This window comes from Benincasa hispida, chromosome 12 (genome assembly GCF_009727055.1).
Source record: "Benincasa hispida cultivar B227 chromosome 12, ASM972705v1, whole genome shotgun sequence".
NCBI lineage: Eukaryota > Viridiplantae > Streptophyta > Magnoliopsida > Cucurbitales > Cucurbitaceae > Benincasa > Benincasa hispida.
In genome coordinates this window covers 74,303,309-74,375,397 of record NC_052360.1, presented here as the reverse complement: position 1 = coordinate 74,375,397, position 72,089 = coordinate 74,303,309, and the positions used below count along the sequence as shown (strand labels likewise).

The window sequence follows — 72,089 nt, the reverse complement described above, 5'->3', positions numbered from 1 at the left end:
CAAGGATTGGAAGGTCTGTAGCTCATTGAGCAGAGTGGTCAGGTTGTAATCAATCCTGTTCAAAACAGTATTGCTACGGAAATGTAGGAAACTTTCATGTAAAGATTCCAAAATGAAGCTAACCTGACTGGCTTCATCGATGCTAGACTCATTCATCTCTGCCATGTTGAAGTAGATCATCATGTTGAGAACATGTTCTCGAACAAATGCCCCTTCTTGCATATGGGCATTGAAGATGTGTTTAAGAGCATCATGATTGAGTTGTGTAGACGACTGTCCGAACATTCCCCTCAAGAACTCCATGATCTCACGAGCTGTGAGCATGGGCTCATGCTTCTTAGCCAAGACTTCATTAAGACTAGCCAAGATATATGCTCGGGCCTTTTTGTTTGCCTGTGTCCAATGCTCGTATACTTCCCAAATGCTTTGAGGAGCATTGTGAGCTGGAATTGGAGGATGATTCTCTATTAGGACAAAACGAAGATCATCGATAATCAGTATTGTGTTGATTGTATTTTTCCAACTAGCGTAATTTTCACCCTTAATTTCCGTGGCGAGTAAATTTAAAGTAGTGGTAGCCATGTTAAAGAATTTACTGAAAAAGAACAAACTATTTACATTTAGTCTACTTGCATTAAACCACTTATGATAGCCAATCAGATTTTTAGCAAAATAGTCTAATATACCCTAAGTTATATCTATTTTGCAATGATGTTTCATTGAGGTAGGACAAAAGTTATCGTAGGGTGATCAAGTACTCCTTCACTGAACCGAGACATTCTCAACCATTAGACAGAAACAACATCTTGTCACTGTAACTAACAGTCACCATTGTTCGGTCCATAATTTGTTAAATCCTTAACAATTCTGTGTAAATGTAACCCCTCATTTTAAGTTCTAGAGTTCCGCCCCAATAAGGTAACCGTAGGGAAAAACTGATTGGGACATGAAACTAAAGCAACCCTATCCACTTTTGGAGATTGAATAAAGTGTCATGCAATATTGTCATCCTTTAGGGGACATCCACGATGCTATGAGGCGATGCATGAAATTTTATTTAACCTAATTAGAGAGACCGAGGGATGTGCTGTCACACGTCCTGGTCCCATTTTCTCCATTCACCTTGTTATTGACCTACCCAAATTTCATTCATAGAGGGACACCCATGGTACCTCGAGGCAGAGAGTAGATCTCACAATGTGAATTTACAAGGAGAAATGTGTAGAGGATAAAATAAAGTATCATATATCTCATTTTCCTCCCATTGAGTGTTTTATCTAGGATTAATTAACTTAGGAAAAATCTAGCTACTGATTTTTATCCAAGTGTTTGTTTAATTAGCTAAAAAAACAACGCTTTTCTTTAATGATTAAACAATTTTGATTGAAGTCTCATTAAACTCTTTTATAGACTTTGATCAAACTTGCATGCATGTAACAAATCTATCTAATTCACCTTTCCAGGTAGGTTCCCAAGTAGGGGTGTAATGTTTCCATCAACTTAAGTACCCCAGCCTAGCCAGAACCCGCCTTAGACAAAAGGTCGATTATAGGTACATTTGTTACATATTTAATCTTTTATTAAGAATCAATTTAATCCTATTAAATCGATTAAATCGATTAAATGATTAAACTAAGATTTCTAATCTCATCAGACATGTGAAGGTCTATATCAATCATATTTTAAAACAATTTTTAAAATGAGTATAGCCTAAGGTTTGCATGCAACTCTTAATTATTGGTTTTAATTCTAATTTCATTTAGTTATAACGATTATAAATAAATGAAATAATTAAAACATCCATTGCATGCTTGGCATACTTTAGTTAATCATAACATTATAAATTAACCTAAGGTAATATCATGCTTCATGCAATCTCCATTCATTACTAACATATATAGCTATTATATAACTAGGTAATGAATAATACTATAGCATATTTTCCATACATACATTCAACTATATATTATAACAATTATAATATAAATGATGCATGGATATGCTAGAGTACATGCATACATATACTATATGATGCATGAGCATGCTAAATAATTTAAATCATGCATATTAATATATATTATAACACTTATAATATAAAATAATGCATGAATATAAATGCATAACCTATGGTGAGTTTTAAAACTATTTGACATACAATATGACATATAAGATAAAACATACATCACATGTATATTTAATATAAACAGTCGATGGACCGGGATAGAACACCTAAAAGAAAACTTAAAAGGCTAACTATTACATGAGAAAGAGTCATCTGGTTTTAAACAGGTGAACCAGACCTTGAACCGCTTGAACCAAACAGTACTTCAACGAACTCTCTACAGTAATCGTGTAGCAAACTTGTTGTGCAATCTTACAGCAAATGTTACACGATCGTGTAGCAGAATCTACATGATCTTGTAGCATTAGCCACACAATCGTGTAGCTATATCTACACGGTCTTGTAGAACTGCTTTGTCTTCTTCTTTTCTTCTTTGGAGGTCCCCGGGAAAAGCATAAGCGATTCAAAACAATGAATTGCAAACTCTATAGCATAATTATGCCCAAAACAGGGGCATTTACGAACCAAATTTGTAAACGAAATTAAGCCTTAAAACTAAGTACCTATTTCAAAACATCCATCAATAAAACCACATTAAAAAACATTAATCGCATGAACTTTAAACAGAATGTAGAAAGAGTAAAACCCACCATCACTGTAAAATCGATTCAACAAAAAAAAAAATGGAATTTGGGATCAGTAAACCAGAAATCTGGATTTGATACCAATTGAAGGATCCCAAATTGAAGGGAATTGTGAGCGGAAGAAAGATCGTCTCAAATCTCATTTTTCATTGAATGTAAATTTTACAGTAAATCATGAACAAGATATGCATTTACATAAATTACAACATGCTATATAAATAGGTTTTAGAAACCTTACATTTGAAGACTTTTCTTCAAGAAGCCCTTGAACAGTACACAAACACCTTGAAAACTTTCTTCAAGAAAACCTCAATCAAGAGCACGAATGCTACCACAAAGATTTCCTTGGTATTCTCAAGTAGAGAACTCAAGAATGGTAGGCTTTGGCTATTTTGAAACGAGGGAATTTTAGTAGTAAGGAGGAAGGTTTGAAATTGTTCACCAATAACTCAAACTCGCACACAGAACTTTTCTATTTTTCTCTCATTGTCAAAATCGAAGAACAGATTGTAGAAGAATGACTCTCTTCTGTCATTTAAAAAACCAAAATACCACAATCACCAGTTACGTGGGTGGAGAGAAAAGAGGGGGGAGAGAGTCGTAACTCCCTCCTTCATTTTTATTTAAAAATAAAATAAAAATGATATTTAATAAATATAAATATACAATATGATAACTAACTTATCATATTGTATATATATATATATTAAATTATATGTTATATCAAATATAACATATAACCTATAGATTTAATATTATATCACATACAATATAACCTATAATTTCTCCTCTCTCTTATATGGCATTTAGTATAACTCACATTTATATTAAATTTAACAATTATGAATCCAATTCATATTAATAATATTTGAATCTTATTCAAATATTTATTTCTTCTCAATTAAGCTATAACGTATCAAATAGATTATAATAATTATATCACATATGATTAAAATAACTTAATTATATCATATATAATTAAATCCCTCTATTAATTTGAATAATTCAAATTAATCAAAAAATTGATTCTCATTTAATCCTATTGAGCTAAGCTCCAATGGTACATGAATAATTAATCAAACTCTTTAATTAAATTATTCATCTTCTGTTAACTGTCGGGCACTCCACTAAAGACTGACAGCTACACTTTTCGCACTACAGGTATATTTCTATGTCCATTAGATATAACCAATCAGTAGTATGATAATCCTTTACAAATCGTTTGTAAGTACAGCTAGGCCAAAATTACCGTTTTACCCCTATAGTTACATCTAACTCATTAAGTACCACTGATCCCTCTAATGAACAATAGATCATAGTTCAATTATGATTAAACCCCTCTCAGGCAAGAAAAGGGTGTGACGCCACATTGTTCAAGCCCCAGAATCAACCCTTAAGGGAGAAATTTATCTACTTACCCCGACCTCTGGGAAGGAGTTAATTCCTTCTTGGGTAGCTGTGTTCCCAACTCCCACTCCCCAAAATGGTAGGCTTGTTGAGTCGGTAATCTGGCCACTCTCACCCATACAAATCAAAGGACCACTCTCATAGGCAGGAGTTCACAACTCACGTAGGATTTAGGTCATGTTACCTATGGTCATCCTGGTGAAATGTAAGTTTCTATTATGAATAGTGTTATATAATGAGACTGAACATTTCGTGGTCAGGTCTTATACAAACTCTTTTGTATAAAATATCTTCGCTCGCACGTCTAATACATGAATGATCAGGATTAGATCATTTTTAGCACTTTACAACAATTGTAACACCTACAAAGTGAGTCATACTCGTAGTATCACAAGGATAAGGTACCCATATTTATCCATCTACTACAGACCATTTAGGTTATCACTTAAACAAGATTTAGGGCATCAACCCCAATAGATAAAGAAGACGAAAAAGCTGAATGACTTAGAAATTTTCTTGAAGATATTCCATTGTGGCCAAAGCCTATAAGTGCAATATGTGTTTATTGTGACAATTTAGTGGCTTATATGAGAGCCAAGAATAATGTCTATAATGGCAAGTCATGACATATTAGACGCATGCATAATTCGATAAGGCAATTGCTTTTTAATGGACTAATTTCTTTTAATTATGTGAAGTCGAAAGAGAATATTGCAGATCCTTTGACGAAAGGATTTTCAAGAGAGCAAGTCAAATATACATCGAGGAAAATGAGGCTAAAGCCTATGAAATGAGTTATCTGGTGGTAACCTAGTCTAGTTGACTGGAGATCCTTAAGATCGAGGTTTAATAGTCAAACTAGTAGGATAATTCATAATTGACACACTAAGAAACTTATAGTTTATTCCCATTTCTATGATGTTCTTGAGTGTGTGATCTATTGATGTTAAGGTTATATTGATATCTTGTTTTACAAGAGAAGTAGTGACATGATGCTCTTAATCAATATTACCTATATGAGAGTAGAAGTGGGATCGCTTCTATGACAACTTTTCAAACGACTTATGTTCTCTAAAGCTCTCATGAATTTAGGATTTTGTCCATAAACAAAATGGACACAAACGTATAGAACTCAAAGATACAAGACGAGTTGTGTGTGATATGTGTTGTCTCAATTCACTGATGAGAAGGATAGTTTCAGAGCTTAGTCACACTATTTCTTCGGTAAATTCGATGGATATTCACTAAGGAAGGTGGAAGTTTAGAAGAAACTTCTTCTAATGCATAGCTTGTCTTTTTGCTCTCAACGGCTTTGTTAGATTTTTCTCACTTTCTTTCATGTGGGGGATTGTTGAATTTATATAGTGAAAGAAAGTGAAAGTTTGGTGAAGTTTCAAAACATAAAATAAATTTAATTGTGAAAATTAAACTCATTATTTAGAAACTTTCGAATTGAATTGAAATTTCAAATTAAAATGATGTTTCATGTAAAAATTTAATATGTATGAAAGTTAAAATTGTAGTTTTTTTCAATGTGAACGAGTTATGTTTAATTTTAGTCAGGTAACAACTCAACTGAGTTAATTTTAATAAATGTTTCAATTTTTGTATTTATTTGATTTTATTTTTTTAATCTGGAGAGTTACTAAGTTCTTAGCCTATAAATAGCAACTTGGTTCTTCATTTGCAACATCTTATTCCAAATTGAAGAGTTCTCTCATTTCTTTCTTTCTTTCTTTTGTTCTGGAGTTGAGTTGAGAGCAAGTATCCAAGAGTTCTGCCAAATCTGAGTAGTTTGAGGTTGTAGTTCTATCGAAGTTAGTCGTTGTATCCTGTTGAGATGATTGTTGTCGTCTACTTGCGGGCTGTGTAGAGCAAATAATTGTCTTCAGGATAACGCTTACCAGAAGCGTTTCTCGATTACTTTCTAAGTCTCCAAAGGTTTGAAGTTCTTTCAAATCTTTGGTTATTTTCATATCTAAGCCTCGTTACACCATCTGACTTTCGTTTGAGTTTGAATATTATACATTGGGTGTATTATTTCTAGTAATTGAGGTGTAATCAGTTCTATATACCACCATTTCCCCCAACAAAATATTTGTAAAAACTTTAATTTCAATAAAATAAAGTTTGTCCTAATTGTAAGGTAGATACATGCAAGAAGGGAAAAAATGGAAAAAAAAAAAAAAAAAACAAAAACGTCAGAAGATAACTATGGGAAATTGGAATAGATTACTACATCTATAACTAGAAAACAAACCTAAATGGTCATTTGTTTCGTGGGAATCCATGATTTCCATGAAGTTGACATCTTGATTACTTTGTTTTGCGATAATGTAAGATGTCCTGACATCTTGAGATTCCCAGACATTCTAGGATGCACTTACGGAAGACATCTCGAAAGTTTTTGATGCCATCCTAATTAAAATAAATACTATAAACTATGTATTTCACTCTTTTAGTTATAATATAGTTGTTCTTTTTAGAAAGATATTCAAATTCAAGTTCAAATTAATATTTATTTTATAAAAAGATCTTAAACTAATATATATTATTTTGTCGAGAAGAATAACCAATATATAATAAATCTATATTAATTTAAAAAGAAATTCAAATTAATGAAAATAAATATGCTATATAAATTCAAATTATATTATATTAATTATAAATTAATGAATGACTGCAAGGGCATTCTTGGAACATCATGTAAAAATTTAAGACATTTCTTATTAGAAATCATAGAAAACAAACATAGTTATCCAAGTACTCCAAGATATCTTAAAAAATATTCCTATAAAACAAACATGATCATCTAAGGATGTGAAACATCTGTATTTTTGGGCATCTAACGATTCTAGTTATCTATATTTTCATAGAAAATAAAATTAGAGAATGTTTACTTTTTATCATTGGAAAAAAAAAACAATTCTAGAAGATAAAAGCTAACTCAATAGAAAGAAAATATATTTGAGTGAAAAAATGGAGGTTTGATTTAGTAATTTATAGAGAAAATTTTGATTTCACATCCTAATTTGATTGTATTTTGATTCAAATTATATTTTTGATTTAGATAATTTAAATTCTAGGCCAATTTTTATATATAGAATCAAGTTTTTGAAAACTTTTTTTTTTAGTTTTAAAAAACTTGCTTTTATTTTGAAAACACTCCAACATGTAGATAAAATCTAAAAGACGAAAGTAGTATTTATAGATTAATTTTTTTTTTTAAAAAAAATCAAATGATTATTAAATGAAACATTAATCCCAATGCATTTACCAAATCCTAATATTATTTTATTATGATAACTTAATTATGATTAATTTGATTATTATAAGTGAATCATGATCAAATTCTAATATTATTTTGTTATAATGACTGAATTCGGATCAAATCCTAATATATTCTACATGAATTTAGACAACTAAGATCCCATTTCGTAACTATTTTGTTTGTTTTGAAAATTAAACTTATTCTCTCATTTTTTTTTTTACAATGGTTTGTATTTTTCTTAAGTACATGAGTGGAATTAAAACATAGGTAAAAAGTTGTTAACAAAACAAGAAATTTAGAGGAGGAAGGGGTGTTTGGAGGTTTAATTTTAAAAAACTAAATGGTTATCAAACGAGAGATTAATTTGATTATGTTTTAAATCAAATCCTAATATTATTTCATAATTTTATTATTTTATTAATCATAATTCAATTAAAAGATTGAAAATACCTAATATAACTACATAACCATCATATAAAAATGGGCAAAAGAAAAAAAATCAAGAGTTTCTCCACTAAACCCAATAACCTTGTGACACACGTAGTATACCTAAAACATGCATATAAACGTGTCATGATGTGTTAAAGGTAAAGATTACAAATTTTATGTTGAAAGATATTTACAAAAAGTCGTTGCGAGTCTTCCCATGCTTCATTGTTATCGTTGCAGTTGCCATGGGAGTCAATAGTCCCTGCCGTTGGGTAATTGGAGATGGTCGTGGACTTGCAACATCTAAATCGAACATGGGTTGAAAAGCATTTTTGGTTTTTAAATTTTTATGAAATTAACGATTTAGTCCTTGAACTTTGATTTGTAATGATCTAATCACTGTATTTTGTTCTTGTATTTTCAAATTTGTAACAATTTAGTTCGAAAAAATTCATCAAAATTATATGTCAATTTTTATTACTTTATGATGTCGATTTTGTATTGCATACAAATATTGAGTCTTTAGTTAGTTTATTGGTTTATTCATGCAAGAAATCTCATTAAATCTTAACACTTATTTCTACAATATAAATTAAATCGTTACAAATGGTAAAGTATAAGGACTAAATTGTTACATAATAAAATTTAGAGACTAAATTTATACAAAATAAAAAATATAGCCGTTACAAATCATTGTTAGTTTATAGAAATGGAGTAAAAAAATGATTTTTAACCCGTTGAAAATCCATCCCAAATTTGTTGGAAAATTGCTAAAAATGGGACACATTTTAGGGTGTTAAGGATTTTGGGATTACTTTTTTTTTTTTTTTTTTTTAAAAAAAAACTTTTAGGACAATTAAGATGTAAAATGTTCATATTACCCTTAAATGAGAGAACACTTTTTATTCTCTTTTCTCCCAAATTTCTTTAATTCCTCTCCTCCTTTTTCTCATATTTTTCTCCAACTTTTCTCCAACTTCTGTTCCATTAAGCTCTCTTATCATGTCTTAAGATTGTTAGCAACTTCAACATTCTCTCAATTTCATTTTTTTTTTTGGTCAATTTCATGATTACTTTTTATTGTTACAAATCTTTTGGTCCTCTATTTTTATTCTTATGTTGATGTAAGTTGAGTTTGGTTAAATTTTTTCTCTTCTTCGTGCAACTTCCAAACTTGAAATGTACAACTTCAAATCAATTTATACTTATAAATGATTTATGGTAGTTTTACACATATTTTTATCAAGTTTTAAACTTTTTTTTTTTAATCTCGCAAACATCTTGCAGCTTTTAAACTTTAAATGTCCAACTCCAAGTTAATTCTATAATTGCTTTAGGTGGTTTAGGATGGTTTTACACTTGTTTTATGGAGTTTTTAACTATTGTTTTTTTTTTTTTTTTATCTCACAAACATCTCTCACCTAGCTCGCAACTTCAAAAGTTGAAATGTCCAACTCAAAATCAATTTCATGCTTGTTTTAGGTATTCTAGAGGTAATTTAGGGTGGTTTTACATATAATTTAGCTTTTTTTTTTTTTTTAATCTCACAGTCATCTCACAACTTCACAAATTAAAATGCCTCAATTTTATACTTGTTTTAAGTAGGGGTGTTCATGGATTGGGTTGGTTAGATTGAAAGACTTTTTAGACCAAACCCAATTGTTTCGGTGGCAAATTTCTTCAACCCAAATAACCCTTATTAAAAAATGAAGCAAACTCAACCTAACCATGAAATATTTGGGTTGGATTGGTTCGGATTAATCGGATCATTTATTTAAAATTTTGTTATAAAAAAAAGCAAAACGTAAATATGTAAAACATTTAGTTTAATTATTTTTATATATTGAATTAAGATTAACAACTCAATTTCAATTCATATATTGAAAATTTTCTTTCTAAAGTGTAAAGAAACTACATTTAAGATTTGTTGATAAATAAATTATTTAAAAAATATTGGAATTAAATGAAATCAAAATCAATATATGTATAAACAATCGTGTTATAAGTAACAAAAAAAATTTCAAAGTTAATAATAAATTCGGGTTAGTTTGGGTCATATTAGATGAATCCATGAACCAACCTAACTTATAAATTTTTTATTTATTTGAACCCAACCCAACACAAATGAGTTGATAACCCAACCCAAACCGCACGAGTTGGGTTGGATTGATCGATTTTTTCGGGTCATCGAGTTTTTTGAACACCCCTAGTTTTGAGTGATTGAGAGGTGATTTAGGGTGATTTTACATATGTTTTAACAAGTTTTTAGTTACTTTAAAAAAAAAAAAAAAAAAATCTCGCAACCATCTCGAAAACATCTCAAAATTTCAAAAATTAAAATGTCTATCCTAAAATCAAATTTATATTTGTTTTAGGTGATTGAGAGGTGATTTAGGGTGGTTTTACGTATATCTTAGCAAGAGTTGTAGTTATTTGTTTTCATCTCACAACCATTTTGCAACATCTGGTAACTTCAAAAATTAAAATGCCTAACTTCAAATCAACTTTGTATTTGTTTTAGGTGATTTATGGTGGTTTTACATATGTTTTAGCAAGTTTTTAGTTATTATTTTTATCTCGCATATATCTTGCAAACATCTTGCAACTGTAAAAACTAAAATTCCTAACCCCAAATCAATTTTATACTTGTTTTAGGTGATTGAGAGGTGACTTAGGGTGGTTTTACATATGTTTTAGCAAGTTCTTAGTTACTGTTTTTTTATCTCGCAACCATCTCACAAATATTTTGCAAACATTTCACAACTTAAAAAACTGAAATCCCTAACTTGAAATCAATTTTATATTCGTTTTAGGTGAATGAGGGTGGTTTTACATATGTTTTAGCAAGTTTTTAACTACTGCCCTTTATCTCGCAACCATCTCACAACTATCTTACAATGCCCAGATCAATTTTCTACTTGTTTTAGGTGATTTAGGGTGGTTTTGCACATGTTTTAATATGTTTTTAGGTATTGTTTTCTTATCTCGCAAACATCTCACAACTTCTAAACTTGAAATTTCTAGCTAATTCAAATAAATTTTACATTAATTGTAGGTGATTTAGATGTAATTTAGGATGATTTTACACATGATTTAGTACGTTCTTAAGTATTTTTTTTTTAATCTCGTTAGTATCCCGCAACCCAAATTAAAATTGTTTTTCTTTTAAATTTTTGCAGGAAATAAGGACTTCTTATAATTTAAGGACAACCCAGGTTATGGTGGAGTATGGGATGAGAGATGGAAAAAAATATAAAGAATACCTCAATGTATTGAGACTTCTAATTTATGTAAATATTATTTGAAGAATTTAATGATAATATATACACTCTCCTAACCACAAATAAATTTTAAACTCGTTATAGGTTATTTATGTATATATGTATTAAAGCTTGTAATTTTGACGATTTGATGCGTCATGTTTTTTTCGTCTCTTTGATTCCTAAAAATATTTAAAAAAAAAAAAAAAAAAACAAACAAACATCTAAAACAACTCTCAGGTAAAGCACGTGTAAAATCTCACCTTAAACGACCTAAAACAAATATAAAAAATATTTTGAATTAGGCATTTCAAATATAGAAGTTGGAAGATAGTTGGAAGATGTTGCGAGATAAAAAGAAAAACTTGTTAAAATAGTTCTTAGCCACCCTAAATGACTTAAAACTAGTATAAAAATGATTTAGAATTAGATCTTTTAAGTTTGGAAGTTCGAAAATAATTACTAGATGGTCGTGATATAAAAAATGGTATCTAAAAACTTGTCAAAATATGCGTAAAATCACCCTAAACCACCTATAAACCACCTAAAACAAATACATAAATCACCTAAAACAAATACAAAATTAATTTGGGGTTTGACATTTCAAGTTTAGAAGTTGATAATTGCAACATAAATAACAGTATCTAAAAACTTGCTAAAACAAATATAAAACAAATGTAGAACCACCCTAAATAACCTCTAAATCACCTAAACAAATAAAAAAATTTGATTTGAAGTTAGACATTTTAAGTTTGGAAGTTACGAGATGTGTGTGAGATGGTTGCATACCTCAAAATATGCTAAAACATATGTTAAACCACTCTAAATCACCTAAAACAAGTGTAAAATTAATTTAGGGTTAGACATTTCAAATTTGAAGTTGTGAGATATTTTCAAAATGTTTGCCAGATAAAAGAACTTCATAAAACAAGTGTAAAACCACCATAAATTGCCTAAAACAAGTATAGAATTGATTGTCGAATAAACTAAATCCAATATCTCAACAACGAATAATCGAAGACAAAAGTCAAGTCATAACATTAAGGCAATAGATTCAGAATATGAAGGGAGAATTTGTATGGATGACCCATCTTTTTGGCCCAAATGTCAAATGACCCATTTTTAAAAAATAATTCAATTGAACCTCTGCTGACATCATCGCCATATAAATTGCCCTCACCTCTTTGTCTTCTTACCCTTTTACTGAAAACCAACCAAAACTAAAAACTCTTCAAATTTTCCAAGCGTAACGGCTTCATATTGCTCATAAGCCCCGAACGTTTTCGCTGCGTTTTAAAATCCATCATTTGGGCTTGCAAACGATTCCATTGCCACCGATAAATCGAATCTGATCGGTAAATTTTTCAATCTGTGCCTGAAAATGTCTTAAACTGATCAGTAATGGGGTTTTGTGGGTCGTTCTAGGTTTAGAAATACTGTGAACCTATGGTTTTTTTTATTAGTTTTTGATGTGTTTTGTGGTTGAAGACGAGTAAAAAGAGAGAATGTGAGCGAGATAAGTGAGAGTAAAATCGGCGAGAACGATACTAGAGAGAACGACACCAAAAAGGGTGGGTTCTTTTGGGGTTTAGAAATATTGTGAACCTATTTTTTTTTTTTTTCGATGTGTTCTAGGATTGAAGACGAGTAAAAAGAGAGAATGTGAGTGAGATAAGTGAGAGTTACTATAGAGAGCGATACCAGCGAGACTTAAACAAAATGTTTTTTACAATTTATTTCTGAAGGAGTTTACTGATTGAATCTTTATTTCATGCATGAGTAATTTAAGATGTCAACACGTTTCAGAATACCTGTAGTCGACCGATTTCCCAGTCAAGTAACGAGCTTGGCCCATATTGCTAATGCGAATAAGACTGTGAAGGAGAAGTTTACCCCAAGGCAGTTAGAGATGTTAAAGAGAACAGTTTTTGGACGATTTGTAGACGTTGACATGGTGTTCAACAACCCAATTATCCATCATATGTTGTTGAAAGAAGTGAAGAGGACGAGATCTGACTCAATCTCATTCTCTGTTGGTGGCAAGGTCGTCACTTTTTCGAAGAATGATTTTTTGTTGATGACTAGTTTGTGGCGATCCCCTATGCGAGTTAATCAGAATGAACAGTCCTCATATGAACTTGCAATCAAGTATTTTGGTAATCGAGTGATGAAGAACACCTTACATGTCCATCTACTAGAAGAAAAATACAAGGAGTTGGAGTTTGAAAATGACGAGGATGCTGTGAAGATCACATTAGTCTACTATATGGAGATTGCAATGAAGGGAAAGAACAAATAGAAAAATGCAGTGGACCTTAAACATTTTAAGGACGTTCAAAACATAGAGTATTACAACAGTCTAGACTAGGGTACCATTATTTGGGAGAGGACATTCGATACCCTAAAGACTGCATTGAATGACAAGAGTAGTCTATACAAGACGAAGGTGAAAGGAAATAAAAATTACGTCGTGAAGTACTCTTTGCGTGGATTTCCACAAGCATTCAAAGTAAATTTGCTTAACATAATAATCGTATTGTTTGATTTAACATTACTATTGTTCTTAATATATGTTAAATTTTATTCAGGTATGGGTGTACGAGATCCTAGTTGCATGGGAACATTACGGAGCAAAGGAGCAAGGTGGCTTTGCCTTGCATATTGCGATGGTCATACTCCCACTCAGTGTCCTTCAAAGTACTCGAGAGAGATATATTCGAGTCTAACAATGTATATTTACTCTATGCATAATATTTTTATTTGGTTGTTAAATTGACACTAATCAGTTTACTGGGTTTTTAATGCAGACAAAGGTTAAAGAGGGTCTTGTCATAACAGACGCTGAGAGGGAGTTTCGGGATACCCCAATGGACAGACGACCTATATTTGATCTAAGTACCAATGACGATAGTGCTGAAAGTAGTAGTAGGTCGAGTAGTGGGGGTAGTTCTGAAAGCGATGGTGATGATCATCATGGAGGTAACAATGATGAATGTGGAAGGGTGGAGGGAGGGGATGAACACGAGCATTCTGAGCACGAGGATGCTGAATGTGGAAGGGTGGAAGGAGGGACATACCTAGTGATGATATGTTTCATGATGTGGTGGGGGACGTACACCATGAGGATGAGTTGAACCGACCTGATGTCCATCTTGTGGACTCCCATAGAGAGCGATCTATGGATGAAGAGTGTCCTGAGTGTACTGCCCGTAGGGAGGGAGTCAATCCCAACGATTCTATTTATTCATACCTACGGACCATTGACAGCTCACTATCGAGGTTGGATGGCCGTATATCGAGTTTAGATAGTCGTGTATCTAATATCGAGGAAAACATGACAGACATGAAAGGATAATTGTCGGTCATCCTGTCAATATTGTAGTCTATGTGCAAGGTTTGCATTTACTATCATTTTATGTCTTTACGTGTTTAGTTTTAACGTATTCGTGAACTCATCATTTTAGTTTACTAATTGAAGGGTTCCACGGTGAATGAGGAAACGACAAGGTCGCCCATCCCACATACAGGTGACAATGCCACAGTGTCGCTCATTCTATCTCGGGATCCTGATACCACTGATGCGTTGCCTCTGATACTCTCATCCCCCATGTAGAGCCTTAAAATACCACTGATGCGACTGCTTCTAATACTTTCATCCCCCTTTAGTGCCTGATACCACAACATTACCCACTGACGTCCAACCTATAGAGGCTGACATGTCTGACTTAATCACCATGCCATATACAGAAGCCAACATGTCTGACATCCCAAAGGCCGACACTTCTGGTATTGTTACGACCACAGAAGAAGTTACATTGATGAGTAATTTATTGATCAGTAATCTTTATTTATAGTTTTATATTTCTTGATGAGTAATTTTTTGTTATCTGTTTATGTAGGAATTTTGAAGAACTACTCGTAAGAGGAAAGGTGTTGATAAATATACACCTCCAACTCAAGTAAAGAAGAAAAGTGTGGTTAAGTATCCTCTCCTGGGTGTGCCTACATCACTATCCAGAGCGATTGTCGAGTATAACATAGCACATGACGTTCCACTTAATATCTTTATAGAAATGATGGGTTGGATCTCAGATGAGAATACCGATAACGAGGTTCAAGAGAATTCCTTTAAACCATTTGCCAAGCAATTTTTCAAGGAATTGATTGAACCGAGTTCGTGTGTCGAGTGTGATGTAAGTTTCCTAGTCTTGACTTCTTTACAGTTGGATATCTTGTACTTTGATTGACATAGTATTTTTTTGTGCAGACCATAAATACTTTATTTCTTTTTATGACAGAAAATTTTTATACCTAATCTGACATGTGCATGCACAATTGCCAATTGGTGTAACGATAAATTTTGATATATTTTATTGTGTAGAGTCATTTTACTATGGTATATTTTGTTACTTAACTTCTCATTTTATTTGGCAGAGTCACCTTAATGCTCGTGGCGGGGTATTTAGATGAATAAAGAATAAGACGAGACTGGAGACTGCTATAGTATGGGAGGATGAAGACACGTACAAGGACTACGTCACCAGTAAATTCGATGTCAAATAGGCAGATATGGATTTCGTGTATACGACAATGAATATTAGTGAGCGCTGGATCCTTGCAATGGACATTAATAGAGGCCATATATTTGTGTTCGATTCACTTCCGGCATACACACCAATGATGAAGTTGGGGACTTGGCTGGAGCCATTGACTGTCATAGTAACATCCCCACTTCACTACTGTGACGTGGATCGTTCAAAGCCGGACCTATCCACATCCCGTTGGAAAATCTCACTACCTACGAACGCCGACATACAACACGGGTCGCTTGATTGTGGCATCTTTGTAATAAAATTACTAGAACATTTGGTGACTGTTGTTGATCCGTTAGTAATCACTCACGAGAAAATGAATGAATATAGGATGCAGTTAGTGTGTCAATTGTGGGCAAACACTCCATACTTTTTATGTGTATAAAACATGTATTTTTTATGTATGTAAAAACATATATTTTTTATGTATGTAAAACATGTATAAAACAATTATATCAAAGTTCAAAGTTCAATATAATACATTTTATCAAAACATGTATAATTGAGCTATTACTCTTTTCATTATATCAATGGTATATAAAACATTATATCAAAGTTTAAGGTTCAAAGTTCAAACACTAAGAGAGCGAGATTTCGATATGATTTGATAACAAGATTGTGTTTTCGTGATTTGGAAAAAGATTCACTTTCTTTTATAGAAAAAATACTCATACTCCAACTTGTTATTGTTTTTTGTTTACAGAAAAATGAAGATTGCTTATAGCTTGTTTTTGTTTATAGAAAAAATAGAAAGTATGAAAAACTCTTCTTTAGGGCTTGATCAATGGTATTTATAACACATACCAACAGATCGTTACAAGATAAAGTTAGTTATAAACTAAACTAGATGAGAGGTATTTGAGTCACGGTTTCTGGCATTTTCAGTACGTCGCATGGTTGTGAGCGGTTCGCTATAATTTTGGTGGTTATACCCATAATTCCCACACCGAACACATTTCATTTGTCTGCGAAATTCTCCTCTGGATGGTATTATTTTCATTCTCCGTTGCCCGACTTGTGCCACAAACTTTGGAGGAAAGATAGTCTTTTCTACATATCTAGGAGCTCTCTTCCATTCAGATATGTGCCCAAGTGGATTTATAGACTCCACATACGCAATCATTAGAGAGTCCACTATATAAAATCGACTACAAAGACTCTGAATGGATATGTTTCGTTCCTTGGGGGCAACAATTGCATGTGAACACGGGATACCAAGTGAATCGAATTCCTTACACGTGCATTCCTTCGTGTGAAGATTCACAAAACCGTCCAATCGATTATCTCCACATGGACTCGATAACAATCAATAGGCTCAACCCGATATCGTCTGCCCTTATTGGCCTCATTTGCCAATTGGGTTTCACGGTAGTAAGAATGCAATGTCATTCGAGATGCCTAGTAATTCCTTCGTTCGTAGAACCACGATTGGAGCATTCCTCTAACATGTTCAATCAAGCATACTATGGGCAATATCCGATACTCTTTAGTTAACGAATTGGAACACTCTGCACTATTGGACATCAAGTTGTCATATTTTCGTTCTATTTGGTAAACTTATGCCTACCTTTAAAGGCCGATGTCTTCCAGATATTTCGTGACAACACCGTCTCGAAAACTACGGAGTTTGTCCCATTTTGTCTGGAACTCTGTCATACGAAATGACCTTGTTGCATCTTTAAATATCCCAACAACCGTACTATCCTTAAAGTTGAAGGAACTCTTATCAAAGATAACCTATAAGTGGAAGCAAGTTCGTTCAAACTTCATTGTGATAGAATTACAAGCATTCACAAACATACAAACTAGTTATGCATTTCAGAACAAATAACGGCATGCATCTATAAATTAAATACAAAGGAACGAGAGACATACCTTTTGAAGAACTCTTCTTCTAATTTTCTCTTGCTCTCGTGGAGTCTTGGACTAGTACCTCTCGCTGTCTCTTAGAACGCCAACCCCAATCGTCTAGTAGATTGTTTGGTCAAACACGTACAACCTTCTCCACGAACAGGCAACCTTTCGAACACTTGCACTCAGTGACCTTGGTATTCTCGGAGTGAGAATCTAGGAGGTGTGAGCTCTGTTAGATTTGGTAGAGGGAAGGAGGAAACTACGATCAAATTCAACGACCAAGCAAGTAAGAAAGTATAGAGTCTATCATATAGACTTTGTGTTTGATCGTTTAGTAAAAGATAGCAGGTACATGATCATTTAGGAAAAAACAGCTTGATTGTTTACACGATCGTTTAGAGAAAATCACTCAGGCACACAATCGTTGAGTAAAAGATTACACGATTATTTAGACAAATGCGCGTGTACACGATCATTTAGACAAACACATGAAGTTGTCGTGTAGTCTTCCGTGAGTTAAACGATAGGCAGTGTACTCAAATGAAGCAATTCTTACAAAAATGAAAACATTTTTCATTTTATCCTTCAATTATGAAAACTGAATAAAACCTCCTACTTTCATGTACGGTTAAGGAGAAACCGCCACCAACTATCTCATAATTGTTTTAATTATAAATTAATATAATAACTAACTTATCATATTATATTTATAACCTATAGTTTTAATATCACATCATATTCAACATTTAAACTATAGTTCTTTTCTCTTCTACTAAATATAAATCATGTTTACATCAAATTCCTCCAATTAATGTATCTCATACATCATGTCAACTATATCATATATAATTGAATAAGTTTAATCATATCATATATAGTCAAACCCCCTTTTGTCAATCTGAACACTTCAAACTGACCCAAATATTGATTCTCAACTTGAATCCATTGAGCTACTAAGGGGACCTTATAGACCTGTAGCTTGAAGCTCCAACGGTACGTGATTAGTTGATTAAAATCTTTAGTCACGAGATCCACCATTCGTTAACTGTCGGGTACTCCATTAAAGACCGACAGTTGAACTCTTCTCACCGCAGATATATTTATGTGTGCATCAAATATAACCAGTCAACAGTATGATAACCCTTCACAGATGCTCGTAAGTACAACTAGGCTAATTCACCGTTTTGCCTTTGTAGTTACGTCTAACTCTTTAAGTACCATTGATCCCTCTAATGAATAATACATCATAGTTCTATTATGAGTGGATACCTCTCGGGTCATGAGAAGGTGTGTGGCGCCACATCGTTCAAGCTCCGGAATCAGCCCTTAAGGGAGCAATCTATCTATTTACCTCTACTTCGGGGAAGGAGTGAATTCCATCTTGTGTAATTGAGTTTCCAACTTCTCATTAAGACGAATCCCAAAAGTGGAAGGTTTGAGTCGGCAATCTGGCCCCTGGCACCCATGCAAATCAAAGAACAGCCCTCAAAGGCAAGGTTCCCAACTCACTCAGGATTAAAGTCATATTACCTATGGTCATCCTAGTGAAGTGAAGTCTTTGTCATGAACAACATTATATAACAAAACTAAATACTTCATGGTCCGGTCTTATACAAACTCCTTTGTATAGGACATGTATAGCACACCCCCGCTTGCATGTCTCTACATGAATGATCAGGATCAGACCATCTGTAGCACGTCACAACACTTGTAACTATCTACAAAGTGGGTCGTATTCGTAGTGTCACCAGGATAAGGTTTCCCTCCGACATCCATATACTACAGACCATTTTGGTTATCACTTAAGGCATGATCCGATTGTATGTCTCTACATACATGTTTAAGTTACAACGACAACCAGGGATTTTAGTTTATTGGTTTGTGGTAAATGCAAATAAAACATCTCATGTTTCATAGACAACAATGAAGAAAATATCTCATATTATTACATCACAAGCGTTTGTTCAATACAGATGTTTACAAACTACAGAACCCTACGGGAGCTTAGGGCATTAGCCCTAACAAAAGTTTGTAATAAGATTCTGTTTTATGTGCCACGTGCACAATCCATGAAATACCGTGAGAAAAAAAATGCACGAATAGCATTACTGATAGATACCATCCGCTCAGACACAAACACCAAATTATCGGGTTATCTGATACTGCATTTCAAGTTCGACATAAACCATTTCCATGATCGATCGGTTTCATTGTCCACTATTGCATATGCTAGTGGGTATAATTGATTATTCCTGTCCATAGAAACCGCTACCAACATGGTCCCTTTGTACTTTCCTTTCAAGTGCGACCCATCAACAATTATCACAGGCTGAAAGCTTGCGAAACCTCTAATACAAGGCCCTAATGCCATAAAATATACTTGAAATGCACCTCATCTTCAAGTTCGATCTCAAACACTGTACCTGGATTCTCTATTTTTAATGCTTCCCCATAAGCATGTAATATGGAGTATGAGTATTCTGGAGTACCTCTAGTGAGATCATATGTGGCTTCCCTTGCAGCCCATGTTTACATAACTTATGTTCACGCCATAATCTCTCCTCATATCCTCAAGATATGACAAGGTTTATAAATACGTCCTATTCCTGTAAAATTATCTTTAATCAACTGACCAACAACCGTAGAAGTTGCTTGTCTATGGTCGTGATTCAGAATTCCGATGGAACATGTGTACAAACTGCAGTACTTTGTGATATTGAATATATCAGACTCTTCCATTTTCATTGCATGAAGGCTCCACTTACAAGTCTCCCCAATATATTTGACAGTGAACAAAGATTTGGTTGACTTCCTGACCCTAAATTCAAAATTTTTGTTGATGGACAAAATAGGTAATCGCATTTTCAAGTCCTTTTTACTCAAAAATAGTTGACCAACTTCAACGTTCTCTGTCCCAGATGAAGAGGTACCAGGCATAATCAACTCTCCCCTATGACTTGAAGACACATATAGTGGAATCATTGCAGTTGTTGTAGAACAACACACATCTCTATGATCACGATCCATTTCATTCAATCCTATTGGTGTTTCATTAACATCCACTGAAGGACCACAACGTTGCTCTGGATGACCACAATCCATATAATCAAGTCTAAATGATCTCTTATTACCAACAACTGAAGTACTGCCCAATTCTAAATTCAATTTTGCTGGATTAGTGTGATTGTCGTCTAGTGATAATGTTGATGGTATAGTGTTGGTAGACAATGGAATATCATCCTTCCGATAAAACTAATATGATTTCTCATATTGTCTGTCCACAGTCGTATCATCATAACTCACATTTTCAAACCCCATTCTAATATTTTCGTCCTAATTCGATTTTAGCATTATAGATAACTGAAGTCTACTAAGCTCTTCTCAGGAAAGAAGGAAGCGAACATCATCATCATCATTCCTTATATATTGTGGAAGGGCTCATATTCAAGCTTATATTTAACTCTCATTATAAGATCAATCTCTGAAGAACTGACATTTGTAACCCCTGTAGATGTGAGATTTAAGTTCTTCATACTTCAATGTAACAGACACAATGATTCATATCAACTCTCTCCCAATATATGAACTTTCATTCTCATCCTAATCACTTCCATATTGAATAAGTAGACACTTTTCTGTCATCCTACAAAGCAAGAGAACATTTGTCATTAAGTTGCACAAGCAATTGAAGTGTACTCTCGCTCTTTCTTACTCTCGCTCTTTCTTAATCTCGCTCTTTCTTAATCTCGCTCTTTCTTAATCTCGCTCTCTCTCTATCTCGCTCTCTCTCTTAATCTCGCTCTCTCCCCCCACCCTATAATGAAACAAACTCAAAATAATGAAACATCGTTATGAAAAACTTGTTCCATTATGAAAAGTCTCGTCTTGGAAATCTCCGTTCAACAAAACCTCGTCGAAAACCAGAGAAGTAATCACCATTGAAATGGAGTTTGAAGTTTAAAGAAATCATCATTGTATTGTGTTTTGGTATTATTGATTTGAGACTTCAGCCGTGAAAATTGTCAAATCAGTGTTCAGACGAGAGCGAGACTTATAGATTGAGACACTTGTGAGGGTAATTTATTGGTATGACGATGATATCAGAGGGTCAATTGACATTATTTTTTAAAAATGGGTCATTTGACATTTTGGACCCAAAAAATGAACTTTCAAATGAAAGACATAAAACATCGAAATATCTCAATATCAAACCCAATGGGTCATCCGTACAAATTTCTCAATATCAAACCCAATCAATCACAAGAATTGAACTTTCAAATGGAAGCAAATTTTCCTAAATCAATTTAAAATCAGCATTAAAATTGCACTTCACCACTCTAAATAACCAATATTTATTTTGCGTTAACTATGTAAATATTTGGCATTCAATGAAGGACATAAAACATCGAAATGAGGCGATGAACTTCAATTCTTGGTAGAACTTCCCTTAACTAATCTGCCCAAATAAAATTTTCTCAGTAACGAAAATTTCTCCGTCGCCACGCCGTCCAAGTCGCCTTGTCGCGCCGCCTCCGTCGGAAGATACAATTTGTTTCACCTGCCGTCCGTCCGAAGATGGAGAGATTGACAATTCGAGAGCAGATGGCGAGAGAGATGGCCAGATGGGACATTTAAAATCACGTTTTAGGGTTTAACGGGGGCAGTTTGGACATTTAAAATCTTTCACCCTTTTAAACGTGACATAGTTTTAGCAGTTCCCCAAATTTGTTTAATACTCCTATTTTTAGGAATTTCCCAATTGGTGGAGAGAATGTATTCGATTCTTTCCTATTTCTCCATTGATGATTTTTGATTGGTGAAGTCCACACAAATCGGACAAACCTAATCTCACATCGATTCTTAGCTTTTTCCCTCCATTTTTTCCTCATTCCCCGAATGATTTGATCTATATGATGCTCGTTCATACCTGAAAATGCCGCCCTTAAGGCTCAATTCCATCTTCAATCGCTCTCCAATGCCACATTCTTCCAGGTGCGGCGTCCTTGTAATTGTTGTTGTTGTTGTTTTTTTATTTATTTATTTATTTTTGTTTATAATCCCATTTCTAGGTTTTATTTACTAACTTCAGTCCAACATTGAATTTAGCTCTTGGTTTCTTTCTTTTTTAATGTTTTGATTGTTTAAGAGGCTTGATTTCAACCTTTTGCTCGTCTAGAAAGCTGACAGTCGTCCGTTTTCTCCACTATCAAACTCGACCTTTTGAAACTCATTGTTGTTAAAATTAATTATCTGGTTTTCCTAAAGGAAGCCGGTGGAATACGATGATCTCTGATCAAGGGGTGCTTGCAGCAGTTACATAAAGCCATTAGAAGAAAGGGTGAAAGAATCCTGCGGCAGTAAAGCACTCTCGTTGTGCATATTATTGGAGAAATTTTTTGAGGATGCCGCCACAATGCGGTTTTGCACTCTTAGATGTACAAGAGAAATACTACAAAATATCTCAAATTTGTATCTAGTAGTTATTAGAGAACATGTATAATTTGGAATCTACACATTCAGTGATTGTTATGGGGCTGAATCCCATTGTACTTTATAAAGATAACCTTAAAAAGTAGGATTCAAATACACTTCGTTGAATTTTGAGGACTGAATTCTTAAAAGGGGGTAATAATTTGTAGGACTAATATCTGGTATTCTAGAATTACGCATATATGACATTTTGGTTTCTTGATTTTGTGAAATTTTGTTGGAGAAGAAGGTTTGGAACTTTGGAATAGAAGGAAAAAAATTGGTTATTGATATTGGTGAAGTAGGTTTTGTTTTTTTTGTTTCTTTTTTTTTTTTAAAAAAAAAAAACGGAAATGGGAGTTTGCTATGTGGGAAAAGAAATACTTTTGGAAAGAAAAGGGAAATGAATTGGTTGTTGACCTCACAATTTATCATAGCTGTAGCAGGCATAGAGTTGTTAGGCTCAGGGCTTTCCAAATTCATGATGAGCAATAAAGTTTAATCAAATGAAAAGTATGAATTTGGCCTGATAAACTGGTGTTCATGGAATTGTTTGTTAAGCATTTGTTTGCTACCATGTTTTTCATATTTGTGCTCCGAACTTCAAGGAAACTCTCCCCATCACCATGCTGTCATCTTCATAATAGCCATTAAACTTAAAATGTCAAGGGCCTATTTAAGTTGAGTCTCGGTAGGTCTTAGCATTAAAAATTGGCCATGGTTTTATATTACTCAGGTCATTGTGTTTTCCGAACCAAGTTTTTCTTCAATTCAGGTGAACTAATCAATTTGATTGGATGATGTCTCTTATAAGTATGGAATGACATTTACATTATTATTACTATAAGAGTTCAATTGTCGATCTTGTCATGATGAGGGTACAAGAGAATGCAAGTTTCTTTTTTTTTTTTTTGGAGGGGGAGGGTATTTTCCTTTTATAACTTTTCCTTGTTCCTCCAGATGGCATCTGGATGCAACTGGTTCCACTGGAGCAATGTCCACTACCTTTTGCCCTCAGATGAGCCTGACTATTTCTCGTTGCCTTCCCCAACTCCTGAATGGCCTCAAGGTATATGATACTCTCAAATAAAAATGAGTGGAAGGCGTTTGTTCATTGTTTGTTTTATTTGTTTCCCTGTTACTTCTCATTGAATTTGAGGCAATTCTTTGTTTGTTCCTGAGTCTCTGACTCAATGTATGGCTTTTGTTGATAAGGAGTATTGGACTAACTACTTATTTCTTGTTTCCCGCACTAAGCTAATTGGGTTTGTCGTAGTCTAAAATTTCTAATGTTGAAGTAGGAGAGAAATATGATGTTGATCTCCTGTTATTGAAAACTATCAGGCAATTATTTTACATTTTCCAAAAATTCCACTTCGAGCTAAAAAGTGATGCATTCACACAATGTAAAAGGATGGTGGTGGAACAGAGCATCCATTAACATTTGAGGTCACTATAGCCTGGGAAGTTTTTGGACAAATTTTCAGTAGAGGAAAATCTTGAAGAAATTGTAAATATGTATTTAATGTTGTAACATTTGTTAATGATTTAATACTTGAGTACTTCTTTAATGTTGTTTTGTGTTGTTCCTACTGATATTATTGTCAGCCAACATTCTCTCGATACTATTAGCCGATTTTGATTTCATTTCAAGAAAAAGTTTAAAATGTCTCTAGTTTCTTTAAATATAGGTGTCGAAACGTGTTGATTTTACCAAGTAATCTAACTTTTGATAAGTAATTAAAAGGTCTAGAGCTTTTAGTTGTGTAGTTGCAGTTATATGCGTAATAAATATCGATCCTCCTTTAGTGAATTTGATGTATGTCATCCTAGGTGGAGGTTTTGCTTCTGGAATAGCAAGTCTTGGGGAGATTGAGGTTCTCAAAATTACCCAATTTGTTTCCATATGGGGTTGCAATCTGACACGCCGAGGAAATAATGGTGTCACATTCTACAGACCATTAAGGATACCTGAAGGATTTCACTGCCTTGGTCACTATTGCCAACCTAATGATCGGCCCCTACACGGTTACCTTCTTGTTGCGAGGGAAGTCGATGGTTATTTTCAAGAAAGTGATTATATTAGCAACATTGTTAAATTGCCAGCCCTTGTGGAACCTCTTGATTATACATTGATATGGAGTCCAGATGATTGGTTTGAGGAGAAGTACAGTGAATGTGCCTACATTTGGCTACCTCAACCACCTGATGGTTATAAATCCATGGGTTATTTTGTCACTAACAAGCTAGAAAAGCCTGAAGTGGGTGAAGTAAGGTGCGTTCGAGCTGATTTAACCGACAAATGCGAAACTTATCGCTTAATGTTTAATATCAGTACTAAATGTAAAAACTTTCTAGTACAGATTTGGAGTACAAGAGCATGTCATCGAGGGATGCTTGGTAGGGGAGTTCCTGTAGGAACATTTCATTGTTGTAGTTACAAAGGCACTGAAAAAGAGCTTCCTATTGCTTGCTTAAAAAACCTGGATTCTACACTACATACAATGCCCAACCTTAATCAGATTCATGCTCTAATCAATCACTATGGACCCACTATCTTCTTCCATCCCAAAGAGATCTACTTTCCATCTTCTGTTTCATGGTTTTTTGAAAATGGGGTGCTATTACACAGAGATGGCATGTCATCTGGGGAGGCCATACATGTTTGTGGCACGAATTTGCCTGGTGGTGGGAGAAATGATAGGGAATGTTGGATGGATTTGCCAACTGATGGCTGTAGAGACAAGATCATATATGGAAATCTGGAAAGCGCCAAGCTTTACGTTCATGTGAAGCCAGCTCTGGGAGGGACATTCACGGATATGGCTATGTGGGTTTTCTGTCCCTTCAATGGACCAGCCACTCTGAAACTTGGAATTATGAATATTAGTCTAGGGAAGATTGGACAACATGTTGGGGATTGGGAGCATATCACTCTCAGGATCTGCAACTTTAGTGGAGAACTTTGTAGCATTTACTTCTCCCAACACAGTGGTGGTGAATGGGTGGATGCTCACAATTTGGAATTCATAGAAGGAAACAAAGCCATAGTTTACTCCTCAAAAAGTGGACATGCTAGTTATCCTCATCCTGGGGTCTACATTCAAGGCTCTGCAAAGCTCGGGATCGGAATAAGGAATGACTGCGCACGTAGTCATTTTTTTGTTGATTCAAGCATCCATTATGAAATAGTTGCAGCAGAGTACTTGAGATGCAATGGCATCATGGAGCCTTGTTGGTTGCAGTTCACGAGAGAATGGGGTCCAACTATTGTCTACAGCTTGAGAACAAAGCTTGACAACATGATCGATCACCTTCCATTGAGAATTCGGCTTTCAGTTGCAAATATATTCAGAAAGTTACCAGGGGAATTGTTTGGAGAGGGTGGGCCAACGGGGCCAAAGGAGAAGAACAATTGGGAAGGAGATGAGAGGGGCTAAAACTTTGTCGTGCAGTTTACATTTATTGCTGCTTCAGCTCACTCTACTGGTTGTTGTTATGGCAGCCTGAGGTATTCATATGACAAAGAGGGATGTGCTTTGTTGTTCGGTGGGATTAATCAAGGTGCGCATAAACTAACTCATACATTTACGGATATTAAAAAGAAAAAAAAACTAGGACAACAGAATTGATTGGAGTTTTGATTCAATATTTAGAATACAACTTAGTTCGAAGACAATTCAATTTCTTATGTATTGATTCTTGGTTGAGACAATAGGTAGTACATAGATGGATATCTCAGCCTATTTCTATTGTAACTTAGCTTGTAATTGACAAAACATTTTATATCAAATAGAGAAAGCAGGGCATACCAAAAATAAGTAGGTAGGGAATATCATTATACTAATTTTGGACTCAGGTTTGATTAATATTTTACTGTCAATATATTTTATTTTGATTAACAATTTTATAGTGAGAGGGTTGAATTAAAAAAGCACTTTTGGTTCATGGATAGTTTGTGCAATTTAAAACATGTAAGAGTATAATTGTAACAATTTTGTAAGTTGAGATTCAATGATCAAATAGAAAATTCGAGGTATGGTTGCGATAATGCTTATAGTTTAGGGGTAGTTTTTGTAATTTTCTCTAAAAATGAATCATATTGGTCCCTGCATTTTGTTTGATCTAGAAAAATTTTAGGTAGGTAGATATTTAATTGTCAATTCAAGCATGGTTTTGTGAATGAAACGCTGATTAAATGTTGATGGTTTGATTCTCACTCATGAAATTATTGAACTCATTTTTTTTTCTTTTTCGTTCAATATTTATAAGGATGGAAATCAAATCATTGGCATTTAGAATGTATGCCAACCATTAATTTTGTTTTCTTGTGTAATTTCTCATTGAACCAAGCTTTAGAATGTTGATCTTAACGGCAATCTTGAGATCTCAATTTTATGAAAATGTCTATGATAATCTATAATATATAAATGGGACAATAGGGGAGAATCTTTCCCTTCCCTTTTTACCTTACGTATGTCACAATAAATTTAGAAGTTTCAACCATGAACACATACAAGTAAATCAAGAATTTAAAAGTCTCCACACTAAATCATGAATAAAACCCAATAAAAATATATTTATAACTAAACCAGTACAATTTAATCCTAGTAGATTCATGAATTGTATCCAACTAAAAAAATTACATTCCAGTAATTAAAAATGAATTTTTGGCAAAATAAAAATTAATATGAATATTATATTAGTTGTTCTTTTCATTATATCTTTAAGACTCTACCCATCTGTTTTACTTTTTTTTTTAAAATTGTTATACTGTTTAAGATGAGATTTAAGATGGAATGAAACAAAAGTAATTGAAATTTCATGCCTGAGTTGGCTTATTATGAATTAGTGGGAAAGAATGGAATTGTCTGGAATTGTTGTTGAAATGAATGAGAGATCAGTGGAGTTGGCCTGAGATTTCAATTTGTGAAGAGCGAGAGCGAGAATACCATACAAATTTTCCTTTTTTTTTCCTTTTTAATTATTACACATTCCACATTCTTCTTTCTAATCCTTTCCTTTTTTTTTTTTTTTTTAATTTTTCATTTTATAAAAAAAGTTCTAAAAATATTTATTATTTTATTATGATTTTTTTATTTAAACTCTAAAAGAATAAATTAAAAAAAAATAATAACTCATAAAAATAAAAAAATTTAAATTAAATATCTCATTTATATAAAAATAATTACAAAAATCAATGTGTCCCACAAGGTGGACGTCGTCGATTTCGAGCTGGTTGTCGTCGTCGCCTTCGAACTTGAGGTTTGCTGGGTTCTTGATGTTGCTCTGGTACTTCTGTAGGCGCTTCATAATATAAATATTCATTATGCTTCTCTACGACCCGACCAATGTCCATGTATGTATGAAGACGAAGGGACCCAGCCTCTGAGTCGTAATTGCAAAAGTATGAGAGACATAGCTATCTCTTGAACCTCAGGTCTTGTTGTTTTGCATAGTTGTCTATACAACCATGCAAAACATGCTCCACCCCACGAATACCGCCCTGCATCATGGAGGTTAGCTAACAGTGGCAAGAACATCAAGTGACAAAATGACTTGATTTATCTGAAAACAGACTTCACTCATCATTTGTAGTATAATATGCTCGCACATATCTTATGACGGTTTTCCTCGTCTGCATCATCTGTGAGATCACGAAATTGTGTTCCTAACCATATTAAACTTAACTCAATCCTTTAATCTGTCGGCAGGTGGGTCGCACCGAGGTACAGTTGAAAACTTTTAACTAGTCATTCGTACATCACTTCTGGTTGACGGGCTTATCGTCAAACAGGTAACCCCAAACAACACTTCTATGTCTTGTGAGTGATAGTGCACTCTCCAATAGACATTATTGGAATGTATGCGTCTCGGCCTCATCTCTCGACCAAGGCTGTGATCGAAATGCATCCAACTGAATAAATCCTGCCTCTCGAGTCTACAAGATATTTCTCCAGTAGTTACGATCTCGCCATACAACACTATGATCGATGATATTGGACTAGGTCAGTACAAAACATCGGGATCAATAGGTCCTGGGTTTATCTTGACGCTTCCAATGCAACCCTTATTTCTGCTCTTCTTTCTCGAAATAGTTCACGCATTTGAAGAATGTTATCTGAGCAAAGAGCATTTTATAGGCAACATTCGAGCTCCTTTGAGGACTCCATTTATGCACTCTGATAGATTTGTCGTCATCACCCCATCTGAATCTCCATCATGTGTAAGTTTATTGCTCTAAACTAATGTTGTCAAAAAACTAGACAGCTTCGATTTATTTCTTTGATATCTTCAATTGCTTTGTTGAACTTTTGAATTTAAAACTGACATCCAACAAAATAAACATAAACTGACACCCGAAAAGTTTCATGTTATCACAACGAGATGGATTGGAAAGAACCAGCTACTCGATAACGGTGTGGATTTTGTAACCAGTTAGATATAATTGAAGGAAGTGTTTCTTCGTTACTAAGACGGGCTCCAGATAGTTAAGGATTGAATAATAAATAATTTTTTTATATATAATTCATTTTATTGTATATTCAATTTTTTTTATATATTTATTATTATATTCATTTTTTTTTTATAATAATCTTATTGTATATTCAATTTTTTTTTTTTTTTTGTAATCAATAAAGTTTTACATTATAATAATCTAATATATTCAATTTATAATATAATAATCTAATTATAATTCATTTATTCAATTTATTGTCTAATGATTATTAAATTATAGTATAATAATCCAATATATTCAATTTATTGTCTAATGATTATTTGATTATAATATAATAATCTAATATATTCAATTATAGTCTAATGATTATTCGATTATAGTATGATTATTAGCTATTTTTTCTCTTTTTTTTTTATATATATTTCTATGGAAAGTTCAAATAAAGTGAAGACTCTCGCTTTTGCGCTCTCGCTCTCGCTCTCTCGCTCTCTCCTAAGATCTCGCTCTCTTTATTAATATTGTTATTTTTCCATTAATGATTACTAGCTTTCATTTCTTCTGGAACAATCACAAACACTTTTTTTTATTATGGATCTACTTTTTTGTTTGTAGACAAAGCTAATTCAGAATTGTCTTTCATTCCAAGGCATAACTTGTATCCATACACTTCATATTTGCCTAGAGTTCGCTCCCAGAAATATAGCCATCCCCACCCCCTCACGTCAATCTCACAAGCCTCCGCCTAATTCAAAATGATAACAAAATGCATAGGTTGTTAGAAGCATCTCGAGTACACAAATACATATAGTATACCATTTCATTACTTTATTTCCTCTATGAGGGAAACCTGCAATCTCGAGGGTGGATGTGTGTCGAAACTTCAACCTTCGACAACCTAAGCGAGATTCGCGAGATTTTCCTTATCGAGGGTTGAAGTTTCGGCTTATGTATTGTTTCCAAGTTTTTCTTTGTTCATCGAGTTCTCAACGTTCGACCTCCACATTAGTCGAGTTCTCAACGTTCGACCTCTAGCCTCAAATTTCCAAAACAACAATATTTCTCTAATAAGTTTTGAAAATAACAATATTAATATTAAAGGTCCTTCTAAAAGTACAATATCCTTTTAATTTTCCCTTTATATTGGATCTTCTGATAATCATAACTAAATCATGTTTTTATGATTATCTTTATTATAATTTTGTTTTAGACGTGAAATATTAGAAAAAAAAATTCATTTTTATTAATTAGTCTTATTTTAAAATTTTGAATCATATTGACTATGTTTGGTAATCATTTTGTTTTGAAAATTAAGCCTATTTTTAGCATGAATCCTCATCTTCTCCTAAATTATCTTCTTACACTTTTTTAATTTTAAAAATTGAATGTAATTTTTTTTTCAAATATCATATTTGATCTTATCTTCAATTTCAAATTTTATTTTACGTATAATTTTTTCAATTTTCATCTCCTTTTAATGATTTTGTTTTTTTGTTCTCAATCGACAAGTCTACTTTGGAGGCTTGACTTAATCGATTAAATCCACGGGTGCATAGATGAAAGGCTCGACTTAGTCGACCATCAACCAAGAGTAAGTTGTAAAGTATGTTTTTCCAAAGTGATTCCTATCGAGTCATTGTGAAAAGATGGGTCAAGTATATAGAAGGTGTTGGTATTAACAAGTTTGCCTTGGGGTCTTAAACTCACCTTGATAGATTCGATCAAGGAAGGAAGTACCTTCACCCAATATTGTTTGTTTCTCTTTTGTTCATAAGATCTCCACAATTTACATTAACACCACAATATAATTCAATTGACGATTTTTAATTGATATTTTCATATCCCAATCTAAATCAGTTTCTTTCTTCATGAATACAATTCATGAATCCTTACCAGTCCAGTCGTCACTTTCTAAATTGATATTTTGGATCTAGAACAAGAAAAAGTAAATTCAATAGTTTGTTAATTGATTTCCAATTGTAGTTTATTTGTTTTTAAGTTTAATGTATTTGTTGGACGTAATTGGAAGATTAATTACACTATATTTGTAAGTCACGTAAATATCTCATCGGAAGTATCACAAAAAACTTTCACAATATCTTTTATGGCTACAAAACCCTCATTCGAATTACAATGTTACTAAACTTTTTTCCTTTGCACGTTTCTTTTATCACAAGTCTTTATTTTCTCAGATAGACCAATCACATTTAAAGTAGTAGAGTGGAGAAAATAATGGTTGCGATGATAGATTCAAAGACAATGATTCTATTCCCGATAGCACTATTGTTTGGGATTAAGGTCAACGACAGAAAACTGAAGTGATCACTGGTGGCTCCGAAAGAGCAATAAATGAAGTTGGTGGAGAAGAAGCCGAAGCCGAAGTTGGTGGTGAAGTTTTGGTGCAAAGAGAGGGATCCACACCCGATGAAGCAAGGTAGAATTGAAATCGAAGATGTCGCCACTATTGGTGGAGAAGCCAATTTTGGAGAGGAAAATGACGACGATTTGGTTGGAGAAGAGGTCGGTGTGGCCAAGAGAGACACCAATAGTCTCTATGTGTAATTACGATATTTCTTAATAAGTCAATTTCATTTTCATTTGTATGGTTGATGGGTGGTTTAGACTTTTATAAATTCGTTTATTTATTTATTTTTTTTGTTTTTAATTCGTTTTTCTATTTCAAATGTTGATTTGCTATTTTTTATTATTTATTTATTTATTATTATTATTTTTTTAGCATAGGTCCAATTTAGTTTATAATTTTTGGCAAATTAAAAACGAATGTAAATGTTATATTATTTGTTCTATTTTAAGACCATAACCATTTGTTATACTAACTTCTCCTTATACTATTTATATTTATTTTAAGACACGTGACTTCAAGGAAACAAAAATTCAAGCGGTTATGTTTAACAAAGTTATTGAAAAATTTGGTCATATTCTTGTGAAAAATAGATCGTATTTCTCGACAATGAAAATGTTAAAAATATTAATTCCAAATTTCCAAATGTGAATGCGGAGATTGAAATAAGTTTTTCTCTGTCTACTATAATCCAAGATATTGAATAACCCTTTCCTCTTTAAATGTTGAAATATGATTTCAGCCAATTTCATGAGATTGATCAATCCTTTATCAAGACAGGAAAAATGATAGGTAACAATTTAAATAATATATATGAGTCAAATGTTTATTTATTTATAAATTTTCGTATTAATTATCTATTTCATTTTGAAGATCTTATTGCAATTGTACTTTCCGTGAGATCAATAGTTGAAAAGAACTCGCCCAACAATACAATTATGAAGATAGATGTTTAATGAATATTAATTGTGTGGTTATAACACACTGTTTTATCTAGTCGAACCCAAGTGCAAGCTCAACTAGAGTCTTGGTGAGTCTAGGGTTGAACTCAGAGATTGCTTTAAAAGTATGTAATGAAGTCTAATGCTTTGATCTTGATACAATTGATTACTAATTAGATTGATTTTGATATTACTCTAACACTAAGTTATGTGCGATGTGGTTTATACTTTAAGTAAAATAGTATATGCGATGGTTGTGAAATGTAGATATGCGGTGATCAGGGTTGAAAAGAATATTCGCTAACAATTCCTAAGTAAATATATAAATCATGCGTTCAAAGCTATGCACTCAATATTAGAACATACACTTCTCAGTGTATATGACCACACTATCCTGTCTCTAGGATGCATGCGATGAGTGTGTAATGCAAAAGATGTTACTCATTTCTAAGGAACCTCTTTTCTTGTTTTATGAGTTCTAAATCTCTAATTCTTTCAAACTGTATTTAATCTACTTAGAGTAAGCTTTCGAGTTATCCAAGTATTTCATCAGGCATACGGAAAACAAGTAAAATGCATGGTTTATTGTTTAGTTCATGTTAACTAGATGCTTCTCAACCCATAAATAATTTTGCTGCTCGTAATAAATAAAGAGAGAACAGATAAAATATGAAATGAGTATGTATTCATATTAAAGAAATGAGTCTTTGCAATGCTTAAACAATAAATACACTTAAGAGAAGGAATAGGGATAGAGAGTCAAGCCGTGGTGTGTAATTTCTTGTTTTCCCGAGCTTCCTCAATGATTGCTTCGTTGCAAGTATTGAAAGATGGAGTTCCTCTTTCATGACTATTTATAGACGTTTGAGGATAGCTTTTCTTCTCTTGCTCATGATTGTGCCGATAAGGTGCATTAAATTTCATACTCTGATGTGTCGTCTGCTACACATCAGAAGTTCATTGGCTTTGCAACAAAGCTTTCTTATCAGCCACCAACTAAATCTTTGATTTGACCTCCATCGTCCATGTGTCGCGTCATGTCTCATCGCCTGGAGTCACTGACTCGGCCAACTATGTGATCATGGGTAAGAGTTGAGAATTCTCATTCGATCGCATCAGCAGACATTCTACACTTAAACAAAGTGATTTCAACTTTAAAATAGACAAATTAGACATTGAGTGTGTACAATCTCGCATGCTGCAATTATTTTTATGGATTTTCTTAGCATGTTGTCGTATTTTCAGAGTTTTTTTCTTAATTGTTTTAGATAAAAGAGGCATAATAACTTGTATTTCTACAAGTTATCAATGTTTTTTTTTATAGATCTTTGGTGAGGAAATAATTCACATGTTATCTTTATAAACTTATGAAATTTTGTAATAATAGTTGTTTTTGTTTTTTTTTTACATGTTATCATTTATTTTGTAGTTCCAAAACAATAAAATTGACATTATGAAATGATTTAGTACTGAACAAGGTATACTTAGAAGACTTGATTCATTCTAAACCAATCATTTTGGCATCAAACATTTATAAAATTGAAACGTATGAAGGTAAGTTTTATACATGAGCATATATTTTAGAGAGGAAGAAAAAAAATAGTTATTTAAATTTGCTTTCTTCTTATTTTAGGAGAATGGAGCATGGGACAACAATGACAAGTATCATCTTCATTGAACTAGATTTTGTAGATTCAACAGAGCTATAAACAAGAGATATATATATAAATTATATTGTTTACTTCAATTTTATTATGACTTTTATATTACTAATAATAATAATTGAAAATTTATATATGTAGGAAGGAAATTCTTTTGAATCACCCAATCATCTCAAATTTTATGCCTCCATCTAAAAATATGCGAGATACAAAATTAGTAAGTATTAGAAATATTATTCATGAGTTAGTTGATGAATTATATGTTATGTAAATTTGTCATCAATGTGTGCACTCCAATAGAAGTGGAGAACACCATTCATAGTGTCAATTCCAATGATGTTCAATTCGTCAGAAAATATATGTTAAAACTTATAATTATAAGTTTTAACATAATTATAAGCTTTAACATATATTTTCTTATGGTCAAATGAATGCACGTGTAATAGCTTTTGAAGTTGCATAAGTTATAGTTGGATGTAGTGTTTTTTTAATATGCACCCAAATTTTACAGATAATCCTAAAAAGTCAATACATGTTTTTTTAGTTAATATTCTCTTATAAATTATTAAAAAAATTTCATATACAATTTCAGACGAGGAAAGAGAACTCTAAAATATATCGCAATTTTATCCTCTCAAATAGATAAAATTTCAAATTTATCATTCACATGGACAAGAAGAGTGAAGAAGATAGAATAAAACAGCACTTTACAAGAATAGAGAAGATAACAATTCAAGAATCTAATTTAGAAGTTGAAGCGTTACATGTTAAGAAAAAAAATTAAAATAAAACCTTAGTATATTCATTTCTTCACATTTTAGTTTTTATGTTATGTTAAACATCACACATGTAATTATCTTTATAATATTGAAACACTACCTTTTATATTTGAGATTTTTTTTTTTTTTTTGGATTTAATAGTATGCTTACATTTTTTACCGGTTAAAAAAATTATCATAAAAAATCATGAGGAAATAAAATATCATTTTATCTAATTTTGATTTATGAAGATCAACATATAACTTAAATTTTGTTGCAATTATATGGATTTTAATTTTATTCATCCATCTATTCTTTTTACATTCTTATCTCTCTTTCCTTGGTTTAAAAGTGACTGTTTGCACTTTACAAGGAATGAAAACTCTAATAATTTTGAATATATTTCACAATACAATGGAACATAATTAAACAAATATGATACAATTATAAATCATTATATATTTCACCATACAAAATATATACAATTATATCTATTATTTCTTTCATTACTTTTTGAAATAATATCAATATAGCTATTTTAAATTAATAACAAATATTTCATTCAATATAGAAATTGCACCTTCAAAATTTTATATTCTAAGAATTTAAAAACACGGGCATTGCATGTGCTTGTTTACCGGTATCGATAAAATGCCAACGACGATGAATATTTCTAAAGAAATTATAAAAACATAATTTTCAAAATAAATGTCTAGTTTTTTTCTTTTTTGAAAATAATACTTCACTAAACCTCAAGGATATCCTGGAACATTTACATTATTCTTAACAAGCGAGATCACCCAATTTGGAAAATTATTACACAAAACACCCGAGAGCCTATAACATCTAGCTCTCTTTGCAACTTCATGAGCTACCAAATTAAAATTTCTCTTGATATATACAAAAGAAATAGAATTAAACTTAATTGCACTCATTGAAATCTCCTCAAACAAACATTCATCTTCTAAATGAGATATCGCCTTTCCTATAGCAAATTAATAGCAACTAAACAATCAAATTCAACTATCTCCAAAAGAACATGTTGCATTTAGATGGGACCATCTATCTACGAAACTTAATTGAAATCTTCAAAAATCAGACGACAACAAGAAATTACTTCAAATCTCCAAAGTACGAGGGCAACAAAATAACACATGATCAACAGTTTCGGGTTCTTCACAGCAAAAAAGACAGTAAATATATATATGTATATATATATATATTCATACCTCTATAATGTAACACCACCCTCGTCGGAAGAATATTGCTTTCCATATAAAATGATGAATTTTGGTAGGGATGTTCAACTTCCATACTCTTTCCCAAATTCCGTTAGTACTTGATCCTTCTTTTGCAATCAAATATCTCATAAATAGCTGATATCCACTTCTAATTGAGTAAGAACTAGATTTATCATAGTGCCATATTAACTTGTCATGAATATGTCTATTAACAAGAAGAACCAAAATATACTGAAAATCATTCTTAACTAATAAGTTATTCAATAGATCATCATTCCAAGCATTAAATGGGAGGAGAAAGTCAGATATATACATATTTACAGTTAAAGAGTTAAAACAAATAGGTTTGAAGCTTAGAGGTTTAAGCATCCATGGATCTAACAACATGTGAATAGAAGATCCATCTTCCACCCTATGTCTTAGACCTTTTGATAATAGATCTCTCCCCCACATGAGACCATTCCAAATAAAAGAAGAATTAGGCTCAATCACAATAACAAGAAGAGAACAATGTTTGAAATATGGGTCTTTGAGAACTAAAGAAACAAAAGAAGTCAGATTTTCCAGGTCTTCGATTAGCTTATGCAATGTTTCTTATAAAATAATAAAGCTATTGCAAATAGGCTAAAACCTCTTCTTAATCTTTTTTTTTTTTTTTTTTTTTTTTTTTTTTTTTTTTTTTTTGTCTCAAGTTACGTTTATTCCATATCATTTTATTCATGATAATATTATAATTGGTCGTGAGTGTTTACATCATATTAAAGATAGGAAATGAGGCAAGAAAGGAGTAGCTACAATTAAATTAGACATAAGCAAAGCTTATGACTAGGTTGAATGAAATTTTCTTAACAAAATATTACTTAAAATGGGCTTCGATCCTTCTTGGGTGTCTTTGATTTATCATTATATCTCTTCTGTTAGATTTTCAATTACCATTAATGGAGAACCTAAGGGTCACATTTCTCCCTCTAGGGGACTTCAGCAAGATGACCCCCTTTCCCCTTATCTCTTTCTTTTTTATTGTTGACGATTTATCTTTTCTGTTGCAAAATGCGGTCAATAATGGATCTTTATCAGGTTCAACTTATGGAAGAAGAAGAAGAATACATACCAAATGGAAGAAGAAGAAAACACAGATAAAAATGAAAGTAGAAAAAGAGGAAGAAAACAACGAAGCAGAACCAACATGAAGCGGAAGAAGATGAATGCAAAAAAAGCACATATTTTTTCAAATCCAGAAGAAGAAGAAAGAAATACATTTGAGGTTAAAGTGGTAATTTCTCTGATTTATTTGTTTTTAAATTTGGGGTTAATTTTCATTTGGCCCAAGGGCCTGCAATTCTTCTCGTCTTAGAAAGAAAAATACAAGAGATGTAAAGGGAAATTAAAGAAAAACGTACCGCTGAGAGATAGAAGGAGCAAGGAACCCCAAAGCTGAAAATGCTGGCCAAAAGATTCGTTTCTATATTCAAGCGCTCTCCAATTCCACACGCTTCCAGGTGCGCCCTTCTTGTAACCCCCATTTTCGCTTTTTTCTCAGAATTTTACACCAACAGTTACCGACTCACCCACGAACTTCAGTTAAACATGGAATCAATAGATTGCCCGCATTTTATTTGAAAGATATAATATCTGGGTTCTTCAATTTTTGCATGTTTTGATCGTATAACAGGCCTAATTTCCACATTTACGATCGTTTAGAACTTGGGACTGCTTTATTTGTTGTTTTCTATGGAAAAGAAACTTTGGGCTTGATTTTTAAAAAAATTTCATTGATTTTTAATTGATAGAATGGAACTTGGTGATCTCTGATTAAGGGTTGCTTGCAGCAGTTCCATAAAGCCATCGGAGGATGGGGTGAATAAATCGTGGGGTCGGAAAGCAGTCTCTTTTGTACTTATTACTGTTACTGGTGGTGTAGCTTTGAGTGCTTTAGATGACCTTGCCATTTATCATAGCTGTAGCAGGTATGTATGATTTGCTAGTGATTTGTTAGAATTTTCAAATTTGGATGAATTATATCGTTAAAGCAAATGAAAGTCTGAATTTGGAAAAAATAAACTCTTGTATCTTGGGATTGCTTTTTACGCAAGTGTTTGCTGCCTTGTTTCACTTTTCAATGCTTTGAAGTTCAAGGAAATTAATGTAGTTGGATTATGGTAAATTGGGTATCTTGGTCAAATCCTTGATTAATTAGAGTTAGAATTAGTTTGTTTTTCAGATCTCAAAAGAGAATTGTCCTCTTGTATTCATAACTTTTGATTTGTTACAAATATTTTATTGATTCTGGGAGAGAATTCTCTGTTTAGTCCCTTAGGTTACATCTGAAACTCTCACCGTTGCTATGTTGTTTTCAACCTTTAAAATTGGCTAGCTTTTACATCACTCGGGTCATTATATTTTTTAAACCAGGCCTTGTCACTTCAGATGAACTAATGAATTGGATTGAATAATATCTCATATTAGTATTCGGTGATGTTCATTATCGTTACCAAAAGAGCTCAGTTGTCAACCTTGGGGATAAGAGACTGCAAGAATTCATTGTCTTTGGGTTTCTTTTACCTATTCATTATTTGCTTCTTTTTTTTTGGGAAACGGAAATGGAACTTTCAATTGATATAATGAAAAGAGCAATAGCTCAAAATACAATGAGACCAAATATCAAACCAAGGCAATTAAAATCTGAGGATCAAGAGGTGCACCCAGACATCTCAACTATGTTGACACTCCCATAGCACTCTCATCATTTCCAATATGAGTTACAGGGATTTAGAGTTTACAAAAATACTAGATCGCTTGATTAAATAGAAAATAAAAATGCATTCCAATTAAGACAAATATTCTGGATTGAATAATCTTCGAAAAGCCTGGATTGTGAACTCCAAGAAGAAGCTAAGAGGCGGGTTGACCCCCATTTGTCAAACTAATCTGAAAGACCTCCCATATTTAGAAGATATGAATGAAAGGCCAAAAGGAAGAGTAGGGAGAAGGGCACAAATGTAACTATGGAAAAGAATCAAATTAGTTAGAGAGGGGACCGCCAAATCTATAACAAATTCGGTTAGTAGTGGGAAATTCTGTTAGTAGGGAGAGGGGTGACAATTTGTTATAAAAATAGGAATGTAGAGGCAGGGAGGTATCTTTGATTTTCTTGAGAGCTTAAGCTTGTTGAGCTTGTATGCAGGAGGGGGGTCTTGACCTTCCTAGGCTATTTTGAGCCAAAACAGTAAATATATAATTGAGACACTACCACAATCTTTAGACTTATCATGGAAAACTCTTTGGTTACGTTCAAGCCAAATCTCAGAAACCAAAGCTTTAATTGCATTTGACCATAGTATCTGAGCTCTAAAGGTAAGAGAAGGACCAACCAACAAATGGAGAATGTTGTCTCTAGCTGTATTCCCAAAAACCAATTGAGCTTTGTTTTTCCCCCAATTACCAGGTATAATACTTTTCTGGATGAAATCGTGCAAATAGATGATAGATCTTCTAGGACTTTACTTGGATGCATTTTTCTTGATTTTAGAAGCCCAACTAGATTCCATACCACAAATACTCACCAGCACCCTTTTGTGTTGGTGTATCTATAAACCGTTTTGACCAGAAAGCCTCTATTTTTGGTAAAAAAAAAAATTCAATTTGTCATTTTGGCTTGGTGTATCTAATTGAGATCACCTTTTTCAATAAGTTAGCCACCTTGTTACAATTAAGACGAGATCCTTTAGGATTTGATCAATATTTTTGGAAATAAATAGGAATGACTTCGAACCAACTGAACTAGGACTATTTACCTTATTGAGAAATGGAAAACTTCCCCAATTTCTTGGCTCTTATCTAGATTGTCTTTGAACCTGGATTCCAAACAATTTTCTTCTTGAGATATATCTCCAAAAGGAAGACCAAGGTGTTTGAGATGCTCTAATAACCCAAGTGAAATATTCAGCAATAGATGCCAGTTCTAATCTGATATGAGGTGTAAAAAATTGGATCAATTGTAGCCTACGATTGATCCCAATTACAAAAAAAGTCTTATGGAGGTTGACTTTGAGACCTGACACCTCTTTGATTTTAGCCTCAAGGAAGGAAGATAATTGCAATGTGGCTATTAACAAACTGTTAGTAGTTGATGGCCCTATTCCTAATACATATGGAAAACCCACCATGCCACTTTTATCCAAAGATTGAGTCAACAATCTACTCAAAAGTCAAAAGCATCGAAAAGTTTAGAGAAGAGAGGCAGACTTTGATACACACTCTATTTCCTACCAATTATTTTGAGGTATATATATAAAGTCCCATTCACAAGATTATTATCCTTCCTTTTATTGGATAACCAAGCTTGTATAATGAGAGAATACGGAAGGGAATACAAAAAGAAAACCCAACAAAAGGAGCCAAACTATAACCTGACTAACTATACCCATTGAACTAATATTGAGGGGTCCATGCCTATTTCGTTTTGAAAATTCTTGGCTTCAGGATATCACTTTCCATCCTTTAGTTGAGTCCTGGTGGATTAATAATTCTGTTGGTGGAAGGCCCGGACACAGTTTAATGATGAAATTGAAAATATTAAAATTCTTTCTCCCTTCTTGGGCTCAGGCACAGCGACAGGCTGCTTGCTTCCAATTTACCTACACTAATATCTAAGCTTCGTGGTTTGGATAATTTGGTGGACCTTGGACTGCTTACGAGTAATCAACTTTCTTCCCGCCACGAGCTTAAGGAACAAATTGAGAATTTGACGGCTCAAGAACAGATCTATTGGAGGCAGCATTGTAAACTAAAATGGTTTACTGAGGGGGATGAAAAAACTAGATTTTTCCATCGTATTGTGGCTGCTCATAAAAGAAAATGTTCTATTTCTGAAATTCTTTCTAGGGATGAGCAGAGCTTACTGACAGGAAATAGCATTGAAACTGAACTTTGTGATTTCTTTTCTAAGTTGTTCACTAAGAAACATGATCAGCGCTTTCTTCCTATTAATGTTGATTGGAGCCCCATTTGTAATGAGCAAGCCACTAATCTTGAATGTTTATTTACTGAGGATGAAGTTTTCAGAGCTGTTTCCTCCTTGGGTGGGAGTAAATAGCCTGGTCCTGATGGTTTTACTCGGAATTTTCCAGTTTTTCTGGCCAACTTTGAAACATGATATTATGAGTATGATCCATGATTTCCATTCAACAGGTATTATTAATGTAATACTTCTGAAAAAGAAATGTAGTCTGTTAATTCTCTTTAATAAAGAAGGAACCAAACTTCGGTTCTCATGGACCTTTTCGTCACGTGTGAAAGTTCTTAGGAACGGGAAGCTAGGGTTCTCATGATTTTCTTTTGCAGCTGCTCGCTGGCATAGACTTATTTTATTTTATTTTGTTACTTTTCCCAGCAAAGCCATAGAGAAGGCCAGAAACAATCAAGCAGTTATAGATGCTATTGGAGAACCCATTGCTAAAGGTCCATGGTACAATGCATCACTTGCAGTTGCTCATAAGAGACATTCTCTATCCTGCACGTTTCCAGTATCAGGACCACAAGGCACAGGGATCCTCCAACTGAAGGCAGTTCGTAATGGAGGTTGATATACCTTTCCTGTCATCTGGTGCACATTTTCTTTTGTTGATTCAAGTTTTAATTTCAATAGAAAATTATAAATGGATAGACAAGTATCTTTTTTCTATCATTTTTTGTTTGTTCTTAGGTGGTGTTTTTAGCCATCCGACTTAGCTGACATAACTTCAATATGAATTATTTGGAAAAGGCTCTATTTTGAACATTTTTTTCGGTAAAGTTGGAAGATTCTGAAGGTATTTGTTAGGTATAGAATTTTCTTCTATAGGTAATATTCTTTAAATTTTCAAAGCATGGTTAGCTTAGCAGATTTAATTTCTTATCCCTTTTCTACCTGAGATTAGAGGCTGATCCTTACATGCATTATCAATTCCTTAGATTTTACTTTTGCATCAATACATATTCAAAATGGAATCTTGTTGTATGTTGTTTTTGTTTTTGTTTTTTTAACATGAATTATCTTCCATTTTCAACTCTTTAGAGGGGAGAGAGATTGACCTTGTTTTCTTTCTTTTATAATTTTTTTATGGTAATTCTAAGTTGGAATCTCTCAACAGAGGATTCCTGGATTTCTTTTCTCCGGCCTCGAGACTGGGACATTTTGATCATGGATGCTCTCCTTCATGTTCCTGCAAACGAAGGTAAGCAGAAAACAATGCGTATTAATCTCACTGAGAAGTTTGCCCCCGCTGCTTGTGTCTCATGCACTGATTGTCAGCCTCCAGAGACAGAGACGAGATGAAGTCAGTTTGTAAGGTTGATGAGAAACTATTGTCAAAAGTTAGCAGTTTCTATTAGTTTTCTGTCCCGACATGATTGTGAGCTAACCGAAGGATCAAATTATTTATTATTCCCACCAAAATAATATTTTCTTTGAGGTTGAGTCTAAACCATGGTGGAACCAGTTTAGAAGATTTATTATTATACAACTTTGCTGACATAAAATGTGGCAAAATTATATGGTTCTCCTGTAAAACCCAAGTTATAAAAGAAATAATAGTAATTATTCACTTGATTATTGTTCTTATTTGCTTGTTTGGGTAGGGTCGTGTTGTTCTACCGATGCTGCCATTAACTTTGATCTGTACCACAACCATCAAGAGTTGGTGGTAAAAAAGGGACATGGGTTTAATAAAAAACCTAGAAGGAATGGGCTTAATTCATAGTGGTCAACTATTTAAGAGATCCTACAAGTTTTCTTGACACCAAAATGTTGTAGGGTCAACCAAGTTGCTCCATGAGATTAATCAAGGTGTGCATAAGCTAGTCTAAACATTCACGGATATAAAAGGAAAAAAGACTTTGATTTGTACCAATTATGAACTTTTAAGCATGAATGGTATGCAATATTTACTCTGTGACATGTCTTCTTTAGTGTTGAACTAGTTAAGGGACTTGCTAATTGTAGACCAATGGTGCACAATTCGAGTTTGAAGGAGCAATATTGTGAAGGAAAACATAGTTAGAGTCACACAGAAAAAGAGCAACATTTTGAAGGAAAATGTAGCCGTAGAAGAAGAATTGGTTATAGTGAAAACAATTCCTTTCAAACTTCATATGTTATTCTTAGATGTATTGCTTATGAACAATGATACTCTAAACTCAAAGTGATGGATGAAAGCTTGGGATGGAGAGTTTATGAAGCGGTGATGGTGATGCTGCTCGACACTCTCCCTCTCTTATTCAGGACAGCCACGTGAAAATGGCAAATTTGCCAAGCTGAAGCTGGCATTCATTGCTCTTCCTTGCATGTGTATTCTTCTACGATATAATTGATGCAATTACCAGATTATAAAATTTCTTTGGTGTTAACATATGTGTTGATCCATTTTTAATTCTAATTTCTGTTGAGATGTGTGTGTTTAGATGTATACGTCAATACATGATTGTAAAAATATTAGTGGTTGAAGTTTAACACATATTGGATGTCAGTTAAGTTATACTTTATTTGGCCGTGACCGAGGAAGTTAATTTCAATATATGTTAAAGATAGTAATTAATCAGGTTATGAATTAAAGGACGCAATTGTAAGTTATCCTTTTTTCTTTTTCATTTTAATTACAACTTGACATACGTACATACGTAGAAGTGTGTTATTATGAGATGACAACGAGAATTTGGGATGCAATGATTCGCCTTTTGGTTATCTCTCCATTATAAACTAGCTTCTTAAGGATAGTTGGGCAATTTAAATAATGTGATGCATTTCCTTTTTTAAAAAAATATCATTCTCCAAATTTCGCTCGACTAATATTGTGTGAAACATATTATTTGAGTCAATTAAACTTCTTCATAACTCAGTCAATTTAGACTATGTTAGATAGGTTATAACAGTTGTATTTTCATGACTTCTAAGTTTAGCAATATCCCTTTAAAGTTGGCAAAATATTAATGGATGCCAGTTGAGTTATACTCCCTTTGATAGTAGTGGCTGATGAAGTTAGTTTCAACATATGTTAGGATAGTAATTATTTAGGTTCAGAATTAGAGGATGCAATTATAAGTTCTTTTTTTTTTCTTTTGAGTTACAATTTGACATACGTACATATATAGAAGTGTATTATTATGAGTTGACGGTGAGAATTTGGGAAGCAATGATGGTACTATATATATATATATTGACTAAATATCAATTAAAATTCTGAACTAATAATTGTATCAATTTAAATTTTGAACTTTCACAAGTGTACCAATACCTACCATTCTTCAAATTTCATCATACCAATGTCGTGTGAAACTTATTATTTGAGTAAATTAAACTCCTAAATTTTCATAAGCCAATCAATTTAGACTCTCCGATTACTTTTGAAAGTCATCCATGCATTAATTGTGTGTAGATTTCTTCAATCTCGATTTTATAAGATGGACAATTAAAGTAAATGCATGGATGATTCTCAAAGGGAATTGGGATTAAGAGTAAAATTATTCATTTATGAAAGTTTTAGGGGTTTAATTGATACTATTATAAGTTTTATAGAAGGATTTTCCAAATGAAGCGTAACGAGTGTAAATTGATAAACTTACAAAAATTCAGTAGGTGTTTGGGACAATGAGTTAGTTATTATAGTCTTAGGTTGTTATAATTGGATTATGATAGTTTGTGCTTGAGTGTAGGTTATTTTAGTTTGAGTTATAATAGTATGTGTTTGAGGTCTAAACTATTTTAGTTTGAAAATAAAATAGTAAACACTATAGCAAATAATAAAAAATGATGAATGTAAAATAGAACTGTAGTGAATAGTAAATATTGTAGCAAATGAGGGTTTTGAAATAGTGTTGATTGCTAATTGAAAGTTTTGAAATAGTTTTTATTGTAGCAAGAGGTGGTTATTATATTTTGATGATAACCCTTGCCCCAAACGCCCTCTCTGTTTGAATTGATACAACCCCCCTAAAAATTAAGGGTATAAATGAGTACTTTTCCAAAATTATTTAACTTGGTAGCTGCAATATAGCTGTCTCTCGAGATTTTTTTTTTTTTTTTGTTCGATTTCATAGCATCATCCTTTGTAACGATCAAGATTGGTAAGCCAGCTTTATGTATGACAATGTTTATCTTCTTATTTCAAATATAGAATATATTTTTTTGGAATAAAAATTTTTATAAAAATACTTAAATTAATAACTAAGTTATTTTTACTTTTAAAATATGTTTTAAGTTGTGGGATTAATAAATCACATTTTCTTTAAATATTTTTCGTGTTTGTATGAAAAATATTGAAGATATCAATTCATTTTCAATATTGACCTATGGAAATTTCACTCCTTAGCTTGTGTTTCACAAATTATACACAAAAGAGTCATACTAAGGTGCATCATTGATTATACTTATCTTTTTGCATCATACTCCAACCAATTAGTAAACGGAATATAAAAATAGGTTAAAAATCAATTTTAGTCCCTAAACTTTCATAGAAGTAAGATTTGGTTCATGAACTTTGATCCGTAACAATTTAGTCCTGAACTTTGCTATGTAACAATTTAATTTATACTTTAAAATTTGTAACAATCTAGTCTTTATTGTAGAAAATTAATGATAAGATTTAATGAGATTTCATGCATAATAAACCGTTAAACTAATTAGAGACACAATATTTTTGCAAAAATAAAGTTTACATCATAAAATATTAACTTATGTGAAAGACTAAATTATTACAATTATGAAAGTACAGGACTAAATTGTTACATATCAAAGTATAAGAACCAAATCGTTATAAAATTGAAATACTATGATTAAATCATTACAAATCAAAATTTATAGACTAAAGGACGGTTTGGATTGAGTTTGTAAGTGTTTATAAATATTTAAGTTGTTGGGTTTTAGTAATTCCATTAATGTGAAAAAGTGATTGGAGATTGGTGAATGGAGAGTCTGAAAAAGTGAATGGTTGTGGTGATTACACACACACACACAGCTTCCCTGATCTTCTCTTCTTCACACACCACACCATTCTCCCTTTCTTCTTCCTCTGTTTATTGCTGCTTCCTTCAAACCAAGATCAATGGCGGCTCTACAATCTCTGGTATCCACTTCCCATGCTTCTCCCCATATGCATCATCATCATCCTTCCACCAAAGGTAAACTCTCTATCACTCTCTCCATTCCATTCCCCCCCTCTTTTCCCCCCCTAATTCTCCCTCTCTTCACCAGTTTTTCCCTCCGCCACACTCCACCGCAGCGCCTTCTCCTCATTCCACGGCCGCTCTCTTTCCCTCTCCGCCGGCAACTGCCAGACGCTCACTCACCGCAACGGACGGCCCTGGAACCCCATCCTGATGGTTCAGCCCAAGATTCAGTTCATCCAGGGCACGGACGAGCAGACGGTGCCGGACGTCAGGCTGACGAAATCACGAGACGGCACGAACGGAATGGCGATTTTCAGGTTCGATCAGCCGTCGGTGTTCGACTCGTCGGCGGAGGTGGGGGACATTACGGGATTCTATATGATCGATGAGGAAGGAGTGATTCAGTCGGTGGATGTGAATGCGAAGTTCATCAATGGAAAACCGGCGGGAATTGAAGCGAAGTATGTGATGCGAACTCCGAGGGAGTGGGATAGATTCATGAGATTCATGGAGCGATACTCCAACGCCAATGGCTTGCAATTCGTCAAGAAATGAAGTTCGTTTAATCCGAATCCGAATCTGAATGAAGTTTGTGGTTGTGTTTTGCCCAATTTTGTTATCCGTTGAATCAAAATCAATACTGTGTTGATACCTGATGGATGAAAGATTTAATTGAAGCTTTGTTCTATGTTCTATCCCCTCTCCCTTTCTTCAACCAAACCAAACTCTTTGGTAGGCAAAACTCAACCATTTTCATGCTTTTAGACAGTGTTTGGTACCAAAATTCGGAATTCACCAGCCAAATTTGATCCTTGTGGTTTAGAAAAAGATAGAATTTAGCGTCATGTTTGATAAAACTCTCTTAAACGGTCTCTAGGGTAGAGATTATTTAGGCTAGTCCTATCAAATCATATAAACTATTTGTGAAGTTTTATCGAATTCTAAATTCTAACGTTTAAAATTATAGGATCAAATTCTAATATTTTAGGGAGAAATAACACAAATTGATTCTCCAATGAACCCTTGGGTTCATGTTTCTAGCAACCTTCCAACTGTTTATTGTGAGAGCGAGAATCCAAGGGAGAAACAACGTGATGACGCACTTTGTATCCATCGTTCAAAAAGGAGAAAGAAAAACAAGAGCTCGAGGATTTGAGTTAGCACAATCTTAGTGATATGTGACGTAAGCAAAAACTTAGTATTCATTATATTCAAAATTCGGATCATTCAACATTAGTGCATCTTACAAAGAAAAATCCCAAAATAGAAGAGAATAATTGATGGAGAGAAATATGATGATAAAAAATAGAGTTCAGATAACCATTATAACGTAATATTAGATAATTAACCTAAGTCTCTTTTTTATTTTATATTTTATTATTATTATTATTTTGAGAATTTGTGGGCCAGAGAAATTGAACCTCTAACTTTGAGGTTGATAATATGTTCATTTCGAGACCGAAATTAATCTAGTTGATACTTACAATCTTCTTTCTAATATCATCTCGTGGGTAGTTGAAAAAAGAATACTACAACACTTGCTTGAATCACTTTTTTTTTAATAGCTAATCATCTTATGTGTATTTCAACTAGTAGTTTTTTAATCAATAAATTTCTCAAGATTAATACTTAGGTGGAGAATAGAATATAAAAAATCGTCATTATTAACTTAATGTCGATGATGATAAGCAATCATTGTTGAAATATTCTAAAGTCCAATTTGTTAAAGTGACCTTGTTTATAGTCCCTTAAAACTACGTAAAAATGATAAAATAAAATTAATTACTTAAAATCTAACATACCACCATGTGAATGTGTGATTTTATGTGTAAAAAGTGAGATCATCTGAGCTTTTATATGATATCACATCAACTTTCATTTACAATTTAAATGAAAACTTAACATTGTAGACTGAATACATAAGCCAATAAACTAATAAAACCATAAAACCAAAATGTCTAGAATAGTAAAGTTAGTAAAAAGATTCTAATCTAACCTACTGTAATCAATTCTACTTCTGAGTTTCTTAAAGCATTGGTTATAAGATTGGTGGTGGAAAAAAAAACATGGACTAAATTGAAACAAATGAAAGTACTAAGAGCCAATTAAAATAAAATAATCAGCTTGAAAGGTGGAATTCAAAAACTTTTGAAAGTAAGTCAAAAGCATAAGAACAAGAAAGACAGTGGTATGAACCATGCTATTGCACTCCATTGGCATTCCTATTTGCCATTGAAGAGTCTAAGAATGAAGCATTTTCATTTCTAAAAGTAAGAGAAAAGGGAGAAAAAGAAGAAGAAGAAGAACAAACATTAGACCCCATTGCCATAGCTTGGGAATTTGATGAAGTGATGAAGTGTTATTTTGATGTGATTTTGGTTCCATATCTCCAAAGAAGAAGAAAACTCCAGGGCTTCCCATTTTGACCTCACTCCCATTCAATGTTGAATTGTTCACACCCTGAATGTTGCTGTTTACATAAATGTTTATGCAACAACAGTTGGGTAATTTGCACTCACCTCCATGGTTTACTGCCATTGAAGCTCCTATGTTTCCACCTTCCAACCTCACCCGCTCGAATGCCTCGTCCTCACCTCTTGCCAACATCTTTCCTTCAGTTCTATTACCACAACTCTACAATGTTGTCTTCAAAGTTGATGTTAGATATTTGATCGTCCAGCAACTAAAATAATCTTATCTTTGCTTCCTTCCTTCAGCAATGGGTTTTCATTTCAATGTTCTTCACTTTTCAGCTTCAAAAGCAACTTATAACCTTCACATTCAATCCATCTATGCAACTTTTAATGTTTTCAAAATTAGTATAAAGATGATTTTTGAATTATTTCTTCTTGTAGTTTAAAAATAATGTATATGTTCATGTTTCTTGTTTTCTACTTTACTTTAATTGCATATGTAACGAATATGTTCATGTTCTTTAAATCAATATTTGTATCGTTTTATGATAGCAGATAAACCATTTAACTGCCAAAATAAGTATTGCTCAACGGTTAATGATATGTCAAATTTTACTTGATGATTTGGAAATATGACACCAAAAGTTCTATAGTATTCCAACAACCACATCTACACCAAACTAACTTGCTCAAACTTAGCAAAATAAATCAAATTTCTACCCCTTTTTTCCTGAAAAAACACATTTTATGATCATAGATGCTCTAACCAAGCATCCCAGCCTTTATTAATTACGACACCAAATATACTGTGCATTCAACTAAACCATGAATGAAGAAGATAAGAATACATGAGGGTTGAACTCGAAACGTTCTCCATTTTATTTTAACAAATGGACACATAAACCAGGCCGTTCTTGAAGCTTTCGAACTAAGTTAATACAAAATATCCGGGGGGGAGGGCTTCGAAGAAAATTCAAGTGAAGCCTATGGAAAAGAATCAGGAGAGACTCGTTCACTGACTGTTGAACCAAATTGCGGGCCACCTTTCCGGTATGATATAAGATACTCGACAGGATATCCCTTCAACTTATGTGGTACAATCCCAAGATCATTGAAAGTCAATGCTACAAATCCAATCGCAAGATTAAAGAGTATTAGACAAAATCTTAAGTTATTAGCAGGGGAAAAGAATTAAGGTCATGCTTACCATTTTCAGAAACAACTGTATCTTGTGTTAGAGCAAGGATCTGATCCAGATTGAAAATGGATGGCGTTGGTAACGGAAATGGGACTTTGTTGAGCAATATTTCTCGGGGGGTAGCAATTGCCTGAAGCCAAACAGCAGATTTTAGTTTTATAAACAAAATCAAACAGGTTCAACAAGATCTAAAAAACAAGCCAGCTTAATCTGTAATTGCATCCACCAAGCCCAGCAAGGATCACAGGGGGAGGCCATGTTACATCACAAATGAGCAACTTATACTTTCCTAGGTTTAATTGGTTTCGTACAAGTATTATGCTAAAGAAATTCAAGGAGACATGGATATATTGATGCACTAGTATAAATTATCAATTAACAAGTTTAAAATATATAAATCAATAGGTTCTAAAAATAAATCTCCAATTAGCCTACACGAATGACAATCTCTGTTACCATCAGACTGCAGTTCCGTTATTAAAAAATGCCCTTTATTTTCTTCTTTAAATTGATAATAGCTAACGCTTTGACACATGTAGTAATTGCATAGGATCCACATAAAACCTTGAGCACAGTCAAGCACAACCTAGGACCCTTCATTCGATTTAGGATCTTTTGAAAGGCTCCAGTTTCAGAACTATTAAAGAAGAATATCCTACTATAAAAATTAGATCCAAAAGATGATTTCCAGAGAAACTGCATTCTTCATTTTAACAAAATAGCAATAATCATGGTGTGCTATACTTATGAACAAGCAAGTAAAACTCTAAATGTATACTGAGACTAATTTACATCACTTAAAAAATATCATCTAGCATATTCCAAAATTTTTATGCAAGACAACAGTTAGTTGTCTTTCAGGTATAACGTTGCATATCATCAATTTCTACCCTTTTTTACCTTTGCAATAGGGAAAGGGACTTTCAGGTAGCGAGGCCATTCACGGATCATGTCGTACATAATTTCTGCCTGCATAGAAAATGAAGCTTTATAAGGAAATTTCTTTTCATTTTTCTTGGAGGGAGGGGGGAGAATATTCGAAAAAACATACCAATTCATGCACCGTATAGATCTCTGGACCACCAAGTTCATAGACTTTTCCAATGCTGGTGCCATCATCTTTCAAGGCTGAAACAATTCCAGCGGCAACATCAACAACATACACAGGTTGGATTCTGCAAAGAATGCACTGGTGGTTATGATAACTATCAGAAAATAAGTTATAAGCTCAACAAAATTCGGACTATTCGAAGCCTAAAATATGTGATTTTGATCCATACAATATGTGATGTGAAATACATACTTTGTAGATCCATCTCCAAAGAGGGGAATAAAGCCATATTTTTTAGCAAAATGTGCCCATGTATTCATAATACGGTCCTCTGTACCAATCATAGCTGCAGGTCTCAAAATTGTAGCCTGTAAAACCACATCATTGAAACATTAACTCTCACAATAACCACAAAATAAATGGAGAAAAGTTGCACTTAAAATTATATTAAAAATCTACAACATTTACTAGAAGAAATATTTGTGTGCAATTTGCTAGATTAACAAGTTGCCTCTTGCACAAAAATGCTGTAGAAACTCAAAATCAACTTTTCAGCTCATGTCCCTTGGTAGATCCATTTAGGAATTTATTCTGAAGGCCATTGGTTGGCACATTGCCTTCCCTATTGATGACAGTGATCTTCTTCTTCTATTTTTTTATTTTAAAATGAGAAATGGTTTCAATGATTGATGAGATAAAGGAGTAAAAAGACTCCAAATACCTAGAGGTGATTACAAGAAAGCTCTCCCATGGGAAATTAAATAGGATAAGCTATAATGATGGCACCAAGTTTGGATAGGCTTCTGAGGAAGAAGTCTTCGCTTATGAAGCCTTTTTGTTGTATTCTTCACTTATGGGGTCTTTTTATTTATATATATATAAAAACCTCAGCTATTTGGAGTCGTAAGTGCTTCTTTTACCCAAAGATTAATAGATAATCATGGATCATGTTTGAAGATCTTTTTCTTAGCTCTTGGGGCCACAATAGGGCCTTCCATGTGATTGTGCTTCAAAAGATCTAGATCTTGTCTAGTGAGAATGTTATTCACATTCTTGTTTTAGGCCAACATTTCGGAGACCTTTAGCATGAGGTTGCTTGTAATTCACTGCGATCAATAATAGAGGAGGTAAATGCATCACCAATTGTTTCAAGGCGAAGGAGGGGATCGATAATAGTGGAGGTAAATGCATCACCAATGTAAAGACCTTTCCTCCCACACAACCTATTGCCCAAGTCTATTACAAAATTAGGGACACCTGACACACAACACACTACACACCCCCACAACCAGCTAATTATTATCTATGTTGCTGCGTGCTATCCTCCTCTCAAATGTACATTTAAATTGTATTAAAGGCTTCGAGCTCTCATTGCCAATTTCAAAAGATATATGTAACTATTATTTGTCTCTTATTCTCAATTCAACAACCAAAGCCCTTTATGTAATCTCTAGTCTGCTTTCTTTGTATAGGTTCCTTTACTAATGGGCTTTTCTTTTCTTTTCTTTTTCATATTTAATTAGCCATTTGTAATATTTCATTTGCTTTAACGAAAACTTGATTTTTCCATGAAAAGAAAAATCAATACAAGAAACAAGACATTATTAGTAATATAAAAATGTCAAATTATGAACAAGGAAATGGATGCCGTCCACCCAAACATTAAAGAAAAATCCAATAATCAGTGAAAAATAACTTTCAAATCTGGGATTGAAGTTCCAAATTGTAAATTGCAAATTTGCATGAAGGATTTGAACTTAGCATGCTTTCTATCCCTACAATATCTAAAACTGCTCCCCAAAGTTAGACATTCATCTCAACCTTGAACACAGTTTCACCTCAACTCAACCTTCATGAAAAAATACTCACACAAGAATAAAAGGTGAATGCATGATAAATGAATAGTTATAGAAAAAACAAGATTTGTAGGATTCTCTAATGGTACAGTATATTCTCAGCTACATAACTTCGTGTGGCATTATCAACTCAAAATCTGGAAATAAATTATAACTGCTTACCTCGGGGAATGCCTTTAAAACAGATTCCTCAGCAGCAGCTTTAGCTCTTAGAAATCTGGATGGAGATGATGAAGATGCACCCAGGCAGGAAACTTGTATAAATCTCAAGATACCACCATGTTCTTTGGCAATCTATAGTATTCAAAAGGAGGGCAAACACCTAATCTATATCAGACTCAGAGAAAAAAGGATGTAGTAACATCATTAGATAAAAATTAATAAATAAATACTATACGCAAGTACTTCTAAACCTTCCTGTGTTTATCTTGTCTTTATTAATTCATATTTAAATGGTAGAAGAACTAGGGAAGATTCTATCGATATGAATACGAGATCTCAATTGCTGCATTATTTTAATGGGGAAAACAAAGATCATATAGACCAGTGTTTTTAAAAAGTGCCTCAATGAAGTGCATACAACTCTGCACTTGAAACCCTTTTTATATAGTTATTTTATTATAGAAACTATGAACTACTAAAGAAAAATGATCATTTCTCTCCTCACGCTCCTACAAAAGCTCTAAAATTTCTTCAAATTGTTTCATTATCATATTATTTCACAACCCTATATTGTTTAAAATTATACTTTCATCTACCAAATGTTGAAACTGTTTCTAATCAAAATAATTATTTCATCTCATCAATGAAATTGTTTCTAATCAAAGTTTGGAAGTTGGTTTGGTAACTAAATACTTTTCTAATTACCATCTAGGCCTTAATCTTTTGAATTAGAGGCCTTCTCCCTTGTTAGGCAATTGTTGGTGTTCTTGTAAACCCTTCTATATTCTTCCATTTTTCATATTTTTTTCTAGTTAAAAAATAATAATACTATAGTTGTCCATATATAATTATATTTTTCTATTGTGCACCTAAAAATATCTTGGTTTCCTTTACCCTTCGCACTTGAGCCCACTCAAATGTGTAAGCACTTTTTAAAATGCTTCTATCAAAGCATAAATGCATGTAACTCAATTATTGATAATTTGTATGCATAATAAAACAGGGTTTGAGCAAAAGTGTAACAGAAACAAAATCATCACTTAAAGCATACACTCGACCAACTCTTTTTTCACTTCCAGTTCCAATATATTAGGTAAAATTGCTCACAAAATCCACTGGATCAGGGGCACCTGCCTAATATTAGCTTAGCCAAGCCTATCCCATTTCCTCAACTTCTACCCCAAATCCATCGCCCCACCTTTCAATTAATTTTCATCCACTTTGCCTTTTGATACTCTCCTATCACTATTTTCCCGTCCACTCAACTGCTTTCCTTCCCCTAGCTACTTTACTTTTGTAGTGATTACAGCCTCCCCACCAATTTTTAATCCATTTTTTGGGTCAAAAGAACCACGTTCATGAAGGTACCAGAAGGCCATATGAAAACACAAGCCAAACAAAGGGGTGGAATCTGCAAATAGAACTGTAACTGTCATAAGAAAAGCTGGGTTGGGGGAAGAAATCCCTTTTAATAAGAGGCACTAAATCACATACTAACATATGACTATTTAAAAACATGGGATTGGAAGTCAGATACATACCGTGGCAAGTTGTTCTGCCATGGAATGATTCACTTCCTCAAAGCTGTAGTTTCTTGTTTCATACTCTCTTCCTGTCAAAAAAGATGGTAAAGTCTAATCTTAAAAGGCTAAAATAAAATATCTAACATTTCACAAGAAGGAAGTAAAATGAGAAGCCCATACCAATAAGATTAAGGACTACGTTAGCCTTTGCCATTACAGCTTTTACTGAACTTTCATCTCTTGGATTGTATTTCATTGGTACTATCTGGAGGGAAAGTTAAGGTGATTGAATTAACGGTGAGGGGGAAATGAAAGCATTCAGCAAAACATGGAAAAAAAAAGAAATAGTACTATCATCCATGGCATCATAACATCATATACTGCTGTACCTGTCCCAGATCTCCCATTAATTTAAGATGACGAGGTGAATCTTCAGAACCTCGAAAAGGGACTAAAACTTGGGACCCCATTTTAGCTGAAAGAAAATTTATTTCCAAAATCATGCTTAGCATAAAGTTGACATATAATCAAGAATAGAGCCAAAGCTGCCAAAACCCACTACCATAACCATTTAAAAGTAGAAGGTATACAGGCACAGAATAAATAGCATATCTAAGCAAAAAACAGAATGCAAGTACCATTTATGTTCACCTATTACCTAGTTGCTGCACAACATAACGGCCAAGGAATCCAGTAGCTCCAAAGACAGTAGCCACAATCCCACTGCAAAATAATTTGGTGATGAAATGGTAAAATCACAAAATTCAGAGACGAAATTTGGTTTCTTAATTACAAACTAAAACCCCAACGAATTAAATATCAATAATCCAATCTGCCTGAAAATCCTAATGTGTATGCTCGAAAGAAAACAGATAAGCACAATCTAGGATTATCTGACAGCGACAGAGAAACCAGCTCAGATTAAAATTGCCTGCTTCATTGCCACATAAAAGCTGTAATGACGCCAGAATGTTGGTAGTGGGTACTGCCGTGATCTTTTAAAATTTAAATTACTCAATAAAAAAAAGGTATATCTAACAAATGCTTACGTCTATCTGCATATGAATAGAAATATCAATGACCATGGAGGGGTAAAAAATAGGTAAAAGTATTCAGCTAAAAAGAGGCTGAAAGATTATATTTGAATTCACTAAATAAACTTATAATCTTGAAGTACCAATGTTTTAAAAGGAATTCAGGATTACGTATTGAGAGGCTCACCTTGAGGCAAGACTCTAACTTTTAGCCTCAAGATTTATGCCTTTGTGGAAACATAAAAGACTTATGCCTTTGTGAAAAGGCACAGAAGCTTAAAATCTCTGTTCCTTGTCTAATGATAAAAACAATATTAGTGATTTGCCTCATTCTTAAAAAAATATAAAGGTTTGAGTTGTGACAATCTGAGCAATTACTACTATTTTGTTGTGACTTTAAAAACATTGAAGGCAAAAATCTACAATATAAACCAATCCTATTAATGATAATAGTAGTGATGTTAAAGATAAATTTTTTATTACATGAAATTTGTGGGGTGCATTTTTTTAAAAAAAAAAAACTTTTATATGGCTATCATGTCTAGAAATACTTGATCACACCAATTTAGGCTTTGTAAAATAATTTTAATTCAATTTGAGGCTTGAAGTACCACTGTTCATCCCATCAAATTTCTTAAATTTCCCTCACAATTCCAAAGCACTCAAACCCAGCATTACATGTACGACAACAACCCAAAGATCAAATAGAAGAATTTAAAACACGAAAAGGCTAGGGCTAGGTTACCTGACGGACGATCTCCCACCAGTGCCCTTGCGGACAAGGTGTCCGACTCCCCTCGTAGCCAAGGTGGAATCATATCGTGGACGATCAGCCCCAGAATCTGTTAAAAGAAAACAGAAAAAACGAGATGTTAAATGGGTTAAAATGTAAGAATCAAGGTGAAAATGAAATCACACGAGGAAGAGAAAAGCAGAGGGGAATGAGGGATTACAGTGATGAGAAAGAGGGTATATAAACTTGAGAGAATAAATTGAGGAAGAAGAGCTGAGACTCTGCTGCTGCGCTAGACGCCTGGAAAGAGCCTGCATCTTTGATCGGAATCTGGTCGGAGTGAGGGACGGTGGAAGAGAGAAGGAAGCGCTTCTGTCAACAAGGTGAGGAATTTTGATGAACAGGCTTCCTTCCATTATTGGATTTTGGGCTTTTTCCTTTTAAATGGGCCTCAATAATGTAGCCCATACGTTAATGAATTTAGCCCAAATAAGCGATCTTATTTTATTTTGGGAAATTGGAGAGAATAACAAAATTTGGCGATTCCTTTGAATTTATGGCAGAATCCAAAAATAAGATTTTTGGTAAAATATGTGACACGTGAGGTCCACTTTTATAATACCAGATTTTCTATTAATATAGTTGACTAACAACAATGAATACAGTGTAATTGTTATAGCGTATATTAATTCTAAATAGAAATATAATATAAATAGGTAAGTATCGCTTATATTCAATTGAACTGATTTTGTAGAAAGAAATTATATATTTTTCACCAAGTTTGAATTTCAAATGGGCAGTTTTTCATCCGATTTTATTTGTATAACCACTTTTTGAATTCATTCAAATTTTAATTTATATTAAATCTGATAAAAAACTGTCAATTCTAAATTAATCACAACAAACAAAAAATTCATGATTTTCTCTCCGATTTATATTTGAATTTATCTTTTATTATCAAATTTGATTTTATTTAACTAACTCTCCATTTGTTTAAATGTTTGTTACAGATTCAATTGTATCTAAATCCTTCTTCATTATTTTATACATATCTTTGTGAAACACACAAAATAATATTAAATTCATTTTCTTTTTAAAAACCCAACAAAAAACAAAAATCCATCATGTGTCCAAAACTAGTCATTAGACATAAATATAAAATAATATTAAATTTATTCTCTTTTATAAAAAAAATATAAAAATCAAAACTGCACATATCATTCCTTTTATGCTTCAAATAGCACCTTCAATGGGTCCACTTTGATTAAAAATTTTTGCCACGTCATCAACTCAAGATTTTTTCATTAAGCTTGTTTGGATTATATCTTCTTTATTTGAACTTCGATTTGAGTGATTCAAATTTCGTTGCAATCAATGTTCCGAGCACTACGTAGTGAATACTTCAAAATATTAGTAAATAAATTCAAGTTTGTTATCATCAAAATATTAATTAATTAATTAATTAAAATTAATTAATTTGAGATTAAAGACCAAAAAGACAACACATCCAACATCCAAATTCAAATACAATATAATCGAGCAAACCTTAAAATAATTATTTTAACACACAAACTAATATAACAATCAAATCAACTGAAAATCAAAATAAACACCAGCATTTAATACCTAAAAACATGTTTATCTTTAATACTCCAACCAGAATCTTTCAATACCCTTCAATACCCATCGTTTCATCTTCCATCTTTAGCCGTTGCAAACCTTTAGATTTGAAAACCATGTGTAGATTTCCATCTAAAGCTTTTGATCTGAAACCGAGGTGTCGAGACTTAACCATAAAACCCAATTATCAAGACTGCATCCGCAAAATCCAGGTGCCATCACAAAACAAGAAGGGGACAAGAGAAAAAGTCAAAGAAAATACATAGTATAAGTACGAGAAGGATTAATTGCCCACCAACTTTTCAAATCACATATGTACAAATACCTTGTACTAAAAAAATAATGTTGCAACCTTAGATTGAACCATGCAAATAACTTGAACTGCTAAAATATTTGTTTGAGTCATGGAAGTACAATGTACTAAAAAACTAAGCCATACAAATACCTTGAACTTAACAGCTAAAACAGAGCCCAAAGATAAAACAAAACATACATATACAATCTACATACCTTAAATTAGATAATTATAAGTTTTGAAATTGAATTCTTGTAAAGAAAAAAAAAACTATAGACAAGATTTGAGAGAGAAAAGAAAGAAAAAGAGATTTGAAAGAGAATCTATTTTAATTGGTCTGTCTTGAATCTGCATAGGTTGTGTTAGTAAAGTTTGAGAACACTGAAGTCCATAAATCAGTTTTGTTACTAAATTTTAACCAACCAACATATGAAAATTAATGTTTCGTATCTACATCAAAAAGAGAAGCCCCTTCTTCTTCATCTTTCAATTTTGAAGTTATGATTCTTCCACACCTGTTGAAGGAAGTTTTTTCCTCGGTCTCTTCCTTTTATGCCTTTTGTTCATTGCCTCGACCTCTAATAAGGACGAAACTTTCTCGTCCAGTACCACCATGACAGTGACTTCCAAGCAACGAGAGAACCTACTACAGAGACGTTGCTGGTGGGCAGTGGCGGAGATGGACAATGTGCAGAGGCGATTGGTGGCTTATGTTTCTTGCATGGGTAGAGCAAGAAGGTGTAGGGAGTGTTGCTTGTTGTTATGCAAAAAAGAAGAAATTGAGGTTCTTTTCTTTTAGTAAACTAATATATATACAAAATAAAGTGAAACAAAATATATAACTAAAAAAAATTAAGAGTGAGAAAATATGAGATTGTCGTATTAATGAATAATAATAATATTATTATTAGGGTTGGCAAAAATCCCTGCGGGGTTGGGTCCCTGCCCCTAGTTTGATCGGGGACAGGGTCAAACTGGGGACCCGTACCGGGGATGGGGAGATATCCCCGCCCCGTCCTCGACCCCGACCCTACCCTTAATGTTAAAAATTCATAATATAATTAACTTTAACTTTTTATTAAATTTTAACATAAAGAAATGTTAAAATATTTTTTTATTATTAAATTAAATAAATAAAATAATAATAATACTAACTTGTTACCTAAAAAGTGTATCATTTCAATAGAAATACAAAAATTATTGAATTTAAATAAAATTAAATTAAAAAGAAAAACTAATGGTCGGGAAATTTTTCCCTGCAAAGACCCAATCCCCGAACGGGGATTTTCCGACCTCGACTCCAACTCCTCAAAACGGGGAATGGGGCAGAGACGGGGATTAAAAATCCCCGCGAGATGGGGACGAGGAGTACCGGCCCTGCCCCGCCCCGCCCCGTTGCCAACCCTAAATAATATATACTAAATTCATGAATAATGATGATGATAATAATATATTATTCGACACGATTGTGACACTACCAACGGAAGTGAACGCAATGACAATGAACAAAGATGATGCGGAAAGCAGTAATCAATTAGGCTCGATTAATCAAGTATCTAGCCTAGAATGCGTACTATGTGGAGAACCACACACTATCAAGGCATGTTTACATAACCCCCAATCCGTGTGTTTCATTAAGAACAACTCATTCTCAAACACTTATAATCCAGGTTGAACGAACCACCCAAATTTCTCTTAGAGTGGGAATCAGCAGCCTCAAGAGGATCAACATGGGAACCATAATGTAAATAGAGGTGGGTCACCTAGGTTCCATCAAGGACAAGAGAGACATCAGCAATCGCCAAGCTCATCGCAACGATCAACTTCATCACCCCCATTGGAGAGTCTACTCAAGGAATATATACAAAAGAATGACGCCCTACTGCAAAATCAGGCATCATCTATCAGGAACTTATAACTCCAAGTGGGTTAGCTTGTAGAAGAATTGAAAAATAGACCACCGGGAGCTCTACCGAGTAACACGAAAGCACCACGCCATGCGGGAACTTCAGGTAAAGAGTAATGTCACGCAGTGACATTAAGAAGTGGAAAACCATTAATTGAGAATTCCAAAAATAACAATCAACCAATCAAATCAAAATTTAAAGAGATGACGATGTTTTTGAACAACAACTAAGTAATCATCCGACACAAAATTTGAATGCGTCCAATTCGACGCAGGAAAACCAAGAAAGTGATCATAGAAATTTATCCATGAATGCTTCAACTTCAAAAGCAGAGATGTGATCACCTCCTTATCCACAAAAAAGAACGATGAAAGCCAATTTTGATGCTTCTTAGATATGTTAAAACAGTTACATATCAACATTGCATTAGTAGAAGTGTTGGAGCAGATGTCGTCATACGTGAACTTTCTGAAGGATATACTCTCTAGAAAAAGGAGAATTAAAGGATTTGAGATGGTATCATTGACCCAAGAGTGTAGCGCCATAATCCAAGAAAACATCCCAGCAAAAATGAAAGATCTTGGGAGTTTTACCATTCCTTGCTCCATTGGAGGCGGCGACATAGAGCAAACCCTATGCGATCTAGGGGCCAACATAAATTTGATGCCCCCTATCTATCTTCAAGAATCTAAGAATTGGGGAAATGAGGTCAACAACTGTAACATTGCAAATGATCGATCGTTCTCTAGCACATTTGAAAGTAGTAATTGAAGATGTGTTCGTGAAGGTTGAACATTTTATCTTACTTATAAATTTCATATTTTGGATTACGAAGCAGATAGAGATGTGCCTATCATTTTGGGCAGGCCATTCTTATCCATGGGGCGAATGCAGATTGAAGTGCATAAGGGAGAAATTACAATAAGAGTGAACGGACAAGAGATAAAATTCAACGTCATCGAGGTGTTGGAATACTCCACTAAAATGGACGCATGCTAAACAATCGACATAGAAGATGATTGGGCATGTGAGATTGACATTGAGAATGGTAGTGAAAATGAAGAAAAGAAAATGGATCAACAATTCCTAAACACATGTTGCACAACAACAAGTATTCAAAAGAACTTTGAAAATTTGTACTTAGGCAATCAAGAAAGCAAGGTTAAGCCATCATTAGAGTAGCCTCCAACTGTGGAGATGAAACTTCTCCCGCGCATTTAAAGTATGCCTATCTCGGTGAAGGAAAAACTCTGTCTGTCATAATTTCAGCTACTCTAGTTTCGGACAACGAAAAAGCACTTCTAAAAGTTTTGAGGAAATATATTCGAGCCATCAGATGAATGATTGCAGATATAAGAGGGATCAACCCCTCATATTATATGCATAAAATCAGGTTCGAAGATGGAAAAGAAAGTTCTATTGAACATCAACACAGGCTTAACCCTGTAATGAAATAGGTGGTGAAAAAGGAAATAATTAAGTGGTTGGATGGGGGCATAATCTTCCTTATTTCCGATAGTAAATGGGTGAGTCCCGCCAAATGTGTACCAAAGAAATAAGGAATCACTGTGATCCCTAATCAAAACAATGAGTTGATACCCACTCGTACTATCACCGGGTGGAGAATATGCATGGATTATAGAAAGTTGAACGTCACGACCAAGAAGGATCATTTTCCACTACCTTTTATTGACCATATGCTTGACTGTTTAGCAGGAAATGATTTCTTTTGCTTCTTGGATGATATTCCAGATATAACCAAATCATGATCGCCCCTAAAGATCAAAAGAAGACAACATTCACATGCCTCCATAGGACATTTTCTTTTCGACGCATGCCCTTTGCGATGTGTAATGCACCAAGCACCTTCCAAAGATGCACGATGGTCATTTTCTTTGATTGTCTAGAGAAATCAGTTGAGATATTTATGGACGATTTCTTAGTATTTGAAAAATCCTATGAATCTTGCTTGGACAACCTCGAGAAAGTATTGCGTAGGTGTGAAGACACCAACTTAGTATTGGATTGGAAAAAGTATCATTTCATGGTAAATGAGGGGATTGTACTCGGGCACAAGGAATCAAAAAATAGCTTAGATGTTGACAAAGCCAAGATTGAAGTGGTGAAAATTTTACCTCCTCCTACAAATGTAAAGACACTAAGAAGTTTCCTTGGTCACGCATGCTTCTATCGTAGATTTGTTAAAGATTTCTCGAAGATTGCACGACTGCTGAGCATGTTATTGGAAGTCAATAGAGCTTTTGATTTTAACAACTGTAAGGATAAAAGACTTGACGTAGCGGAAAGCACAGAACCAAAACTCATTATTAATTTGGAATTTTTGAAATACCCATACACTAGGCAATTCAGAAGTAATACAGAGACTAAAGAAAAACAAAAATTAGCCTACTGTAAAAAAAGAACCTAGGTTAAGTATGCTTAAAATTAAATACATACATAGAAAAGTTATAGGAAACCTTTACCTTTGTAGAACCAAATGAGAATCCAATTCTCCAATTAAGATTTGAGAACACCATCAAGAAAGCAACCTTCCTACCCTCTGAGAAACCTTTGGTAATTTTTTTGGTTTGTGAGAACCAATTCAAATGGAAAAAGGAAGAAGGAAGAATTTTTCTTTGAGAGAAAAAAATACAGTATTGTTCTGTGTGATCAAACCACTTTTTTATCAACTGAGATAGAGTAGGAGAGAAATGTGGGATCACCCACGTTTTTAGATAACTCCTCTACGTGAGAGTTATCTAATAAATTAATTATTAATTAATAAATAATTAATTAATTAATTATTAATTAAATCTAATTTAATTAATGATTCAATTTAAATCATATTAAATGAAACATCTCTCACATAATTTATAGTTTTAATTTAATCAAATCAAATCAAATTAAATAATTATTTAATTCTCCAATTAAATTATTTTCAAATTAAATATCAAATATTTAATTTGACTTACATTTCAATCATATTCAATTGTATTTCTCTCATAACCTATAGTTTTAATGAGCATCAAATACAAATTAATTTTAACCTGTAATTTTAATATGAATCCAATTCATTAATATTTGAACTCCTTCAAATATTTAATTCTCCCATAAGTTAATTTTGAATCATATCTAAAATTAAATTTATATTATAAAATTTAATTAAAATATAAAATTTATATTATAATGTATCATTATATATTATATTATTTCCCTAAATGAATTCAAACATTTCAAACTCTGCTCAAAGCATAGTTACCTCAATTCCCTTTACGAGCTAGGAAGGAGACCTCATGGACCTACAGATCAGAAACTCCAACGATATGAGATTAATTGGCTAAACTCATTAACCAATTAAACAATATTCTTAACTGTGTGTACACTCCATTAAAGACCCATAGTTGCACTCTTCTCACTGCAAATATATTTCTTTGTCCACGAATATAGACCAATGAAGCAAGTTAGTCCTTCACGAGTGTTCGTAACACCAGTTGGATTAAATTATCATTTTACCCTTGGGTTACCTCTGTATTCTTAAGTACCAGTGCTCCTTTAATGAACAACCTGTTTATGGTCCAACAAAAACCCTTTCGAGCCAGTGAGAGGGTAGAGCCCTTTGTTCAAGTCTCAGAGACACCATTTAAGAGAACACTCATCTACTTACCCTAAAGTCGGGAATGAGTGCATTTCATCTCGTGAAAATATGTTCCTAGCTCCCTACTCGGTCTTGTCCCTAAAATGGTAGGCTTATTGAGTCAGCGAACTAGCTACTCTCAGCCATACAAATCAAAAGACAATCTCTCGTGAACAGAAGCCCATAACTCACTCAGGATTAAGACTAAGTTGCCTAGGTCATCCTAGTGAAATATAACTAGTCAACAAAGTTACATTTAGTGGTTACTATTTCGTGGTCCGGTCTTATACAAACTCATTGCATAGGATACCCCTACTCACATGTCCCCTACAAGAATGCGTTGGATCATTGTATTTGTATCAAATACAAAGTGAACCATATCCATAGTGTCACTAGGATACAGTACCTAGCCTTATCCATATAATATAGACTCTTTAGGCTATATCTTAAACATTGAACCTCGTATGTCTCCACATATAGTTCAAGACTTATACAAAAATCTAGGATATTAGTTATTAGATTAGGGTTATTTAGGCGATAAATACAAGACAAAAAATAACTATTTATTGCAATAAACATTAATAACACTTTATTAATGATTAGTCAAATGTTACATTTACTATCTACTAGTTTTAGGACATAAAATCCAACAAACTCCCACTTGAACTAAAACTCTAGTTAGTGCGATTTATATACAATAAATAATTCAAAGTTAGAAATGTCAATGTATAAGTGCATTACATGAAAAGTAAATATACAAATACAATAAACTAGGACATCCTTATACCCATTACACATCTCCCACTTTCCCTAGATTAAACTATATACTTGTGTTATAGACCTAGTCTCTCTAGATGACCTTCAAACACTTTAGCCAAGAGAGTCTTTTGATGGAGTTGATATTCAACCAACAGAAGCTATTTGGATCTAAAGCACTCTAATTACATTAATTTTAGTAAAGAAACATGCAAGTTCAAATAAAACACATAAATAGGGTTTCAAGAACACAACTTTTGAAGAACTTCCAATTGGTGCAAATTCTTGTCGATTTCTTCTCTCCAATAGGTTGTAGACTACCACAAAAGCCTTCTCTACATTCTCAGGCCTTAGATTGGATAATAGGATCCAAATTAAGAGATATTTTGGATGATTTTGGGGAGTAGAGAGAAAAAGTTGACAGAAACTTTTCTCTCAAAATTCAATTTGCATGCATGAATTTCTTTCAGATTAACTTATATTTATGCAAATTAAACATTCAAAAAAGTTGAGATGGGCAATTGACACTCAATTTTCCACTAATTTAGTGGATTTGGTGTAGATAAAACAGAAGAAAGTGGGAAAATCTCACTTCCCATTTTTTTTAAACAAATTTGATTAAATTTTCTAGTAAAATTAAATTTAAAAGATATTAATTTTTTAATTTGAAAATTTTAAATTCAAATTTATTTAAAATACTTTATTTTAATTAATTAATAAATTAATTAACCAAATTTAATATCAAATATTAAATTAATAAAACATCTAATTTGAACATGAATCCCTATTCAATCTCATTTAAATATTTTAAACTCTCCAAAACCGTTTAATCGTTCATTAAACTTTAATTATATCGAATATAACAATCAAACCCTAAATCGAATTTGAACATTTTAAGTTCTCTCAACACACTATTCTAAGGTTTAATCCTTTTCACTAGCTAGTGGAGGGATCTAATGGACCTACAGATCATGAGCTCCAACGATCTGAGATTAACTAGCTAAACGTCTTTAAACTAATTAATCAATATTCATTACTATCGAGACACTCTATTGTAGCTCAGTAGTTGCACTCTCCTCACTGTAGATATATTTCTGTCTACTTGATTTAACCATAATCTGTAAGTTGATCATTCACAGGTCGTTTGTATCTACAATTGGGTCAAAATTAATATTTTACCCCTGTAATACATCATGCATCTTAAGTCTTCACTGATCCACTAATGAATAATTGGTTTATGGTCCTATTAATAAACCGAGCCCCTGTCAGTCATTGAGAGGGTGAAGATTCTTTCTTCAAGACTAAGAGTCAGTAGTTAAGGAAACAACCTATCTACTAACCCTGAAACGGGTAGGAGTGAATTTCATCTTGTAGAACTATATCCTCAACTATCTATCTGATCTTACCCCTAAATTGGGAGGCTTATTGAGCAGTGATATTGAGCCATTCTCACCCATGTAGGTTAAAGGATAATCTCGAATAAACAGGAGTTCATGGGTGGCTCAGGATTGAGATCAAGTTATCTTAGGTCATCGACTTGAAATAGTTAGTTTTAACAATAAATGGTGGTTATAAAGAAAAAGTAACTATTTTATAGTCTGGTCTTATGCAGACATCTTTTCATATGATGCCTCCATTTTCATGTCTCCACATGAACGACTTTGGGATCACATCGTTTGTAATATACAAAGCGAATCGCATCCATAGTGTCTCCAAGATAAGGTACCCACCCCTATTCAATAACAACTTCATTGAATAAACCTCAATAACATCTTTATTGTAAATAGAATGTGTTTAGTTTTACAAACTACGAGTTTTAAGACATACAACCCAACACCTTCTTAAATGGATCAACGATGTTATGCTTCAAAACGATCTTCGTGACAATCACGTCTTCTCATTGCACTATCTCCCATACTAGGTGATACTTTCTATCTATATACTTTCCTCGTTTGTGGCTGTGAGGTTCTTTCGAGTTGACTACTGCCCAACTATTGTCACAATATAATGTAATGGGCAAGTTCATATGTGGAACAACTTCCAAATTTGTTAGGAACTTCCTGAGCCAGACTGCTTCCTTAACTGCTTCACAAGAAGCTACATACTTAGCCTCCAAAGTAGAGTCTGTTATGCATCCCTGCTTGATCCTTCTCCTAACTACAGCTCCCTTATTAAGGGTGAACACTAACCCTAACGTAGATTTCCTAGAATCTTTGCCAGTCTAGAAGTTAGAGTCGGTGTACCTTGTAAGGCTTAAATCCTTGTTCTCTGAAGATACTTGAGAATGTTTTTAACTGTCGTCCAATGGTCTAACCTTGGATTAGGCTGGTACCTACTAACTATTCCCACTGCATAACATATGTCAGGCCTAATGCAAAGCATAACATACATTAAGTTGCCCATAGCTGAAGCGTAGGGAATACGTCTCATATCCTCAACTTCTTTATGTATCTTAGGACACTGTTCTTTAGAAAAGTGAACTCCATGCCTGAAAGGCAATAAACCATTTCTTGGAGTTCTGCATCGAATATCGAGCCAAAATTTTGTCGATATACGTTGCTTGAGACAATGCCAGCATTTCGTTCTTATGACCCCTAATGATTTGAATCCCAAAAACATACTACGCCTCTCCCAAATCTTTCATTTGGAATTGGGTCGCTAGCCAGTTTTTCACTTCAGTAAGGTACCCTACATCATTCCCAATGAGTAGAATATCATCCATATAAAGTACTAGAAAAATTACTTTCTTCTTGTTGATCTTCTTATATACACAAGGCTCAACAACATTTTGGTCAAAACCAAAAGTTTTGATCGCAATATTAAATCTAATGTTCTAAGATCTGGACGTTTGTTTCAACCCATAAATGGATCGATTCAGCTTGCAAATATTTTGCTCCTGACTTTGGACTATGAACCCTTCGGGCTGAGACATAAAGATATTATCTTCAAGATTACCATTCAAAAAGGCAGTCTTGACATCCATTTTCCATATTTCATAGTCATAATATATGGCTATGGACAAGAGAATTCTTATAGACTTAGCAACAGGAGAAAATGTTTCTTCATAGTGATCCCTGTCTCTCTGGGTATAATCCTTTGCTATGAGTCTAGCTTTGAAGGTCCTTCCTAGTTGCATCTCTCTTTCTTTTATAGATCCATTTGCACCCTATGGGATTCACCCCTTTAGATAGATCTACAAGCTTTCATACTAAATTGAAGTACATTGACTCCATTTCAAGGTCCATGGATTTAATCCATTGATCCTTATTTACACCATTCATTTTCTACCGATAGGATAATGGATCCTCAACGCCATCATCAGGTATGATGACCTGAGTTTCAGTTAAACCCAAGTAGCAACCAGGTTGTCACACAACTCTCCCACTACATCGAGGCATTCTTAATGATTGAGAAGGACGAGATAGATTTGAAGAAGTAGCTCATTCATAAACTCTTGTTGAAAGACCAGCTTCATCAACAACTCTTTTTTACTCTTCAGTAGCTTCTTCTAACTACGTGGTTTGTGATCCCTCATGTGGTTTTGCTCTAAGAAAATAGAGTTTGACAATACAAACACCTTATTTTATGTGGGCCGTAGAAAAGACCACCTCTCGTTTCTTTTGGTTAATCAACAAATTGACACAACCTTGATCGAGGTTTCAGTTTCTTAGGATTTGTCACAAGCACGTGTGTCGGACAACCCCAGATCCTGAAGTAGCGTAAACTAGGTTTTTGCCCATTCCATAACTCGAAAGGTGTTTCAAAAACACTCTTTGAGAGAACATTGTTCAGGATGTGAACTACAGTCTCTACTGCATACCCTAAAAACAAGCTAGGCAACTGAGCATAGCTTACATCGAGCGAACCATGTCTAACAGAGTTTTATTTCTCCTTTCTGATACACCATTTTGCTGAGGTGCGCTAGGAGTTGAGAGTTAGAATTGGATTCCATGTTCTATCATATAGTCTTAGACTCTTTGATCCATATACTTTTCACCTCAATCATATCAAAGTGTTTTAATAGTTTTACCTAATAGGTTATCTACCTGAGCCTTAAACTCCTTGAACTTTTCAAGTGATTTAGACTTATGCTCCATTAGGTATAAGTAACCATACCTCAAATAGTCGTCTATAAAAATAGATGAAATATTTATACCCTCCTCAAGCTTTTATGTTCATTGGACCACAAAGATCCAAATTTATTAACTCTAGGGGTTTTTTGCCCTATAACCTTTTCCACTAAAAAGTATTTTGGTCATTTTTACCTCGAGACAAGATTGACATGGAAGTAGTGAATCATCTTTTAACTCATTTATAAGTCCATTCTTAACCAAACGTTCAATCCTATCGAGATCAATGTGACCTAGTCTTAAGTGCCAAAGATAGGTTCTGTTACTTTTAGTAGAAATACGTTGCCTTTTATTTTGAGTTTGAACAGTTTTAAACATCTTATGATTTAAAATTGCTTTTCTGTCGGTTGGTCTTAATACATACAAGTTACTTTCTAATCTACCTGAACATATAAGTACACCATTTTTAAGAATGAACGCTTCATTACTTTGAAAATTACAGTGTAATATTATTCAAGTAGACAAGAGATAAAAACTAAATTTCTCATAATTCTTGGTACAATGTACAAATCCTTAAGAAAAATAAATCTATCTCTAAAAAGTAACTTTGTAGCTCCCACTACATTGGCTGAAATGACGTCTCCCGTTCTAACCTTGAATGTCATTTCACCTTCTTCCAGCTGCTGAAAGGAAATATTTCCCTGTAAAGAAGAAAAAACATGATTAGTTGCTCCCGAATCAAGTATCCAGGCAAACTTATCATGTTCCACAATACACGTTTCTAAAACAAGTAAATCCTATTTACCTTCTTTTTCTCAGCAAGGTACTTAAGGTAATTCCTCTTCTAGTGTCCATCCACGTTGCGGTTGAAACACCTACCCTTGGCAGCCACCTTGGCCTTTCCCTTGCCTTTTACAGCAGCGACAAAAGCTTTCCCTTTATCTCCCTTCTTCTTCTTAATCTTCTTCGAAGAGGAACAAACTTAGTTCCAAAGGATGAACTCTTATGGAACTTCCTTTTGGATTAGGAAACATTTGCCTCTCCTTCAACCAGCCCCTTATTTTTCATAAGAGATTAATAAGTCTATAGCTCAATAAGAAGACTGGTTAGGTTATATTAAATACAAAATTATAGGAAACTCTTCGAAAGAGAATCCATTATGAATGCAACTCGACTGCTCTCGTCTATGACCGTTTCATTTGCCTCTACCACGTTAAATTAGACCATCATGTCTAGGACATGTTCTAGAACAGATGTGTCCTCTTTCATGCGACAATTGTAAATGTATTTGAGGGCATCATGGTGGAGCTGATAGGACAGTTGTCCAAACATCTCTTAAAGAGATTCCATAATCTCCCTGGCAGTTACCATGACTTTATGCTTCTTCGACAGAACTTTAGATAAGTTTGCCAAGATGTAGACGCAGGCCTTTTCATTGGCCTTTATCTACCGATCATAAGCATCCTTCGTAGCCTTCGACGAATCGCAAATCGTCAACAACATAATCGTATTCACTTCTATGTAGAGTAATTTTTGCCAGTAAGTTTGTCATTTTTAAGTACTGCAATTATCGAGGAAGACATTGCTGAAAATAAAAATAAATATTGATCGTATTAGTTGTCTTTGCCTTAACTCATCATACAAGCATACAATTGCAAACTATCCAATTAATTTAGTAAAAACAAGCAATCATAGAACTCTAATAAACTATTGATTTAGTTTTTGCAACAATACTTTAGAGGTTTAGAGCAATAGCCACCAAAGGATGATCAACCACTCCTCTCTGAAATGAGATAGCTCTAAGCTAATTCTAATACCAAAATAACTCATATTCCTATAGAAATTAGCCACCTTTATTTGGTCAAGGATTCGTTAACTCTTAACTCATCCCTGTAAATGTAACCCTCCCACTTTTAGGTCTTAGAGGTATACACCAACAGATTTCTGTTAGGAAAGACAACTGTTGGTAATTAACCTAAGTGATCCTATCCTTTTCAGGTGTTCACTATGCTCCGAATCCTATGATCAGGCCCTCCAAAGAGATGGTTGCTCTAGGACAATATGCAGGCGAATTATGGGAATCTCACGGTGTGACCTAGAGGTGGAGACCGAAGGATACGTTGATATGCATCCCACTCCCACTTACTATAGACACTTTCCTTATTCACCTTGTTATAGACCCATGCAAACACTTTCCGAAGGGAGGCCGCGCCCATGGCGACACGAAGTCAAGCATGGATCTCACGTTGTGAACATACAGGGATATAAGTGCAAAACTTGATATAAATATCTCGTTTTGTACTTTTCCTTCCACTAAAGTGTCCTACTATATTTTAGGGTTATTTAACTTAGATAAATCCGACTAAGTCAATCTATATAATGAAGGGATCGAATCCCGCAACAAAAGTGTTGTGAATGCTTTGCATCCCACAATTCGATTTTTACATAAACAAATTCAGTATACTAAAATAGAATATAAACATGTAATATAACGTGCTTTAGGGAAAATGATTAGAACCATTCTTACCTTTGTAGATTTCCAAGCTTCAGGAACAATCTTCTTTAAGCTCCAACAAATGACTCCTCCAACGATCTTGATCATGAACGATTTCTTGAACAATTTTGAACACTACCACGAGAGTAACCTTGTTATTCTCTAGGATTCCAATAGAGGGATAGGTGGTATCCAACTATTGGAAGATAGAGGAGAGAAAAGGGTTTTAGAAAGAGAGGACTCTCTTTGTGGCTTAGGAAAAATTTTGAACAATAACACTTGTGTGTTGTGTATTGTCGGTGTGTCCCAAAGGGATCATAAGGAGGTCTTCATATAGAGAAGGGCCAAATCCTTTTCCTAATCCTTTTCCTATTTCTCTTTTCCACAATTAAGTAATTAAATAACACTTATTTAATTAGTTAGCCCAATTAATTAAAGAACGCTTATTTAGTTAATTAGCACAATTAAATAACACTTGTTTAATTTAATTTGCACATTAATTAAATAACTATTTATACATTAAATCCAATTTAATGTGTATATACATACATATATATATATATCTACATACATACATTTATTTAATTATCATAAACATCATATGTATATGTGCAATACCTCTTTATTAGTTAATTCTTTGTCAATCTAATTCTCTTGAATCAGTTAATGGAATCTTATTCAAATAATACTTCCCAATTTAATTTGAATTATAGTTCATCTCCATAATCAATTATATATTAATCACATTAATATATGGTTTCCTCAAATTAATTTGAACAATTCAAATCATCCC

The 72,089-nt window shown here is 33.5% G+C and overlaps 4 protein-coding genes across 8 annotated transcripts; 3 read left to right on the top strand and 1 right to left on the bottom strand.

The window, feature by feature from the left end:
* Positions 1 to 21,853: 21,853 nt before the first annotated feature.
* On the top strand, positions 21,854 to 26,979 carry LOC120068509. 4 transcript variants are annotated; one of them, XM_039020303.1, is made up of 4 exons: positions 21,854 to 22,511; positions 22,789 to 22,954; positions 23,949 to 24,057; positions 24,822 to 26,979. In XM_039020303.1, the coding sequence occupies exons 2-4, from the start codon at positions 22,922 to 22,924 to the stop codon at positions 26,426 to 26,428; spliced, it is 1,749 nt and encodes a 582-aa protein (XP_038876231.1). In that variant the 5' UTR covers positions 21,854 to 22,511; positions 22,789 to 22,921; the 3' UTR covers positions 26,429 to 26,979. The 4 variants fall into 4 exon arrangements, with proteins under 4 accessions (XP_038876231.1, XP_038876230.1, XP_038876232.1 ...); XM_039020302.1 differs by having other exon boundaries at positions 22,785 to 22,954; XM_039020304.1 differs by having other exon boundaries at positions 22,696 to 22,954.
* A 10,307-nt stretch (positions 26,980 to 37,286) lies between these two features.
* On the top strand, positions 37,287 to 42,873 carry LOC120068500. Of its 2 annotated transcripts, XM_039020290.1 has the most exons (5): positions 37,287 to 37,673; positions 37,764 to 37,908; positions 38,239 to 38,376; positions 41,802 to 41,989; positions 42,541 to 42,873. In XM_039020290.1, the coding sequence occupies exons 2-5, from the start codon at positions 37,850 to 37,852 to the stop codon at positions 42,723 to 42,725; spliced, it is 570 nt and encodes a 189-aa protein (XP_038876218.1). In that variant the 5' UTR covers positions 37,287 to 37,673; positions 37,764 to 37,849; the 3' UTR covers positions 42,726 to 42,873. The 2 variants fall into 2 exon arrangements, with proteins under 2 accessions (XP_038876218.1, XP_038876219.1); XM_039020291.1 differs by having other exon boundaries at positions 37,299 to 37,908; positions 38,242 to 38,376.
* A 3,448-nt stretch (positions 42,874 to 46,321) lies between these two features.
* Positions 46,322 to 47,244, top strand: LOC120067660 (photosystem II reaction center Psb28 protein). Its single transcript, XM_039019199.1, has 2 exons — positions 46,322 to 46,561; positions 46,635 to 47,244. The coding sequence occupies exons 1-2, from the start codon at positions 46,486 to 46,488 to the stop codon at positions 47,102 to 47,104; spliced, it is 546 nt and encodes a 181-aa protein (XP_038875127.1). The 5' UTR covers positions 46,322 to 46,485; the 3' UTR covers positions 47,105 to 47,244.
* A 2,462-nt stretch (positions 47,245 to 49,706) lies between these two features.
* Positions 49,707 to 56,935, bottom strand: LOC120092539 (NADH dehydrogenase [ubiquinone] 1 alpha subcomplex subunit 9, mitochondrial). The gene is made up of 12 exons (XM_039050654.1): positions 56,741 to 56,935; positions 56,533 to 56,629; positions 55,412 to 55,476; positions 55,143 to 55,228; positions 54,934 to 55,018; positions 54,772 to 54,842; positions 53,231 to 53,362; positions 51,465 to 51,580; positions 51,213 to 51,336; positions 51,062 to 51,130; positions 50,171 to 50,291; positions 49,707 to 50,087 (listed from the first exon to the last, which is right to left on the bottom strand). The coding sequence occupies exons 1-12, from the start codon at positions 56,835 to 56,837 to the stop codon at positions 49,948 to 49,950; spliced, it is 1,203 nt and encodes a 400-aa protein (XP_038906582.1). The 5' UTR covers positions 56,838 to 56,935; the 3' UTR covers positions 49,707 to 49,947.
* Positions 56,936 to 72,089: the final 15,154 nt, after the last annotated feature.

Bases quoted from the DNA above. Each gene is read 5' to 3' on its own strand.
- LOC120068509 (XM_039020303.1), top strand. From the start codon at position 22,922: ATGCCGCCACAATGCGGTTTTGCACTCTTAGAT. The intron at 22,955-23,948 runs GTACAAGAGAAA...TTGTTCCTCCAG, and splicing joins GCGGTTTTGCACTCTTAGAT to ATGGCATCTGGATGCAACTG. The intron at 24,058-24,821 runs GTATATGATACT...ATGTCATCCTAG, and splicing joins AACTCCTGAATGGCCTCAAG to GTGGAGGTTTTGCTTCTGGA.
- LOC120068500 (XM_039020290.1), top strand. From the start codon at position 37,850: ATGCTGGCCAAAAGATTCGTTTCTATATTCAAGCGCTCTCCAATTCCA. The intron at 38,377-41,801 runs GTATGTATGATT...TACTTTTCCCAG, and splicing joins ATTTATCATAGCTGTAGCAG to CAAAGCCATAGAGAAGGCCA. The intron at 41,990-42,540 runs GTTGATATACCT...ATCTCTCAACAG, and splicing joins GAAGGCAGTTCGTAATGGAG to AGGATTCCTGGATTTCTTTT.
- LOC120067660 (XM_039019199.1), top strand. From the start codon at position 46,486: ATGGCGGCTCTACAATCTCTGGTATCCACTTCCCATGCTTCTCCCCAT. The intron at 46,562-46,634 runs GTAAACTCTCTA...TCTCTTCACCAG, and splicing joins TCATCATCCTTCCACCAAAG to TTTTTCCCTCCGCCACACTC.
- LOC120092539 (XM_039050654.1), bottom strand. From the start codon at position 56,837: ATGCAGGCTCTTTCCAGGCGTCTAGCGCAGCAGCAGAGTCTCAGCTCT. The intron at 55,229-55,411 runs GTAATAGGTGAA...ATTTTCTTTCAG, and splicing joins TTATGTTGTGCAGCAACTAG to CTAAAATGGGGTCCCAAGTT. The intron at 53,363-54,771 runs GTATGTATCTGA...TGAATACTATAG, and splicing joins TGGCAGAACAACTTGCCACG to ATTGCCAAAGAACATGGTGG.